A 69708-nucleotide genomic window follows, 5' to 3' on the forward strand; every position below is an offset into this window, starting at 1 on the left:
TAATTTTTTTTAAAAAAAACTGCCCCCGGCCCTACAATATTCAGGCCCACTGAATATCTTTTATTAGTGAAATATAGTGTAATATAATATGATATATAATAATAATAATAATAAAAAAAACCGCACTGACATTCGGTTCGATCCAAATCAAGAGATGGATCTCTATGTGTTCTACGAGTATTATTTTATAATGGATAGTAAATTAATTAATCAAACTTTAAAAACATACGCATAGTTACGGAAAATTCATTTAAATGTTGCCACTTATACATTTATTTTTCTCACCGTATAATACTATAATTAAGAGGAAATTTGGAGAAACTTATTTAAAAACTCATAAGTACACTCTCAAAACAAGAGAAGATGGTTAATTAAGGAATGAACATGTTTTGATTGATTAAGTTTTCACATCATCATTTAAACGCTAATTATTTTGTTTAAAATAAAACTGAAACCATGTACGTGCGTACTAGAAATATATATAGTGAAAAAACAATTAGTACTTGTTGTCTTAATGACTTTATAATTCAGACCGATTTAATTTGTATATGGTTGGAGTAAGCGGACGTGTTTGCGTACAAGCCAGAAATCAATGGTATTTTACAAGTCCATTCATATTAATTTGCTCTTAATTGAAATAAAAACAATATTTTAAATTATATATGGTTGTGCGTGGTAAATCAGAAGATTTAGTAAATAAGCTTGTTTCAAGTGTAAAATTTAATTGTCGTATTTTTTTTTTAATAAAAAAAAGTGGTTCTTTGGAAGGGCTAGACCTAGACCGTTATTGGAATTTCTTCCAAATCATATTTAATTATTGCATTTCATGTCAGGTGTGTTTCTATTAGAATTGTTAGATATATATCTAATTAATTAATAACTTGATAATTGATATCACAATATGTACGTACATACATCCGTGTACTCGTGACTTGATATTTTCCATATTTGCTTTGTGTCTTAGTTAAACCTAAATTGCTAGGGCTCTATATATTTTCTACTTGATTTCGTAATTTCCTTAATTTCTCGTAGTAAATTAAAACAATAGGCAACTCAAATATAAAGTCCATGTGGCCCAGATAGGTTTTATTAATTACTGCCGAAAAGGACGGTGCCCACAATTATTAATGAACATTAATGTACTCATTGAGAACGCTTACGAGGTGTGACATCACAAGATCGTAAATTTTATTTTCCATCAACGACATTATAAGTCCACACAATAACGATGCATTAATGTCTCTTTGTGTGTCTGAATTGGCCGATGAAATAGATTATCGTTGGGTTAATGATTAGAAGTTCGATTAGTTCGTAAATTATCAGCACTTTCTTGCATAAGTATGTCTCACAAAATTTTCTTAGTATAATTTACTTGATTGGTGGCAACAGGTTCTTTTGTCATTAAAAAAATTTATGCATTAATTATCTTTTACAATCTCCACGGTGGCGTACAATTTGACTCAGGTAAAATTATTTTGGCGCTTAAAAAAAATTATTTTCATCATTTTTTAATTTGCTTAGGATTGCAATCAAAGTAAATATTTTCTATAAGATAATATCGAAAAAAATCAGTTATAAATTCCAATAGATTTCTCATTTCAGTCACATGCATCATGCATGAAAGTATTAACACTGAAGATTAACTGAATAACAATTTATGTGTGATAAGGGAAAATTGCTTTTTTGATCTATGTTTGTAACTTTGCGATTTCAATCCTTTATATTTTCAGATTTTAGTTTTAGTCCGTTATCTTTATTTTTTTTTTGGCAATTTTAGTCCTTTTTCCAACGTGGTGCTGACGTGGCACTAATTCAGTGCTGATGTGGAGCTGACGTGTACAATGTCACGTAAACATTTTCGAATAAAATGGACCTAAATTGCCAAAATCGGAACATATAGGACTAAAACTGAAATATGAAAACATAAAGGATCAAAATCGCAAAGTGACAAACATACATGACCAAATTTGCAGTTTTTCCTGTGTGATAATTATAATCCATTCTTTAAATGTATGAAATAGTTAAATATTCGTTTCAATTTATTTTGCAACAAATGAATTTATTTAAGGGGAAATGAAACTTAATTATATGACCTTTTAAACTACTTGAATTAATTATTTAATACACACATAGAAAAGTTTAGTCGAGCGATTTGGGGCGGGGTAGATGGCCTAGAAAACGCTGATTGACTACTGCTTTTAAATAAAAAATTTAATTTTTTAGGTATAATTTTTGTTCTGTTTAAGATATATATATATATATATATATATATATATATATATATATATATATATACTGCCTTAAATGTACACGCCTAAAATAATAAAAAGCTTATATATTAATTTTATCTGCAAGTAAAAAAATTTAAATGAGAGATTATATATTCAGAGAGGCTGGATGCATGCAGTAGCTCTATTTATAGTAATGTTGTGGTAGAATTGTTCATAATTAAAGTCCTTGTATATTATATATATATATACACGCTTCACCGATCCAAGCCATTCCACAAATTAATCTAAAACACTTAGATGCATATAGCTCAAAGATTGAAGATGAAGTTGAAGAAAGGGCCATGGACTCGGGAAGAAGACCAGAAGCTGCTGGCTTATATTGCTCAGCATGGCCATGGCAGCTGGCGCATCCTTCCTGCTAAAGCTGGTAACTACCATGCATGAACATATATATATATACACACCCTTAATTACCAGATATTAATATAAATTTAACCTTAAGAACTACGTAGTACTCATGATGATTAATTTGATCCTTTTGAATTCTCTCGAGTATTTAATTAATTTGTACATATATATAATAATATAGATGTGTGTTGGTGTAAAATGCAGGGCTTCAGAGATGTGGAAAAAGCTGCAGATTAAGGTGGACAAACTATCTTAGACCAGATATTAAGAGGGGGAAATTGAGCCCCCAAGAGGAAAAGACTATTATTCGACTCCATGCTCTCTTAGGAAATAGGTATACCTAAATAATTAATTATCAAGTCTTGGAATTCTATTATATATTCATCCATATATATTTATAATGTATGCTAATATATATGTTGGCTTAATCTACTTTGCTTTTAGGTGGTCAGCCATTGCAGCTCATTTACCGAAAAGGACCGATAACGAGATCAAGAATTACTGGAACACTCGACTCAAGAAACGGCTTAGCCGGATGGGGATCGACCCCATGACCCACAAGCCCAAGAACAATCCAGCCGGCTCCACTACTCAACCAAGGGACGCTGCCAATCTGAGCCACATGGCTCAATGGGAGACGGCTAGGCTTGAAGCAGAAGCCAGGCTCGTACGCGAGGCAAAGTTCATGTCTAGCATTAAGCTCCTCCGCAAAACCACCGCTCCGCCTCCAATCGCACTCGCACCGCCTCCGCTGCCGCCACAAGTTGTTGATGTTCCCTACCATGACATCATTAAAATCTGGCAATCAGCCGAATCATGGGCTGCGGCCAAACCACATAAGCACAGCACCACATCGTCGGCTGGAACCCTAGAGTCACCGACATCTACCATGAATTTTCCTGAAGAAGGTTTCACCCCTAAACTCGGGTTCGATGGCAGCCCTTTAATGGAAGCCTTGGTGTCCAATGCAAACGTAGGTGCATGTGATTTCGGATCGGAAAGAAGCTACTTCCCTCAGAATTCAGCTCAATCTTATCAAGAAAATAATAATATTGGAAACCCTTTGGGCTATGATTTTCATATCGACCTTTTCTCTAATGACTATAGCGTCACCGACAGCGGATTCAAAAATCTCGAGTGCGACAACAATTATTGGGATTATATATTAAATTTGGCGACTTCTCCCGTGGAATCTCCGGTGTTCTAGCTAGGGTTCCTTTGGAAATATAGTTTTGATCATATGTTAAATTTATTTTTACTCATGCATATGTATGTATCAAAAATGGCAATAAAGTGTTTTCTGTATTCCTAAGGAATTCGATGTTCCCAAGAAAACTTCCGAAGCTTAATCTGATTTGTAATTTTCTTTTTCTTTTTCTTCGTAAAAACTAATTTACTTCCTTTGCATTTCTAACTGTTACATATTCATCACTGGTACGTACGTATAACGACAATTTTGATCAGTTTACGTATATCGAGGAAGAATATCATGTAGACCCCAACCCGTCATGCAAACGTAATCTTGAAAATTACTTTTTTAATTATTGGATGTCAGAGCCCCACTAATTAATTTAAAGGAAAGGAGTACATAAATACATATTTATGTTCCATGCATGTTAATTTTTATTTTTATTTTTTATTTTTTGACAGCTATAAATATATATAGATTCCGAGATCGATCAAACGCAGCGAGGTAGGAGGGAATCGGTTTCGTAATTAAATGAATTCAATTATTTCAGCATGCAACTTTATTTAATAATATTTCTGATTATTTATGAGAATATAGTAAACTACAGTGTACGTCTATTAACTTATGTTAGTTGGGTGCTGGATGAACTGAATGCTGATATATAGGGTATCCATGCACTAGCTCGAATTTAGTTTAGAAAAATTTACATGAGTTTTCTTATCTCTAAAAGAACTTATAAATTAATTTTTCGAATATCATTAATTTTTTTTTACTCTTATTTAAAAATAAACATTATGTTTTTATATTCTCAGATAAAAATGGGTGAATTGGTGTTCAGTCCCTAAACCAAAAATCAAATTAAGAATCAGTCCCTTGTCAGAAAAAAAAACTGTTTGCACTTCCTGGGCCCACATTATTTTTCTCGGATAAAATTGAGTACAAAACATTAAAAATATGGTACAATTATATGATATTTGAGCACTAATTATTCAAGATCGAGTACAAAAAAAAAAGATTTTGAATATAAAATCTAAAAATCTTTATTAATGTAAACTTGCAACATATGTTTGAGTACTAAAAAAATCATATATTTGTATCAGATCTAACACATTGAGTACTCAAATATCATATATGTGTACCATATTTTTAATGTTTTGTACCGATTTTCATCCAAATAAGATAAATGTTTTATTAATATCACTATTTCTTTAGTACTCAAAAATCATATATTAGTACTAGATTTGAAACAGTTGATACTCAAATATCATGTACTTAATGTTTTGTATCGAATTTTATCCGAAACAAAACATGTAGGCCCAGAGAGTTTAAACAAAGTTTTTTTAACAGAAACTGATCACTAATTTTTGTTTAGGTTTGAGGACTGAATTATAAATAATCGGATAAAAATTCATGACGTTGTGACGTTGGAGCTTCTAAGTTCCTATCTATCAATTATTGTACAAATTCTTTAGTAACAGTGACGTCATAAATCCAATATTAATTTCTCTGGCAACGCTGTCATACTGCTGCAGTATTAATTACTTGTTCTCTTTTGAACTTTGCACAGCCGACGCTTTCAAATCTCGTTTTATGGAAATAATTATTTGTATTTCCAGATAATCATGAATTTGTGTAAATAGGGTATATATATTGAATATGAGGATAGTTTTGTAATACAAATAAAAATAAGGAAAAACTATACATTTGGTCCCGTATGTTTGTTATTTTGCGATTTTGGTTCTATATGTTTTTATATTTCAATTTTAGTCTTACATATTACGATTTTTGGCAATTTTGGTTTTTTTTATTCGAAAATACTTACGTGACATTGTACACGTCAGCTCCACATCAGTATTGAATTGGTGTCACGTCAGCTCCACGTCGGAAAAAGGACTAAAATTGCCAAAAAAATAAAGATAGCGGACTAAAACTGATATCTAAAAATATAAAGAACTAAAATCGCAATGTGACAAATATACAGGACCAAAAAAGCAATTTTCCCTAAAAATAAAGATAATATAGTAATTATGAAAATCGATAGAACAATATGAGAATTAATGTCAGATTATATTAAAGATCAATATATGTCCCAACTTTAATATAGTAATAGAGAACATGGTTAAAGAACGGAAACTTAAGTCAAGGTGCGTGATTATAAAAAGCCCATATTTTGTTTAATAATTTGGATAAAATAAGTATATTAAAAAGAATGTAAAAAATAACGATGAACAAAACGAATGAGCAAAACCAAGAAAAAAAATGATGAAAAATATTAATATAATTACTCCCAAGCTAGTTTAAGTTTATATATACACACTTTGAAGTCCAGGGGTAAACTATCATCATCATGCACTGATTACATTAAGGCTATATTTGGTATGGATGATGGGAAAAATAATATATAGATTAGCAATATATTGTAATAAAAAATAAATAAAAAATGATAGTGAATATAATATTTGATTTGATTGATAGATTATAGTTGATTTGATTTGATTGATAAAATTTTATATAAAAATGATAAATTACTATTTTATCCTTTTAATATTAAATAAAATATAAATAAAATTATTTATAAGGGATAATATAGTAATTTGAATTTAATGATTTGATTGATGTAAGATAAATAATTAATAATTTGATTGATGTAAAATTATAATTAAAAAATAGATAGATAATATGATGAAAAGAACGTAGGATTAGATAGGGTAAATTTATACATGGATTATTAATAATCCAACTAAACATAGCTTTTGAATATTAACTTAACCCAACTAGGTCCATGCTACGATGACTTTATAAAAAAAAAAGGAAAAAAAAAAAACAACTACCAAATTGTCAAGTAAGGCTCGTGTACCTCAAACTGACTACCACTCAAATATTAAGACACAATTTTTTATCTACCGAGATATTTCCAAGTATTCACTTGGAAAATTTCTCGATCGTGGCATTCAACATACATGAGATACAAGGTCGCTAAAAACTGGCATTATAAATAGGTCTTTTCTTTTTTTATCTTTTTATTTCCCATGACAAATAATTCAGTACGCAGACTTTTGTGTGAAATTAATTAATGGCTCAAACAACAACAAAGCACACACAAACTGTGTCCGGGTGGGCAGCTCATGACTCCTCAGGCAAGATCACTCCTTGCACCTTCAATCGCAGGTATATATATATATATATATATATATATATATATATATATATATATATATATATATAATATACTTTACTATCTTAATAATTCATTTAGCTCAATTAATTACCAAGATTTTAATTGATCGGGACATTAATTAATCTTTGATTTGTTAGAGAAAACGGGATTAATGATGTTACCATCAAAATTCTCTACTGCGGGATATGTCACACCGACATTCATTATGTCAAAAACGAGTGGGGCATAACCAAGTATCCCATTATTCCAGGGTAATTAAATTTCCAACACGATTGTATATATGATTGTTACCCCGATAAAATATTTCTACCCGAGCCCGTTTATAACGGGTTTACCTAGCATAGCCCAAGGTGGTAGGGTCCAGTCCAGTCCAAAGCTATGTTGGGCTTTGTCATGACCTGGGCTGGTCATAAGGAGCCGAGCTAGGTTATGCTTCAATGGGCCGACCAGGGCTGGGCCCAGTATGCTGTACGCATCTCTTTTATAATTCGAGTGAGACTCTGATACATGTGGGATAAGTCTGGATCTTCTCAAATATTCACAAGATAGAGATAAACTTAAGAAGGGTCCAATGGATGAAGAGTCCTAGTCCAGGATGTGTTATAATTCTACTAGGTAACTTATTCTATTTTCTCCTATAAATACAGGTGCTGCTATGGTTTTATTCATTACTCACTTTTACATTCACACACTCATATCTCTCAGTTTTCGCATTAATCATACTCTCTGCCTTCAAGACACTGACTTAGGCATCGGAGGGGTCACGCCGAAAACACCTTCGGCGTCCCTTTGACCTACCTGTTGCTTGTGCAGTTCCGCCATACCCGACCCGACCTGCTCTATAAAGGAATTGGAGGATCCATTCTACCAGACCGAACCCGAGGTAAAATTCCGACATCATCAATTGGCGCCGTCTGTGGGAATTTGAAGGAAAAGAGTTTTGATGGCTGATCAGAATGGAAATCATCCTAATTTAGAGTTGTTAATAGCTCAGGCTGTTCAGAGGGCTTTGGCAGAGAGGGATGAGGCAAATATTCCGCACCCCGATCATAATGCCCACCTCGAGGAGATCAAAAAATTGAAGGAAGAAATGGAGCAGCTCAGGAAGAAGCAGGCCGGGTACCTAGCTACCACAATCAGAAACATTCCTTTTACTCAGGAGATATTGGACGCTGACCTTCCCAAACAATTTAAATTGCCCCACGTCGGGGAGTACGATGGTAAAGGCGATCCAGAGGAACATTTAGCACGCTTCGAGAATGCAGCTCTGCTGCATAAATATTCGGATCCGATCAAGTGTAGGGCTTTCCTTACTACTCTCATAGGACCAGCCCAGCAATGGTTCAATACGTTACGCGCTGGGGAGATCAAGGAATTCAAGGATTTTAGAAAATCCTTTTTGCATCACTTTGCTAGTAGAAAAAAGCATCCTACCACTACTTTCAGTCTCTTTGCAATCAAACAACGGGAACATGAAAATTTGAGGGCATATATTCGAAGGTTTAGTGCCTTGGCTCTCGAGGTACCCATGGCTACCCCAGACCTGCTCATCAGTGCATTCATGCAAGGGCTGGATACAAAAGATTTTCTTAAATCTTTAATAAAAAGGCCGCCGGAGACGTATGAGGAATTACTTGCCCGAGCTGAGAAATATGTCAACATGGAAGAGATTCAGGTCTCGCGAGCAGCTGTGAAGAGGGAGCGACCAAAAAGTCCAAAGGGCAATAGGGTTCCGAGCAATGGGACAACCATTCCGACCTGCTCTGTTGGGAGAATTCAGCTCTTTCATTCCCTTGCGCATGAGTAAAGTCCGAGCCCTCCAAATTTGTGATGATCGGAAGCTCACACAAAGGCCTCCATGGACTGAGAAGGGACCTCGGAACAGGGAGTCAGATAAATATTGTCTCTTTCATAATGAGTATGGGCATATTACTGAGAACTGTCGTCAATTAGATCAAGAGATTGAAAGAATAATACAACAACATGCTGAATTAAAAAATATATTGACCCGTCAAGAGGGATATCGCCCGAACAAGAGACAGCAAGAAAGACCGAGGCAAAGAGCCAGGACTGCTCCTCCCCATGAAGATTTCAATCACCCGAATCAGGGCCAGCCCGACGATGACCGAGCTCATCAAAGACCAGCTCCGTCGGCTAGAGGAATTATAAACATGATTTTTGGAGGCCCTACTGACGGAGATTCCAATCGAGCTAGGAAAACTAGCAGTAGAAAATTAATAAATATGGAGATTAGGAATCAAATCTTCCATACTGGCCCGACCCTCTCCTTTGGTCCAGAAGATTTGAAAGGGGTTTCCAGCAACCATAACGATGCGCTGGTAATAAGGGCCACAGTCGCAAACTATGACGTAGCTCGGATATTCGTGGATTCAGGCAGTTCAGTCAATGTTTTATTCCAAAAAGCAATAAATCAAATGGATTTGGGACAGTACAAGATGGAGCATGTGGTAACATCACTCTTTGGTTTCACGGGTCATGCCATCCGACCTGTTGGATTAGTCCACCTACCCTTAACTCTTGGAAAAAACAACACTCGCAAAACCCGAATTGTAAGTTTCATTATAGTAGACGCCCCATCCGCTTATAATGCTATACTAGGCAGACCTGCCATGACCACTTTCATGGCTGTGGCATCAGCTCTGCATCAGAAAATTAAATTCCCAGTGGGTAATGAGGTTGGGGAGGTGCAAGGTGATCAAGTTATTTCGCGCAAGTGTTATGTGGAGGAGGTCAGAATAGAGCAAAAAGTAGCCAGGACTGATAACGTCGACCGACCTGGAATTTCTGGCATGGAAAAAATCAACTTGATAGAAGACACATCTGTCGCCACTGAAGAAGAAACTGAAGAAGTAATAATCTCCCCTCCTTTCGGGGTAGTAAAAATTGCTCGAACCCTGGAAACAGAGTTGAAGCGAACACTGCTGGAATGCTTGCAAAAAAATAAAGACGTCTTTGCATGGTCAGTTTCAGACCTGGTAGGGGTCCATCGGGAAATATCAGAACACAAGCTCAATGTGATAAAAGGTTATCGCCCTATTATTCAAAAGAAATGACACTTCGGTCCTGAAAAGGATGCAGTAATAAAGGAGCAGGTGGACGAGTTACTCAAGGCGGGGCACATTGAAGAAATCCACTTCCCGACCTGGTTGTCCAACATAGTCCTAGTTCCAAAGTCTACGGGAAAATGGCGCATGTGTGTAGATTTTCGAGATTTGAATAAAGCATGCCCTAAAGATTGTTACCCCCTACCTAGAATCGATCAGCTGGTTGATTCGACTGCAGGGCATGAATTACTCAGTTTTTTGGATGCTTATCAGGGATATCACCAAATTCCTTTGGCAAAAGAGGACAAAGACAAAGTGAGTTTTGTCACATCAACTGGAACTTATTGCTATGTGGTCATGCCGTTTGGACTCAAAAATGCCGGGGCAACATATCAGAGACTAATGGACAAAGTGTTCGAGCAACAAATTGGGAAAAACATTGAGGTATACGTTGATGATATCCTGATCAAAACCCGAACTGCAGACCAGTTCATCACCGACCTGGCTCAAACATTCCAGACATTGAGAAATTATCAATTGAAGCTAAACCCTAGCAAGTGTACTTTTGGAGTCCGGGCTGGTAAATTCCTAGGTTATATGGTTACGAGAAGGGGAATTGAGGCAAATCCTGAAAAAGTCCAAGCTATCATTTCTATGAGCTCGCCCAGAAATGTACAGGAAGTGCAAAGGCTAACAGGAAGAATTACCGCATTAGCCCGGTTTATAAGCAGATCAGCAGATAAAAGTTTATCCTTCTTCAAGGCATTGCGAAAGACCAAAAATTTCGAATGGAATGAGGAAAGTGAGAAGGCCTTCCAGGATTTGAAGACCTATTTAAAACAATTGCTCGTGCTGAATAAGACTATTCCAGGGGAAGAGTTGTTCCTATATCTGGCAGTCACACCCCGAGCAGCCAGTTCAGTCCTGGTCAAGAAGGACGGGGCAAATCATCACCCTGTTTATTTTGTGAGTCATGTCTTGAAGGGAGCCGAGCTCAGTTATTTAACCCAAGAAAAACTTGCCTTAGCTCTGGTAATCACCGCAAGAAAATTACGGCCTTACTTCCTGTCACATCCCATCACCGTGCTCACCAATAGCGTCCTGGGAAAAATTACAACTAATCCAGATGCATCAGGTAGACTGGTCAGATGGATCACAGAATTTAGTGAGTACGATCTCAAGTTTGAACCTCAAACAGCTATAAAAGCTCAAGCCCTGGCTGACTTCTTGGCAGAGACAGTCCAGCTAGAACAAGAAGAGCTATGGAAGATTTTTGTAGATGGGTCATCATGTCAGTTAGGGAGCGGAGCTGGAATCGTGATCATCTCACCTTGGGGTGAAGAAACTAATATATCAATTAGATTGGACTTCAGAGCCTCTAACAATGAAGCAGAATATGAGGCATTGCTACTCGGACTTAAGGCAGCACGGAATTTGGGAATCTCCCGGGCTACTCTATATTCTGATTCCCAACTAGCTATTCAGCAGAGCAACGGAAAGTTTGAGATCAAAGATGATAAAATGAGGAAATATGCTAAGGCATTAGACACAGCTAGGGAAGGATTCACCGAGCTGAATTTAGAGCTAATCTCCCGATCTGACAACATCAAGGCCGACCATTTGGCTCGCCTAGCTAGTGCATTGAATGACCGGCCTGATCCCATTGTTGTAGGTCGGGAACTTGTGTCTCAGTTGGAGACTCTTGATGATATGCTAACTCAAGTACCAGAAGGGGATTGGAGATATGACATACACACATATCTGACTAAGAAGGAATTACCAAATGATAACAAAAAGGCCAAGGAAGTAAAAAGAAGGGCTCTTCGCTTCGTCATGATCGATCAAATTTTGTTCAAGAGATCTTTCTCTCAGCCCTTGTTAAAGTGTTTAGGCCCTGACGAGGCAAATTACGTATTACGAGAAATTCATGAGGGATCTTGCGGAAGTCACCTGGGCAGTCTTGCCCTAGCTCGCAAAGCTCTTCTTGCTGGTTTCTTTTGGCCTACTATGCGCAAAGACTCCTCAGATCTGGTTCATTCGTGCTATAATTGCCAAAGACACGCTAACCTACAGTGGAGACCTGCAGAATACATGAAGGCAGTGGTGGCTGCTTGCCCTTTTGACCAATGGGGGATGGACATAGTAGGGCCATTCCCTGTTAGCACAGGACAAAGGAAATTCTTGTTGGTCGCAGTCGATTACTTTTCCAAATGGGTGGAGGCCGAACCCCTTGCGAAGATTACGGAGAACGAAGTGCTCAATTTTTTGTGGAAGAATATAGTATGTCGCTTTGGGATCCCTCGCAGGCTAGTATCAGACAATGGGCGACAGTTCTGTGGATCTAAAGTCCGAGCATGGTGTCAAGAAATGAAGATTGAACAGGTTTTCACCTCTGTCGCGTATCCACAGGGGAATGGACAGGTCGAAGTTACCAATAGAACGATAGTCCAAGCTCTCAAGACACGACTGGATGCGGCTAAGGGCAAGTGGGCAGATGAGCTCCCTTCCGTATTGTGGTCCTACCGAACTACAACTCGGTCCGGTACAGGTGAAACCCCTTTCAGCATGGTATACGGGACTGAAGCTGTGCTCCCAGCAGAGATAGGGCAAGAGAGTGCAAGAATCATGGCGTATGGGGAAAACAATCAAGAATTACGAGCAATGGATCTAGATTTACTCGAAGAAAACAGGTCCCGAGCTGCAATTAGGCTAGCGGCCTATCGCAAACGAATGACCCAAGCATACAACAAAAGAGTATACCCCAAGGTTTTCCAAGAGGGAGACCTAGTTATGCGAAAAATACAACATCAAGGGGAACGAGGAAAGTTAGTAGCCGCATATTACTTGGAAGATGCTCAAGGTAAAAAGGGAAAAAGGCCATGGAACGCGCAGCACTTGAAAAAATATTATCCCTAACAGCTCAGTTCGGGCCTCATCATGTTATCTATTTTTCACTAAACTGGCACTTAACCAGTTATTTATATTTTTGAAGTTTTCTTGTTTACATTAGGATCATTCCTGTCTAGCGTCAATTTTATTTGGGAAATATGGCGCGGAAAAGTTTTGGTCTGTTTTTTTATAAAACAATTTTTTGAAACATACCTTGCAAAGCCCAGGCAGGTCTGGCACTCAAAATCCACATCAGTGGTCTCAAAGCCCAGGCAGGTCTGGCACTCAAAATCCACATCAGTGGTCTCAAAGCCCAGGCAGGTCTGGCACTTAAAACCCATATCAGTATTAGAGCCTAATAGCTGAGCATGTCCAGCACATCAACTACTTCGGTAGTAAGCAGGTCTAAGCATCAAAATAGTTTCCATTAACGGTACTTAGAACTTAAAATTTTAAATATGGATCGATTTCAAGGGCTGAATTAAGGTTGAACAAATTCATTATCGCCCTGCCGTAATTAAGTCAGTTCGGGCATATATAGGTCGGGACTTCATAAACTTGCGTAAGTTTGCTCAGTTATTAAGTCAGTCGGGACTTCATAAACTTGCGTAAGTTTGCTCAGTTCTTAAACCAGTCCGGGAACATATAGGTCGGGACCTTATAAACTTGCATGATAAGTTTGCTCAGTTATTAAACCAGTCCGGGAACATATAGGTCGGGACCTTATAAACTTGCATGATAAGTTTGGTTTCAGTTATTAAAATAGTCCGGGCACATGCAGATCGGGGCCATAAAACAGTCGGACTTGGTAAAATTTCTCGCATTTTGTAAAGAAACCCAAACTAAAAAGAGAATAAGAAATAAACGTTCTTTCAAAGCAACAATGTATCAGCCCGACCTGGGCAATAACAAAAATCGATAACCACGCAGGGTATCATTCATATCATGTTTTTAGACAATTCAGAGCAAGAAGAAGAAATAATCAAGGGGTGGGGGCATCCTGTGGCCTCGAGCTCTGGCCGGGGCTTGTTGTTCTCTCCGGCTCGGCCTCCTCAGAATCCTCATCAGGCATGTCATCTAGGGCCTTGGAACAGTCCAGGAAAAGGGCGGGGTGCTCGGTCTCTGAATACCCGTTAGCCCTGAACTGGGCTAAGCACCCCTTAAAACCTTCGTCAAAAAAAGTAGCTGCCTTCTCAGCTACGGCGTTAGCAAAATCAGCGGAATTCAAGAATTCTCTTTTCCCGACCTCCTTCGCAGCCTCAAGTTCCCGAGTCAGGGCCCGTACTTGGTTCTTTAGTTCAATCTTGTCCACTTCCATCTCGGCAGTCTTTTTATGAGCAGCCTCCAGAGCATCCCGTATGGATTCAATCTCCACCCCCATCTCGGTCACCTTTTCATCATGATCAGCCTTCATTTCCCGGGTTTTTCGTGTGAGCTCAGAAATCCGAGCAACGAAGGCCTCCTGGTTCAGGTTGTGTTCCTCCCGGTCTTTGAAAGCTCGGCTGGTGATCTCCCCTCCCCAAGCTAGAGCCTGTGAAAACATGAAGGTTAAAATCCAGCTCGGTACATGACAGCTCCGTATACAAGGTAAGGTCGAAAAATGCAATATACCTGTAGGGATGCAAGAGCGAAGTTCTGTTCAGCCTCCAAGGTAGGCACTCCTTGAAGGATTTTTAAATCAGAACGAGAAATCAGATTCTGCATTATGCCTAGGCACCCTTGGGGGTCGGGCTTTGAGAAAAATGACATCTCTGGGACCCCGGGCTGATCTGGCATTCCTTGAGGTTCAGCATCGGGAAGGGACCCGAACTCGATTATGGGTTCTTTGCCACGGGCTCTGGACGAGGAAACAAGGGATGGCTGATCAAGCTCGGGAAGATTGGCGCTGGGCTTTTCCTTGGTTTTGGAAGCTTTCTTTTTTGACTGTTCAGGGGGAGGAGGTTCGGGATGAGTTCTGGCCTTACTGTCCTCTGTTTTCTTCCTCTTCAAGTTCTTCAGTGCAGCTCTGAAGTTGGCAGGCATAGCGACAGATTTGATCCTGTCGTCTGAAAATGAAAAATGTATACATAGATAAAAATACGGTAAATCAAAGGCATAAGGGGAATCAGTCTAAGATAAGGATAGCACGGGTACAGGGGTACTACCTATATCCCCTTGGATCTCTACTCCCTTCCCACTGAAGCCATAATGACAGAGCAGATCCTCTTCAATCAGGCTCTCAATATCAAAGGTTTGCGCAGACATGGTATTGATAAAATTGGTAAAGTTATGAGTAGGTAAAGCTGGCAGTTCAGGACTGGTAAAGTTCATAGCCCAGTTAGACCGGCATACCCATGGCTGGTTGGGGTTGACAAAAAAGTATCTGTTTTTCCAGCCTTTGTGGGAGCTAGGCTTACCCTTCAAAAAGGGGTATTCGGGTCGCATGGAAATATAGAAGCGGCCCGGGGAGGTTTTCTTAATTTGCAAGAAGTAAGTGAAATTTCCTATGTCTAAGGGAATTTGGAAGAAACAGAAAAGTACACCTAATGATAGAATTGAACTAAACGAGTTCGGGGATAATTGACTCGGGCACACACAAAAGTATTGACATAAGTAGGAAATGCAGTTCGGGACTGGAAATCTTAAACCCATCTTGATTTGATCTAGGCTGAAGCTCAAGAAATTAGGAGGGGGTCTATGAGCCCGGTCTTTACGGCCCGGGATTATAAGATCGTAGGTATCGGGCATTCCCGATTTCTCCCTAATGCGGGGACCTAGGTCTGGACTTAGATGGGAGGCCAGGATTTCATACCATTGTTTCCCTTTGGCAGATAATCGGGCCTCATCCGACCTGAGTTTGTGCAATCGTTTTAATTTTTCTATACGAGTCTCCGACAGATCCAGGTCTGAGCTTGGATTATCCGAGTCGGAGGACTCGGGGTTGTTAAGGGGAGAGCTGGGTGCGTCAACAAATTCTACTATTTCTCTAATAGAGGTTTCATTTGGGGAAGACATGTTAACTAACCTAGTGAAAGGAAGACTTACAGGTGGAAAAGTTGAAGCTCGGTAAGAAAATAAGCAGGTCAAGAGCAAGTAGTCCGGGTCGGGGAAGCTCTTGAAATTTTGGCAGCGTGACAGTACAAAAGTGAAAAGTAAAAAACAAAATTTTTACTGACCTATTTATAGAGGAGGTGAGATGATCTAAGCCGTCGATTAGCTTCTTGATCTACGGTTCGGGACGGGACAGGTCAGAGCCACTAAGGCTTCGGGAGATGAACCATCCTAAGACATCTGAGTCGTCCATTAAAAGCACATCACGCGGATCTTGATCTGGACCGTTCAAAGAAACACATCTCGTGGATTCAATTCTGGGTTGTCTGTATAAAGCCTGTATAGAACGGGGTCAAGACTGAGTAATTGTTCTAAACTCATTCTTCTTTTAGACCAGTTAGGGAGGTACTATTGTTACCCCGATAAAATATTTCTACCCGAGCCCGTTTATAACGGGTTTACCTAGCATAGCCCAAGGTGGTAGGGTCCAGTCCAGTCCAAAGCTATGTTGGGCTTTGTCATGACCTGGGCTGGTCATAAGGAGCCGAGCTAGGTTATGCTTCAATGGGCCGACCAGGGCTGGGCCCAGTATGTTGTACGCATCTCTTTTATAATTCGAGTGAGACTCTGATACATGTGGGATAAGTCTAGATCTTCTCAAATATTCACAAGATAGAGATAAACTTAAGAAGGGTCCAATGGATGAAGAGTCCTAGTCCAGGATGTGTTATAATTCTACTAGGTAACTTATTCTATTTTCTCCTATAAATACAGGTGCTGCTATGGTTTTATTCATTACTCACTTTTACATTCACACACTCATATCTCTCAGTTTTCGCATTAATCATACCCTCTGCCTTCAAGACACTGACTTAGGCATCGGAGAGGTCACGCCGAAAACACCTTCGGCGTCCCTTTGACCTAGCTGTTTCTTGTGCAGTTCCGCCATACCCGACCCGACCTGCTCTATAAAGGAATTGGAGGATCCATTCTACCAGACCTAACCCGAGGTAAAATTCCGACATCATCAATGATCTTTCGACAAATTCGATCCAAAGTAATTACTTTTTATGGTTTGATCATATATAAGGCATGAAATCGTTGGGATTATAACGAAGGTGGGCAGCAATGTTGCCGGTTTCCAGGTCGGGGACAGGGCTGGAGTGGGTTGCATGGCGGCTACTTGCTTGAACTGCGAGTTATGCGTAAGTGGGCAAGAAAATTACTGCGATCAGGTTCAGTTCACATATAACGGAGTTTTCTGGGATGGAAGCATCACTTACGGGGGTTACTCCGAATGTTTGGTTGCAGATCATAGGTAAAATTTTACAAATTAAATCCCATGCCCATTAATCTTTTCTACAAGAAGCTAGCAGTTGACATTCGATTAATATAATGTATGAGATTTTTCATGTGGAAGGTATGTAGTACGTGTGCCCAAGAACTTGCCAATGGCTGCAACGGCACCGCTCTTGTGTGCGGGAGTCACGGTGTATTGTCCGCTGAAAGACAACAACTTGGTGGATTCTTCCCAGTTTCTTACCGTAAGGATAAGAATGCCGAGTTCGCAAATTTGAAGCAAGGAAATTTGAGTATCGAAGATTATGTTACCAAATTTGACAGTCTATTGAGGTTTGCTCCACACATTTCTGACAATGAGGAAGCGAAAGCTGACCACTTTATTAACGGTTTTTAAAAATTAACTCTTGTGTGTTTGGTACATTTTTAAAAAGTCTATGATAAGTCAATGAGCCCTTGATAAATGCTTTGACAAGGGGACTATGTATCCCTTTGATTTGATGTGATAAATTTAATACAACTAAAAAAAATACTACAAAAAGACGTGATTACCCTCCACGTATAAAAACATCTAAACTCTAAACACGCCTCATTTTCCTTCACATTACGGTATGGTTAATTTTGTCATTAAAATCGAATATATAAATTTAATCACTCTTATTAAAATCATACCAAACATTCAATATAATATCCTACCATTTTACTTATCCTTAATTTATTCTTATATTATATATCCTATACTTATCATATCCTATATACCAAACTATGCCTTAAGGACTTAATTGTTATGATATTATCGTGTGGATACCGTTCATGATATTTATGATTTGTTGAAGGGCCAAATTAAAAATAGTGAAATCTTTTTTTTTTTGAGGAAAACAATAGTAAAATCTTATTTAGTTATAAAAGAGGTTATGGTCCCAATTTTACAGAACAATGCATCGGTTTTTTTTTCCCATCGACAAAGCTTTCTGGTTTCAAAGGAAAACTGCAAGATTGAATATCACTCATAATCGTTCACAAATCATGGATTCTGGTACATTTCCGAAGTTTTGATTATTATTCTTAAGAGTAGTTGGATAGAATTGATGGTTTTTTTCTATGTTGAGATATTGAATCCAATTGTTTTCATCATATTTTAGTTAGGCACCGTTTGATTTGATGTATGGTATAAGTAATATATAGATAAGTAGTATAATGTAATAAAAAAAATAAATAAGAAATGATAGTTAAAATTGTATTGAATTTGATTGATAGATTATGGTTTATTTGATTTGATTGATTAAATTTTATATAAAAATGTTAAATGGCTATTTTGTCCTTTTAACAATAAATAAAATAAAAAGTATATTATTTATAAGGGGTAATATAGTAATTTGAATTCAATGATTTGATTGATGTGATATAAATAATTAATGATTTGATTGACGTAAAATAAATAGTTAATATATAGATAAATAATATGATGAGAAGAACGTGAGATGAGATGAGATGAGTTATACATATATTAGTAATACCGTGAACAGAACGGTGCCTAATAGTTTAGAAGATCGTACTTAGGGCTGGCATACCGACCCAAAATACCGACTTTTCAAGATACCGTACCGAAATTTTTTCGATATATATACATTTTTTTGGTATATCGAATATTTTTTCGGTATCTACACGGTATTAGTATGGATTTTTTTCATACCAAAATTTCGAAATTTCGATATCGGTATCGATATGAATTTTTTTCATACCAATATTTTTGATACGATATACCGAAAACCCACCCCTAATCGTACTGATCGAGTTAGTAATAGTCAATGTGTTTTGATATAAGAATAATCAGATTTTATGAAGCTAAATAACAAATAAATTATGAACCAGAAATAATCACTTTTATTCGGTATGATCGGTTTGATTTAAATTTTTGAATTACATGAATTTTGTCATCAATATCATGCATGTTCGTTTAAATGAAAAATTTTTAAATCCATATTTTTTGTAGTATTATTAATTACTATGATATGATATTGATTGTTAATTAATTTAAGTGATTTATTATATATTGCTATTTATTTTATCAATATTAAATGTATTTTTATATAAAAAAAAGTGAAAACAATGATCTATATCTAAAAATAAAAAATAATTTTTATAATTCGAGCCCGGATCCTAGAACAATTTAATTTTTTTTTTATATAAGCTGTAATATGGAGATTTTTTGTCAGGAATTACTGATGAGTGTCGAATAATTGTATTGAATAGCCACATCATAATTCTTTCATTACATTATGATCTTACTTCGGATGAATTTTGTCTAGTTACGTTTGAGAAAGGTGTAACCGTGTATATGTGATCCCTTTTTTTTCTTCTTATTTTTTTATTTATTTATTTTAATTTTATCTCTAGCCATCCATCCCCTCGCATTTGATCATCATTATGATGATCATCTTTATAACCTTGTGCATGTCTATCGATCGATCTATATATGTGTGCTGTAAAATATCCTATAGGCTAATGATATCAGAGCGAATTCGAGATCGCTAGCTAGTCACCTAAGAAAATGGACCAAGATAAGATAAAATTGAAGCAAAAATTAATTAGATAATCTTATTCAAGAAAGGAGCTAGGGATTTTGAATTACAATAAGCATCTCTCTTTCTCCTATTTATATTAAACTATTGTAACTACAATTACAACTAACTAACCCTCTTAACTTCTTAACTTCTTCGGGTTTCTCCATAATTGTATCAGCTATACTTGCCTATTGAAGTACTCGATCATTGGCTGAAAAATTGCTACCGATCAACCAATTAGGTGATGAAACGATAATTATATTAACGGTCATATATCATACAACATATATTATATTAATCCCAACTTCGATATTAAATCATTGAAAATTAGCAGCCATTTTATTTTTCTGTCCGTTTTTGACATGCGGTATAGCCTTTCCTGTTGGTTATATATATATATATATATATATATATATATATATTTCTATAGCATGTATGTATTTTGGTATAAATGAATCTATCAAACTCCTTTACATCATGCGATTGATGTACGTATTTTGGTAAGGCTTAATTATAAATAAATAAATCAACACGATGACAATAGCAATATTCAACCAAAGAGTCGAAGATCGATCTGCGAACTCTCCATTTTTTTAGCCGTTTTCATCGAAATTGAAAGGGACCATGCACTTATATTATCATACTCTATATATCAGGCCATAAGTAACATGCATATTTCACATACTGAAAGACTCGAAAACAACATATATACTTTCGTTGGTTCATGTGTCTTATAGTTTTATAAGGAATTTGCATATGTCATCCGCAGAAAATTCCCAAAACATTGAAAGTACTCGTAGCAGTTTGCATCCAAGATCATTAACCAAAAGGGAATTGAATTAAGATGCCTATGGCAAGAGAATATCTTTCGAGTCCGTATATCGCTTGAGCAAAATATATATAGATAGGTAACTTAATATGTATACACCGGCCCCTTGAGTGGGATTAAATTATTCTAATTATGTTTTATTTTTTTTGTATCCATTCTGACCTCGTCTCTCAACGTTTCTTGGAGTTACCATTGCACAAATTAACTTTCATATATATACGTAAGCCCTAAAAATATTTTTAATTTCCCCAAAAAATATGTGAATGAATGCCTTTTCAGGCTATTGATTTAATGCAACTTTAAAGTTTAAACCATTGTAGGATTGACCAGGCTTATGATGATACCATGATAAAGATCGTACGTACGTGCAAAGAGAAGCATCAAAGTGTTGAGAAGATTGAACAAAACTAAGGAAAAACAAGACAACTCAAACACTCCAGTGGAACTGCAAACATGTACTTGCAAATTTCAGCACCATTATTCATATTTTCCACTTCATTTCAATTTCTAAATTTCGATTTTATCTTGTAAAACTGTTGCTTTGAATTCTTAATTAATGACTTGAATAATGCGTTTATGTTATTTAAAGAATTTTTACTTCATTTTCCACTGATATCGTTTAGTTGCATTGAATCAAAGATGCCAGAACTAAAGGTTAAATCGAGACTCGCATTGTTTTAATAATGACAAGTTAGATATATTTTACACGTTTTTACAGTCAATTTTTTTAAAAAAAGTTACAGTCAAATGTTTATATTTGCATACGTGGCACACTCACAAAATTCGTAGGAAAAACTGACTATATTTGATATATAAAAATAATTTTTGGAGTTTTTGGTGTCGGTTTATCAGTTTAAATATTTTTTTCTCACCCTTTTCTCTTGTTAAAAATGTAATTTTTCTTAAGATTAATCAAATAACATTTCGAGCCATATATATATATATATATACTAATTTTCCCTTTTAAAGTGAAAAAAACAAGGAACAAAAATACATAAAACCTACTCGACATCTCTGATCCAACGTGGAATGATATGATTGGTCAAGACACCTATTTCTTACAAACTCGCCAGCAATCCAAATTACCTAATATAAAAAAAAAATCAATTAAATTATTGAAATTGAGAATTAGCCTATTATTCATCAGCGGCAAAACTCTTTCGACTCTGGCTTCTCTGATTTCATCTTCCTAAAAACGGGAATCAATTTTACTTTTTTCTGTGTTAAATTTGAAGCAGCAAAAAACCCATTTCAAGTTTTGAATCTCAATCTCAAACATTCATAGAGTGGAATCCACGAACTTTTTCAAATCTTTGATTGTAAAATCGTAGTATTGGATATGGGTATCCGAATTCAAAGGCAGAGTCTTTTCTTGATTTTAGTGACTGCTCTCTTGATGTGGTTTCGGGTCGAGTCGATTCGGTTCGATCTGGAATCGGGTCACACCAAGTGTATATCGGAAGACATAAAGGCCAAAGCGATGACTGTCGGAAAGTATCATATTGTTAACCCTAATGAGGGTCAACCTTTGCCTGATTCTCACAAAGTCACTGTCCGGGTAATATTTGAATTCATACCTTTTTAATTTTGGAATTTTTAGGAATTTTTGGTTGTTAAATATCGGGAATAACGTTTTATAATCTTTTAATTTGGTTTAATTTTCTTCAATTTCGTCTCTTTTGGTGCGTGCCGTTTCTATTTCGGATCATTTTTGCTGTGTGGGAGAAACTAGTTTTAGGTGTACAATGATTTTGTTAACGCACGAAATCAATTCGCAATTAGTTGCTTTCATGATTTAGTGTAGTAATTGAGTTCAGAATTAGTCTCTGCATGGAACGGATTGTAAAAGCTTATCTTTTGTTTGATATATCATTGAATCTCCCCGTGGATAAATAAGGAATGATTTAACTAAATAACATTTGTTTGACCGTGATTTTTAAATATAATCTTCAGTTTTTTCTCTTTCTTTTGTTTTTGTATTTCTTTTGTGTTTGAAGGTTATTTTGCAAAATTTGTTTGAAGAAAGTTCATAAATCAAAAAATTTGTTTTAATTTTTATGGTTCATAAAAAAGGTTCGATCTTTTTCTTCCCTCTGTTGTCAACGCTATCAGAATATTTCTTTTGCTAATTTCTTGTAGAAAACCTTAATAGACATACTTTCTTTTGGGACTGTTTTTGTCTGCAATGAGGCTTTGGAAATTCATCTCTTGGTTGTTTATTTGTTTAAGACTCGCTTAGCAGACCATGTTTTTTAGAATTACTTGGTTGTTCGTTGTTATATGTTTCTTAGGAAATGTTATTAGAGATAGGGGCTTACTGATAATGGTTTATCCGACGTGCATGGCTGGTTTTTTTCCCTCTGCTGTTTTCGTCACTTATAATAAGAGACAGAGCACAATGGCGAGGGGGGAGATCTATATAGCCGACCCTGTTTAGTGGGATATAGGCTCGTGTGTTGCACTTTTTGTGGATTATCCTCCTTGTTTTTCGTATGTTTCTTTTACGTGGATGATTTATATGTATCTAAATTTTATTTGTGCTTGTAGGTAACATCTGCTTATGGAAACAATTATCACTATTCGGACCATGTCAGCGAGGGAACGTATTCATTTCATGCACCTGAAGAGGGTGACTACATGGCTTGCTTTTTCGCTTCTGATCACAAACCTGCTACTACCATGACAGTTGATTTTGATTGGAAATCTGGTGTTATTTCCAAGGATTGGACAAATGTTGCAAAGAAGGGTTCTGTTGAAGTAAGTTGTGTTTCATTTTCTACATCCATCGATATACTGCGGTTTTTTGCTGACATGTGCTACTGATGGAAGCGAACTCATAATTTTTTACCATTGATAAAAATGTGAAAGTGACCCCAGAACTTGAAATCTCTCCATTTTCGAGTTATAGTTCAAGTTTTTAAGTTTTTCTCTAGTTTCATCGACACTTTTTTATGAGGTTGTTTTAATTAGTAGAAGCTTGGGATTCCCTTAGTCAATCCCATCCGCATATCCAGTGGTAATCTAGGTGATCAGGGGCAGTCTCTCTCTCTCACCCCCCCCCCCCCCCCCCCCCCCCCCTCCTCTCAACTTAAACATTCAAAATTTTTAGTTTCGATAAACGTGTAAGTTTCGTGGCCACTTACTCTCAATAGCCACTCATCCAAATTCATGGATCTGCCATTGTAAGAAACTTTAGATATAGGGTTGTTTGATAAGTCAGATCCTCTCAACAACTAGCAGGAGATTGTGATTGTATATATATTTCTACTTTGACGGTGTCATGTTTGTCCTTTTATCGACTAACTCAAATAAGTGAGCCAAGAGCTGGTTGTAGAATGCTTGGTAGTGTTTGGTCACGATGTACTGTCACATGCATAGATTCAGACATAGAAGCATTTCAAGATTTACAGCCCACTCGGTGTAAAAGATTTAATTTGATTAGTCACCCACATATCCAGATTTTCAATGCGGTGCGAACTCTCGTTAGCAGAGCAGCTCGATCTGCTTCAACTCTCTGTTGTGGAATAACGAAATGGATTTTAACCATCCTTTCTATTTTAATCCTTCTCTCTTTTCATGTTCACAGTTAATGGAAATAGAATTGAAGAAAATGTTTGATACGGTCCAATCGATACATGACGAGATGTTCTATCTACGTGAGAGGTAAAGCTCTTTTAATGAACTTAACCTCACCATTTTCAACTCTGAAGAATTGTGCTATACTTCCATTGCATATTTATGTTTATTTATGGTTATTGTAGGGAAGAAGAGATGCAGTTCCTGAATAGATCAACCAACTCGAAGATGGCCTGGTTGAGCTTTCTATCCCTTGCTGTCTGCCTCTCTGTGGCAGGGCTGCAGCTATGGCATTTAAAGTCTTTCTTTGAAAAGAAGAAGCTTATTTAATTTTCTTTTTGGTTATGAAATATGAATTACATTGTAGTTTCTGGACTGTTATATGGTCTTTTGGATCTGCTTAGGGGATAAAAACATTTTTGATCCAATGAACGTGTAATTGACCTTCAAAGGTGTGTTAAAGAGGTTTTCTTGAAATAACATCATATGCTAACTTCAAGGCTAAAATAAAATAATTTGTATAAACTTTCTTTGTCGCCATTAATGTTGCATAAACATAAACCTTTATTATCATATATTAGTAACTCAATAAGTGAAAATTCTCGATGGGATGATAATTTTTTTCCATTTTAAGTCGGGCTAAAAGGATGGGTTAATTTGGGGATTTTTTTATTTTTAATTTAAAAAATGAAAATATTTTCAAATTTAATGTGCACGGTAGATATCACTTGTCGTTAACGTCACTAACTAATGATTTTTTGTCGTTAACGTCACTAACTAATGATTTTTTTTTCTTTTTTTTAAAAAAAGTCACTAACTAATAATTTACTAAAATCTCTAACATATTTGAATATTATTATATTTTTCGAAATTACCAATATATATTACTTCTTAGCATTTCCCATTGGAACATAAATTTCGTCAGAACCTATCTTCTTGTTTGTACAAATTTCCTCTCTCTATTTTTATAATGGCGGATTTATATAAACCTAAATATCTCACGCAATTGGTAAGATTTGAATCTTGCATAAAGATTTGAGCAAATTGATTAATAGTTTTTATAATTCCAGTTAGATGAAAGATCTATTTCAACAAATTATCCCCGAGAAGATTTCGAATTTCTGTCTTCTTTTTAATCGGTCATCTTAGCACATTCATAACTATTCCTAATAAATCTGTAATTTGTCAGCATTCACGTGAACCTATCGATAATTTCTTGGAATTTGATGCACATAGGGATTTGTAATTACATTGAGAAATAAAAATAAATAAATTCATTTCCTTTAAACATCAACTGGTAGTGTTTGGCACACAAGTACTCTTGTATGCATGCATTAAAATTAATTATTTTTTTAGAATCAAAAAATAGATTTTAGAGATTAAAAAAATTAAATATTTAGTTTGTAAAGAAAAAAGTATAGATTTTAGAGATATACACTATTAATAAATAATTATAATGACTAGTTAAATATGATAAGATTGCAATAAAATTTATTGGATTTAACCGTAAATAATATTGAGATAGTTTTATATCTCATAAATTTAACATTATAGTTTATAGAGGTTCTTTAGAATATTAATTAAATCCTACTATCTTGTTAAGATATATTATTATAATAAGTAACTTTGGTAGAATGACATGTCTTTAATCATATTATAATTTGACCTCATGTCAGATTGTAATGATGACATTATTTTTATTTTAATACAAATCAAAATAATTTTAAAAAATGATTAATCTAAAAAAAAAAATCCAGAAAAATATCCGGAACAATAGTATAAATAAATTTATGTAATGGATTTACTAAATCATCACACCAAATTTCAAATTTAAATCCTTCTAGTAATTAAATAAGGGCAACTTGTAGATAACTCCCTAAATCAAACATAAGTTTCAATTTACTCTTTATATTTGTCTTTCCGAAAATGTCCTTGTCTTTATTTTAATCATTATTATTTCTTGAATGATCAAATGTGGAATCGGATTCAAAATCTGATTCACTTGATTCATCAAGATAATAAATATTTTCATCGTCGGATGAAAATTCAATTGTTTCTACTGGATAGAATCCAATAGAATATATTTCTTCAAGAAGTTTAACTTTTTTTTTCTTTTTTTTTCGTTTCGTTTTGGACATTCATTTGCATAATGACCTTCTCCATTGCACAACCAACATGTGCAGTTCTTTCCTTTACCTTTTGGGCAAGGTGGTTTTTTGTTATTAAATTTTTTATAAAATTTTCTTTTATAAGGTTTTCTGAAGAAATTCCTTTTAAATTTCTTTTTCTTATAGGGAATAAATTTTCTATTAAAAGATTTATAAGGTTTATTAAATTTATTCTGTTTCTGTCGTTTTAAATGTTTGTGTGACATGTTTGTTTTGCAAACGTATTCCTTTACTGTGAATTCCATTTTGTCACAACAAAGTTTATTGTTTTGTTTGTAAGATCTGAATATTCTTTTATTTAATATTACTTCATGACATTTCTTTGTTATAACATCTTTAATGAATTTAATAGCTCCTCCTAGTGTTTTGGCATAAGCGCTAGTTAAGAATTCATCTTTACTATTTATTGGTATATTAGATATTTTATTAAAAATACTTAATTTATAATGTTCTTTTTTATCAGCATCTATTAACTGATAATAGTTTGTTTCATAATCACATATAAATTCTTCTAGATAACATAAATTACATAGTTTAATACTATCTAGAAAAAAAATTGCTCTATTTTTTTCTATGTTCTTAGCTACCAGATTAGCATCATTATTAGAAACTCCTAAAAATTCTTGGTACAAGGCATCAACAAATAGTTCGAAATATCGATGTCCTGTCATTCCTTGTGCTAGATTAGGAATTACTAGGTTTTCAGCCCAAGTTCTTACTGCTCCTACCAATGTCATTTTTATCATCCCATGAGTTAAAAATTGAATATTCTCACTTTTGTCTAATAATGGTGTTAATTGAATTTGTACTGATAGTTCATTTGCCCAATGATATATCTTTGATTTTCTTTCTTTGGCTGTTGAACAACCTAAATCTAAGATATTCTGTTTCACAAATCCTGATGTTTTTGATTCTCTAAGAATATCTCTAACATCTTTATAAGATCCAGAGTATTGGTCTCTGTTATATTTAAATTCTTCATCATCTCTTCCACCACTACCTTCTACATTCGTTCGTAGATTTAATCGTGGTCTAGAATCATCTTCAGATTCTGATTCTGAAATATCCATATCTTTGTATTGTTCTGATTCCTGATGTGAATGATATAATTCTTCTGTATTTACTCCTATTTGTTCAAAATCAGATGAGTCTGTTTCACTAAACATCTCCATACTTATGTTTGCCATAACTAAGGGGATTTCTATACCATGATTCAATTTTGAATGGTGGTTATTCTTCCATTTTTCTTTTTCCTTTATCTATTGGAAGAACTTTTTTAAGATAGTTTAATATTTCATTACTATGTCTTTCCTGTTCAATTATTGATCTAGTCGTCGCTAAATCAATATATTCTTTGAAATTCTTCTCTAATTCTTGTATTGAGAGATTGATCTTATTGATATTATTTTCTAAATCTCCTAGATCTTTTTCTAATTTTATTAAGGACGTCATTGCGATGAGGTTGATTCATTAACAATAGCTTGTTTAATTTTAAGAATATTTTGATTCATGGTTCCAATATTTTCAAGAATATCTTCATCATTTCTAGAAAATGATAATGATCTTCTTGGTACAGACTGTTTTGTGATTTGGAGGTCATCTGAACTCCAACTTTTATAGGGATTTATTTCTTCAATAAATGCTTTTCGAGGGTGTTCAATTCTTGTAATATTTTCAAACATTCTTTCAACAGAAATAGTTGGTTTTGTTGAAATTATTCCTGTTTGAGAATTATTACTTATTGCTAAACCGACAACATAGTTTATATTGATCGGATGGTTTTCTGTTAACATAAGATTATTTCTATAAAAGTAATAATCTAATGTTAAAATGTCATTTATGTTTTTATCAAAAAGAGATATATTGTATTGTGGATAAATACAAAATTTCATTTTTTTTGTAACATAAGTTTCCTTCAATTTTTCCAAGGATAGAATCCTCAAAATTACGTATCCTTTTGTCACGAACTGTGATTTCAATTGGTGTATCTATTCCTTCTCGGTAATGAGCTGATACTATTATTTCGATTCCTCCAATGTGAACATATTTCAGTTCAGATCGTTCTTTTTCACTGGCTTTTGCCATGATGGTATCAATATCTTGAGTTGTTAATAACTTCAGAGTATTAGACCTTGATTCGTTATTTATTTTACAAGATCGTTCTTTTGTACGAATCAAATAATAAATTAAATTTTTTTTAGGATTAATAAAATTTGAAATCTTGCTTAATATTCCTGGTTGGTCTATTAGATTTGTTTTTGAATTAGAAAACACTGTTTTCTGTATCTCAGCAAACTTATTCTGATTAAATATAATATTCAAATTATACTCTTGGTTCTCTTCAGATTCATCAATCTGACTATTTTGATTTGGAATTGTTACTTCTGTCATTTTAACAGATGATAGAACTTCTTAATTTTTTTAAGGCTATTAAAAGCCTTTTTGTTGAATCTATCTGTTCTAATAAATTCTGAAAATCTTCGAAACTATCAATTGAAGATTGATAATTTTTAAGATGTTTCAAATTGTTTTCACAATTTTCTATATCAAAATTTATATTTTGAGAATATAAATTAAAGATTTTCATTTTTGTATTTTCCTACATTTTTCATTTAGTAAAAATTGTTACTTTTATTATTTTGTTTTTGTTGATCGGATTTCGATAACAAAGTTTGTTCTTATTCATAACATATTGTTATGTCTTCAATTTCATCGTTTTCAGAAATTTGAATTATCATTTTCCAGTTGCTTGAAAAATGTTCTTTTTTATGATTTTTGAAATAAAAAGTTTGGAGATCTTTTATTTTATTTCATAATTGATCTATTTGACGTAAATCTTTTAGTAAGATTATTTTATCAAATAAATTTTTAATCTCAATATCTAAAGTTAATCCAGACATTAATAATCTGCTTTATTTAACCCCGCTTTGATACCAGGTTGCGGAATTCTTCAAATTCTTATGAATTTTCTCATTCATGGCTTTACAGATCTGATTCATTTATAACAGATAAATGTTTTCAGATTAGTTTGGTAGGTGACGCGGGCCGCTTCGGTGGGTCCCAGCACGTCCTAAGGGAAAAACTCCCCGAAAGACCATCTTCGGGTTGAAATTTGCAAGCGTCTCCATCTCTTAGACCGAGATGCGCGTTGTAGGTATAGAGAGGAGTTTCGCGTGAGCAGGCTGAAGCTCCCGTAACTCTCAACCAATCCAAAGTTATGTCCGTTTGAAAGTGCAGCGCCTGTTCCTTCGATCCGCAATTCGAGATACAAAACAATAAAGAATTCATTTTTTTTTTGGGTGCTATCATACCAGCACTAATGCACCGGATAACTCCGCAGTTAAGCGTGCTTGGGCGAGAGTAGTTGAAACATCTACTACTAATAATAAATGCGGAATTTTTTTTTTTTTTATTAAAATACTAATTAAAATAGATGTACATACATGCCCATACATATATGCACAAAAATAAACAGATTTAAAAATAGCTCAAATAAAATGCAACATTTAATAAATTAAATGTCTGAGTCATACATTAAATAAAAATGTTGTTCTAAACAATTAAATAAAAGTTTGCATGCACTGAAAATATTTCAATAAAAATATGTACTAGTACCAACCACTGAAAATGAATAAAAAGAACGACATGTTTAATATTCCATAAAAACATAATCATAAAGACTCAGACGACGGCCGCGGGGGATCACTGCATGTCCACTCATATGTCCTCGCCTCCGGTGGGTACTATGTCCTCTACGTACTCACCTGCACCATACCGGTGTAGTGAGCCTAGAGGCCCAACATGCTAACATAACAAGGGTTTAAAATAATTTAAATCACTTTAATACTAATACATAACATATACATGAATGAGCATGCTTAAAATATCATGAACATAACATAAACTTAAATTAAACTTGAATATCATAATAATACATAAACATTGTTGAGCAAAGTATTTTCTAACATCGCATGGTTGTATCCATAGTGTAACCTTAAATCATACATTAAATACTGATCAACGTGAAAACCAACGTACGTGGCGGTGACGAATCACCTCTTAAATTGGCAGTAAACTGCCCTTCAATAGTTCACATATGGGGACGAGTCCCCCTTAAATTGTCACACTACTTCAACTTCCAACATAAAATATTTTCTTTTGCTCAACCTTAAACATTAAATCATGCATAAAAATTATTTCATGAATGCATGTACTTAAATAAAATGTGTGTCCTTCATATATATTTAATTTTATTTCATACTAACATATAAATATAAAAAAATAACTTCCATGCATAAAAATAACTAAATATATATTCAGGACACATGCAATTTCTCATGGGTTGTACTGAACTGCTGGCCCTAACACTCAAGCCCATTTTCTTAAATTCTGGCCCATTAACATTGAGACTGGCCCATTAACATACTTAAGCCCATTAATACCTTTCTAAGCCCAATAAATCAATTAAAGCCCATTAGCACATACTTGGCCCAATAACAACTTAATCTGGCCCAATGGGCCTAAAAGCCCAAAGACTGACTCAATAATTTCCGTGGGCTCCAAAGCCCATAAAAATTATTGGACTAACTTAAAATAATTATTCAAACCCATTAAGAAACTTAAATGTAGCCCATTGCCCAATTAAAACACTTTAACTTAATAATTAACTTAAAAATAAAATACCCAAGCCCGACTAACTTAACCCGGACCCGGACCCACTAGACTTGACCCATGACTTACTGAAACCGACCCGGACCCATGACCCGACCCGGAAAGCACCTAGAACCCTAAAACCCGAAACCCTATTTCCCTTTGTGCTGCGGCCGTGAGTAGCCCTGAGCGGCTTTATAAAAACTAACCGTGCTGCCTGCTCCGGCCACCTTTGGCCATGAAACTACCGCCCATACTTAGACAACATCAAGACGGTTCTAACCCCACAAATTTTACCTCAAACGGATCTCTGTAGAGGGAGAACGAACCAAAAAAATCTACCCATAGTTTCTGCTCACGCGCAGAACGTGACCAGAGGCTTCAGGCCGTTCGGCCGCTCATCTCCGGCAACCACCGGCCGGAAAATTTACCTTTAAAACCTTCCCCAAGGTCTTGAGGTTCTAACCCAATTGGAATCACCCTCAAACTCGTCTTCAACAATGCACACGAACCATTCTCCTAAAACCGCTCAAACTGCAACCTGTTGCGCATCAAAAATAGATGGCTTCGGTTCCAGCCTGTTACACCCATAAAACCTGACCAATCTTGACCCTCGGGACCCTAACACACCAACCTAGACATGCACCAGCAGTTGGTCGTACCATGTTGGAAGAAAACATGAGTCATGATCAAACAAATGCATAAACATGTCATGAACATCAAAACCGATCCTTAAATCTGAAAATTTGAAGAAAAATCGATGCTACACTATACACACTCTATAATATCTGATAGGTACAAAAATTTGGAAGAAAAACATGTCTTGCACCGTTAAAAGAAGAGGTAGGAGCGTGTAGAACGAATCCGGGACGACGGGACGAAAAACGATCAATTTTGGAGCTTCAAAGATTATGGCTATGGAGTTGAAGTTTTCTGTCAAAACTGTGGTGGAGGCTGATGAAGAAGGGTGGGAGGCGGCTAGGAAGAGTTTGATCGGTTAAAGATTTAGTTTAGGGTTAAATATTAGATAATTACTTAAAATACAAAACCTATTTAGATAATATACTATAAAATAATAATTAAACTATTACTAATAATAAAAAATCTGATGTAAAAGCATAAATCCCGAAATTATAATTTAAGGGATTTTTAAAATTTAATAAAAGTCATTAAAATGACTTATTTTGGCTAAAAATAAATCCTTTAATAAATATATAAATAAATACTAAAATTTTCTTGACAAAATACCTTAAAATATTATTTTAAGGCTCATATAGCTCATAATTTATTTTTGGCTAAATATTTTGGTATCTCGTCCGTCCACGGTCCCGTCTACGCAATCAAAACAATTAAATACTAAAAATCATAAAAATCTCAAATTATGGGTTAAATGCTTGAAAATAAATCTTAAAACATGCACAAATAATTCACATCATAATTTAACCCATAAATCTAAAATTTTAAATAAATACATTTTCCTAATTATGCATGCGAATTTACGTACTAAAAATATTGGGTGTTACAGTAGTACTAGGATGGGTGACCCTCTGGGAAGTTCTCGTGTTCCACCACTTTTTTATTAATTTTTTTTTCTTACTCGTACTTCTTGTTCTTCCGATTCCTCGTCGTATTTTTTTCGACTCTTTCAATCCAATCCGCGGATAGAAAAGATGTAATACACTGAATCACACAACGTGGACGTGCGATCTGGGTGACGCGGGCCGCTTCGGTGGGTCCCAGCGCGCCCTTCGGGAAAAAGCCCCGAAAGACCATCTTCGGGTTGGAATTTGAGAGTCTCTGTCTCTTTGACCGAGATACGCGATGTAGGTATCGATAGGAGCTTCACGTGAGCAGGCTGAAGCTCCCGTAACTCTCAGTCGATCGAAAATTATGTCCGTTTGAAACTCCAGCTCTTGTTCCTCCGATCCGCAATTCGAGAAACAAAAAAAAAAAGAATTCATTCACTGTTGGGTGTGATCATACCAGCACTAATAAACCGGATCCCATCAGAACTCCTAAGTTAAGCGTACTTGGGCGAGAGCAGTACTAGGATGGGTGACCCCTTGGGAAGTCTTTGTGTTGCACCCCTTCTTCTTTAATTTTTTTTTTCTTACTCGTACTTCTTGTTCTTCCGATTCCTCATCGTCCTATTTCCGACTCTTTCAGTCCAATCCGCGGATAGAAAAGATGCGATAGACTGAATCATACAATGTGAACGTGCAATCTAGATGACGCGGGTCGCTTCGGTGGGTCCCAAAACGCCCTACGGGAAAAATTCCCCAAAAGACCATCTTCGGGTTGGAATTTGAGCGTCTCCGTCTATTAAACCGAGATGCGCACTGTAGGTATCGAGAGGAGCTTCGCGTGAGCAGGCTGAAGCTCCCGTAACTCTCAGCCGATCGAAAGTTATGTCCGTTTGATAGTGCAGCGCCTGTTTCTCCGATCCGCAATTCGAGACACAATACAATAAAGAATTCATTCACTGTTGGGTGCGATCATACCAGCACTAATGCACCGGATCCCATCAGAATTCCAAAGTTAAGCGTGCTTGGGTGAGAGCAATACTAGGATGGGTGACCCCTTTGGAAGTCCTCGTGTTGCAGCCCTTTTTCATTAAATTCTTTTTTTTTACTCTTCCTTCTTGTTCTTCCGATTCCTCGCTGTCCTATTTCCGACTCTTTCAGTACAATCCGCGGATAGAAAAGATGCAATAGACTGAATCACAGAACGTGAACGTGCGATCTGGGTGATGCGGGCCGCTTCGGTGGGAACCAGCGCGGCCTACGGGAAAAATGCCCCGAAAGACCATCTTTGGGTTGGAATTTGAGAGTCTCCGTCTCTTAAACAAGATGCGCGCTATAGGTATCGAGAGGAGCTTCGCGTGAGAAGGCTGAAGCTCCCGTAACTCTCAGCAGATCGAAAGTTATGTCCGTTTGAAACTGCAGCTCCTGTTCCTCCGATCCGCAATTCGATAGACAAAACAATAAAAATTTATTCACTGTTGGGTGCGATCATACCAGCACTAATGCACCGATCCCATCAGAACTCCGAAGTTAGGCGTGGTTGGGCGAGAGCAGTACTAGGATGGGTGATCCTCTAGGAAGTCCTCGTGTTGCACCCCTTTTTCATTAATTTTTTTTTTCTTACTCGTACTTCTTGTTTTTCCGATTCCTCGTCGTCCTATTTTCGAATCTTTCAGTGCAATCCGCGGATAGAAAAGATGCAATAGACTTAATCACATGACGTAAACGTGCGATCTAGGTGGCGCGGGCTGCTTTGGTGGGGCCCAGCGCACCCTACAGGAAAAACGCCCCGAAAGACCATCTCCGGGTTGTAATTTGAGCGTCTCCGTCTCTTAGACCGAGATACTTGTTGTAGGTATTGAGAGGAGCTTTGCGTGAGCAGGCTGAAGTTCCCGTAACTCTTAGCCGATCGAAAGTTATGTCCGTTTGAAACTGCAGCTCCTGTTCCTGTGATCCGCAATTCGAGAGACAAAATAATAAAGAATTCATTCACTGTTGGGTGCGATCATACTAGCACTAATGCACCGGATCCCATCAAAACTTTGAAATTAAGCTTGCTTGGGCGAGAGCAGTACTAGGATGGGTTACCCCCTATGAAGTTCTCGTGTTGCACCCCTTTTTTCATTAATTTCTTTTTTTCTTACTCGTACTTCTTGTTCTTTCGATTCCTCGCCGTCCTATTTCTGACTCTTTCAGTCCAATCCGCGGATAGAAAAGATGCAATAGACTGAATCATACGATATGAACGTGCGATCTCGATGACGCGGGCCACTTCGATGGGTCCCAGCATGACATACGGGAAAAATTCCCCGAAAGACCATCTCTGTTTTGGAATTTGAGCGTCTCCGTCTCTTTAACTGAGATACGCACTATAGGCATCAAGTGGAGCTTCGCGTGAGCAGGCTGAAGCTCTAGTAACTCTCATTCGATCGAAAGTAATGTCCGTTTGAAACTGCAGCTCCTGTTCCTCCGATCCGCAATTCGAGAGACAAAAAAATAAAGAGTTCTTTCACTGTTGGGTGCGATCATACCAGCACTAATGCACCGGATCCCATCAGAACTCTGAAGTTATGCGTGCTTGGGCAAGAGCAGTACTAGGATGGGCGACCTCCTGGGAATTCCCCGTGTTGCATCCCTTTTTTTATTAGTTTCTTTTTTTCTTACTCGTACATCTTGTTCTTCCGATTCCTCTCCGTCCTATTTCCGACTCTTTCAGTCCAATCCGCGGATAGAAAAGATGGAATAGACTGAATCACTGGACGTGAACGTGCGATCTGGGTGACGCGGGCCACTTCGGTGGGCCCCAGTGCGCCCTACGGGAAAAATGCCCCCAAAGACAATCTCCGGGTTTGAATTTGAGCTTCTCCGTCTCTTAGACCGAGATACGCGCTGTAGGTATCGAGAAGAGCTTCGCGTGAGCAAGCTGAAGCTCCCGTAACTCTTAGCAGATCGAAAGTTATGTCCGTTTTAAACTGCAGCTCCTGTTCCTCCGATCCGCAATTCGAGAGACAAAACAATAAAAAATTCTTTCACTGTTGGGTGCGATCATACCAGCACTAATGCACCGAATCCCATTAGAACTTCGAAGTTAAGCGTGCTTGGGCAAGAGCAGTACTAGGATGGGTGACCCCCTGAGAAGTCCTCGTGTTGCACCCCTTTTTCATTAATTTCTTTTTTTTTTACTCGTACTTCTTGTTTTTTCGATTCCTCGCCGTCCTATTTCCGACTCTTTCAGTCCAATCCGCGGATAGAAAAGATGCAATAGACTTAATCACACAACATGAACGTGCGATCTGGGTGACGCGGGCCACTTTGGTGGGTCCCAGCGCACCCTATGGGAAAAACGCCCCGAAAAACTATCTCCGGGTTGTAATTTGAGCGTCTCTGTCTCTTAGACCGAGATACTTGTTGTAGGTATCGAGAGGAGCTTCGCGTGAGCAAGCTGAAGCTCCCGTAACTCTTAGCCGATCGAAAGTTATTTTCGTTTGAAACTGGTGCTCCTGTTCCTTCGATCCGCAATTCGAGAGACAAAATAATAATGAATTCATTCACTGTTGGGTGCGATCATACCAGCACTAATGCACCGGATCCCATCAGAACTCCGAAGTTAAGCGTGCTTGGGCAAGAGCAGTGCTAGGATGGGTGACCCCCTGCGAAGTCCTCGTGTTGCACCCCATTTTTCATTAATTTCTTTTTTTCTTACTCGTACTTCTTGTTTTTCTGATTCCTCGCCGTCCTATTTCCGACTCTTTCAGTCCAATCCGCGGATAGAAAATATGCAATAGACTGAATCATATGATGTGAACGTGCAATCTGGGTGACGCGGGACGCTTCGGTGGGTCCCAGCGCGACATACGGGAAAAATGCCCCGAAAGACCATCTTCGTTTTGGAATTTGAGCGTCTCCGTCTCTTTAACCGATATACGTACTATAGGTATCGAGTGGAGCTTCGCGTGAGCAGGCTGAAGCTCCAGTAACTCTTAGCCGATCGAAAGTTATGTCCGTCCTGTTCCTCCGATCCGCAATTCGAGAGAAAAACAATAAAGAATTCATTCACTGTTGGGTGCGATCATACCAGCACTAATGCACCGGATCTGTAACACCCAAAAATTTTAAAACGTAAATCCGCATGCATAATTAGGAGAAATTAATTTTTAATTAAGGGTTAAATGTATTTATGTGATATTATGTGATTTATATGCATGATTTAATTTATTTTAGCATTTAACCCATAATTATGGAAATTCTAGATTTTTAAGGAATTTATTATTTTGATCACGTAGACGGGACCGTGGACGGACGAGATACCAAAATTCTTAGCCAAAAATATTTTATGAGTTTATGAGCCTTAAAATAATATTTTAAGGTATTTTGTCAGGAAAATTTTAGTATTTAATTATATATTTATTTAAGGGTTGATTTTTAGCCAAAATAAGTCATTTTAATGACCTTTATTAATTTTTTTAAAATTTCATATTATAATATTTCGGGATTTAGCAATTTCCCATTAGATTATTATTATTATTAGGGGTTTTTAAATATTAGTTTTATGGAATAATATTTATATTATTAGTAATATCTTTTTTTAACCTATTATCTACCAAAATTTAAAACAAATCAATCCCTAATCTACTCCAAATCCTAACAGCTGACTTCATCCTCCTCTCCAACCTTTCTTCATGCTTTCTTCAGAAAAATCACAGCCCCATAGCCGATCAAACCTCGTTCGTGAAGATTTTGGTCCGTTCGTTGTCCCGGAGACCCGTATATGCATCAACCTTCGTCAATCAATTAAAAAGGCATTTTTAAATCTTTCTTTTGGCCACCATATAAGCTATTAATCATGCATGACATTTTTTTTCAGATTTCATATGGTTATTTCAAAATTATGCAATTTTATGGATGTTTGATGCATGTTTGAGTGTCTACTTGACATGGCTCACGTTTTTCTTCAGCATGGCTCGGTCCAGGGGCTTGGGTTTGTGTCAGAGGTGAGTTAGGGTCCTAGAAAGGGAACCATGATCGGGCTAAGGGCTGGAGTTGGATTGGTTCAAGGCTGGGATCGAGATGGTTCAAGGCGCGACAGATTTAGGGTTCTAGAGAAGAGGCCACGGCTGGTTCATGCTAGGCCATGAACCAGCCAAGCCAGGGCTGGGTTCGAACCGGCAGGACCCTGGGAAGGTCCTGCCAGTGGCGGTCCGGTCGGTCGCGGTCGAACTGGTGTAGGGCTGCTGCACGCAGCCGAGGGGGAGGGGGAAAGGGGGGTGACGGGTTTGGGCTGGGTCTGGGTCGGTTCTGGGTGGTCCGGTTTGGGTATGGGGTGTAGTGGGTCGGGTCAGGTCGGTCCGGGTCTGGGTTAGGTGGGCCGGGCTCGAGTCTTTTAATTTTTAAGTAATTTATGTTTTAATTGGTTTTTGGGCCAATTAATTAGAAATAAAATTATTTGGGCCTCCAAATAATTTTATTTGGGATTTCAAAATTATTTTTAAGTTAGCCCAATGATTTTTATGGGCTCGTGGGCCCATAAAAATTTTTGGGTCAGTCAGTGATTTTATGGGCCAGTCAATGAACTTTTGTTAATTAATTAGTTAATGGGCCTAAATATTTTTATTTAAGCCCAATACTAATTAAGTATTTTATTTTAGTAAAAATTATAATTTTTAAAACTAGTTATTTAGTTATGGGCTTTAAGTTATTTAATGGGCTTTAAGTCAGTTAAGGGGCTTAGTAGAAAGACCAGCAGTCTGGACCAAACTATGAAAAAAATAATTAAGTCCGGAATATATATTTAATTATTTTATGCATGAAGTTTATATTTTAAGTATAAGTATATTTATTATGAAAAATCAATTAAATATATATTACGGACAAATTTTCAGTGCATGCATTTATGAAATTTTATATGTTATGATTATGATTATGTATGAGTTGAGCAAAAAAAAAATATTTTCTTGATGGAATTTGAAGTAGTGTGACATAAGTGTGGTTATCCACCATATGATATATAATTTATGCGGTAGTTTACTACCATAGGAGGTGATTTATCATCGCCACGTACGTTGGTTTATGAGACTGATCAGTCGGCACAGATAAGCGTCACACTTACGGATATGACCATAGACTGTTTCAAAAATACCATGCTCAATTATGTTATGTATGATGAAGAAAGATGATGTTTATGATTAAGATTTATGTTTTAGTATTTATGTTATGAAAAATATTTCCATGCATATGCTCATGCATCATGTATATGTATTAGTATGATTATGTGATGCATTATTTTAAACCTTGTTATCCAAGTTTAGACATGTTGAGCCCCTAGGCTCACTACGCTTATATGGTGCAGGTGAGACAGATGACTTTTTTGTAGCTCCTATCGGTGATGAGGACGTATGAGCTCACGGAGCAGTGGCTCCGTGACCGTTGGATGATTTAGGATTATTTCATATACATTTTTATTATGTTATTGATTTTAAAGCAAATTATACTTTTACTTTAGTATTTCCGCACTTGGTGTTTTTGGAGCATGCAAAACTTATTTTTATTTCATGCTGATATTATTTATCTTTTATTTTGAATTACATATATGTATGGACGTATATGTATTGTTATTATTTTTTAAAAAAAAAATTTCCGCATTTAAGTTTAAAGAGTCTTAAATGTTTCAATTGGTATCAAAGCACGGTCCTTGGAGGGTGTCCATCTGCCACGTGAAGCTCATAAATCTCACTATCGGTCTGTAAGTTTTAATTGTTTTCTTATGAATTATAAGGAGCATATGTAATGATTTAAGATTTTCATGTTAGTAAAGTTTTAGAACCCTTAAGTTATGCATTGCGATTTACGTAAAGAAAAACGTGGTAGTGCAGAATGCCTCCCAGACAGATGAATAGACGCGGAGGACCTCCACCTTCACCTCCGCAGAACCCTCTTTCAGGAGCAGGCCAATGCAAACATGATGGCTGGGATTACTGCTCTGTTGGAGCAGCAGGCGGCACGCCCGAGGCTGTCACATGAGGAGGACGTGGCTGAGCGGTTCCAGAAGAAGGGACCGAAGGAGTTTTCGGGCACTACCGATCCGCTAGTTGCTGAGGGATGGATTCGATCCCTGGAGACCATCTTCGATTACATGGGGATTACTGATGCTGACCGGGTCAAGTGTGCAACCTATATGATGAAGGGAGATGCAGCTTTATGGTGGGAGGGCGATGTCAGGGGAGTACACCTGCCTACCTTGACTTGGGCAGAGTTCAGGCGTATCTTCTACGCCAAGTACGTCACGGAGGATGTGCGCAGTCGCATGGTCCGAGAGTTTATGAGTCTCCGTCAGGGGAACAAGTCAGTGGTGGAGTACGTGAGTCAGTTTGAGAGGGGCTGCCATTTTGTGTCCTTGATTGCAGACAGTGCACCAGAGAAGCTGAGGCAGTTCGTTGAGGGATTGCGGGCTGAAATCAAGCATGACGTTCGGATGATGGACGTCACCACATATGAGGCTGCAGTTAGCAGAGCTTTGCGTTCGGAGGAGGGCAGAAAGGAGATTCAGAGAGAGCAGCAGGGTAAAAGGCAATTTCAGCCAGGATATCAGAGGGCGATTTCGCAGCCTCCTGCGAAGAAGCAGTACGTAGGGCCATCTAAGGGCCCAAATCAGCAGAAGCCGCAGGGTCAGCAGCAGCAGAGGGGTGGAGCCCCTAAGACTGGAGGAGTTCCGATTTGCCCGCAGTGTTAGAAGCCGCACACCGGGAAGTGTTTAGTGGGGTCCAATGTATGCTATCTTTGCAAGGAGCCAGGGCATATGTCTTACAACTGCCCGAAGAGAAAGAACACCACTGGGAGAGTGTTTGTCATGCAGGCTGAGGAGGCAGACCCAGATACCTCCTTAATCACCGGTATATCCTAACTTATGCTTTTAAGAAATTTTTGGGAATTTACTTCATGATCTTAATTTGCATGGGTTATCTGTTTGCATGATTAGAGTAAGATGTATTTTTTCTTGTGTTTAATTAAGAGAAATATTTATAACTTTTATTGGGAGAGAGTAAGTTTAGTATGCGATTGTTGGGATTTTCTGCGTGCACGAAGAATTCTAGTAGGAGGAAACTCCACGTATGCGTTGCTAGATTCAGGGGCTACGCATTCGTTTATCTCCCTGGAGTTTATCAAACGGATAAGCATTAAGCCCGAGGTTACTGAAACGGGGTACGATGTAACCATGCCGTCTGGACAGGTCCTTTCTACCACTAGTATCTGCAGAGGCTTGGAGATGGATTTACAGGGGCGCACTATCAGGGTAGATTTAGTGGTCCTACCATTGACTGGATTCGATCTGATTTTGGGTATGGACTGGTTGTCAGTCAACGGGGTAGTGATTGATTTCCGGCAGAGAACAGTGGCAGTGAAACCAGAGGAGGGCGACCAGTTTATTTTCTATGCATCTCCGAGCAGTGAGATCTCGTCGGTGATTTCTTATACATGTGCGAGGAAGTTATTGAGACGTGGTTGCCAGGGGTTTCTTGCCAGTGTAGTCACATCAGCAGTGCCACCTACCAGTTCCCTAGCAGAGATAGAGGTGGTACTTGACTTTTCAGATGCTTTTCCCGATGACGTTGCAGGAATTCCACCAGCGAGGGAAGTGGAGTTCAGCATTGAGTTGATGCCGGACACTGTGCCTATTTCTAAGGCACCGTATCAACTCGCTCCTACAGAGATGAAAGAGTTGAAGGAGCAGATTCAGGAACTGTTGGAGAAGGGCTTTATTCGCCCTAGCTTTTCGCCTTGGGGAGCTCTAGTGTTGTTTGTGAAAAAGAAGGATGGTAGCATGAGGCTTTGTATCGATTACCGAGAGCTCAATAGAGTCACAGTGAAGAACAAGTATCCACTGCCGAGGATTGAGGATTTGTTTGATCAGTTGCAGGGAGCTTCGTTTTCTCTAAGATCGATCTGCGATCTGGTTATCATCAGTTGAGGATCAGAGATGCAGATGTGTCCAAGACTGCTTTCCGGACACGCTATGGGCATTACGAGTTCTTGGTAATGTTGTTTGGTTTGACCAACGCTCCAGCGGTCTTCATGGATCTCATGAACCGCGTATTTCAGCCGTACCTTGATCAATTCATCATAGTCTTCATTGATGATATCTTGATCTACTCGAGGAGCATTGAGGAGCATAGACAGCACTTGCAGACAGCGTTGCAGACTTTGAGAGAGCATCGATTGTATGCGAAGTTTAGTAAGTGCGAGTTTTGGCTTGAGCAGGTGGCATTTCTAGGCCACGTGGTTTCGAGAGATGGGATAGCAGTGGATCAGAAGAAAGTGCAGGCAGTGCAGGATTGGGGAATTCCGAAGAATGCTTCACAGATTCGCAGCTTCTTGGGTTTAGCAGGCTACTACCGGAAGTTCATCAAGGGTTTTTATTCTATTGCAGTACCCTTGACTTCCTTGACCAAGAAAAATGCGAAGTTTATATGGAGTTCAGACTGCCAGAGGAGCTTCGATCAGCTTAAGGAAGCACTCACATCTGCGCCAGTGTTGGTGATGCCTGTTCCACATGAGGAGTTAGTGGTTTACACGGACGCGTCTAAGCTAGGGTTGGGCGCCGTATTGATGCAGAGTGACCGAGTCATTGCCTATGCATCGAGACAGTTGAAGATTCATGAGCAGAACTATCCGATGCATGACTTGGAGCTAGCAGCAGTGGTTTTTGCTTTGAAAATCTGGAGGCACTATCTGTATGGTGAGAAGTGCAAGATTTTCACCGATCATAAGAGTCTTAAGTACTTCTTCACCCAGAAGGAGTTGAACATGAGGCAGCGCAGATGGCTAGAGTTGGTGAAGGATTACGACTGCGACATTAACTACCATCCGGGCAAGGCTAATGTGGTGGCCGATGCAATGAGTCGAAAGACTTCAGTGGTATCCTGTTTGACAGTACAGTTGCCACTTCAGGAGGAGATATAGAGATTCGGTTTGGAATACTATTCGGGCGGTCACGCACCGAGTTTGGCAGTGTTAGTAGTACAGCCGAATCTTCGAGATCGTATCAGAGAGGGACAGCCTGTGGATGAGGAGTTACAACGGTTGAAGCAGAGAGATGAAGCCAAGGGTAGTCTCCATTCATAGGTTATAATTACAAATTTTAGTTTATAAATTGATTCGAATATGGTTAAATCAGAATTATTTAAATGATATTCATGAAATGTATCATATTCATGATCATATTCTATTTCAAACCAGTTTTTTATTATCAATCTTACATTTCTTATAAAGGATGATGACATGATTAATGTATTTTGACTATTTCTTTAAATTAAGGGCTGCAGGAGATTTAGGAAGGTTACCTTGTTTGAATGAATCTTGGTTTTGAGCAGAGGCCAAATCTTTGATTTCCCTTAACGATCACTTGATCAACTTGTACTTGCTCTATGGATCTCCAGGTTTACTCTAACCATGAATCTTCAATGGTTGGTTTCCAACCTTATCCTCCTTACGCCCTGCTTGTTTAGTTATTAGCCATAAGACTTATTTTTGTTTCTGATTTTATGTTTCTTAGTTTCTGATAGTTTTCATACGTCTTGTATGAACCAGATTGTAAGAAACTTGAGAAGAGAGAGATACTCAAACTTCACTTATTCATTTACAACACAAACATCTCCTTTTATAGGCGTGGAGAAACGCATACAGTAGTAAAAATAAAGGAAGATGGGGACCATACTACATAATGGAAAACAACTCATTTTACATCTGAGTGGATGCCTTTCACATGTGGTGTGGTCCACGATTTCATTTGTTTTTACATTGTGCCACTTTCTGAATCACTGGTACATTCGGACCATTTCTTTATTGGTTTGTCTTCTTTGACAGCTGGTTTGTCCTCTTTGACAGATGTTTCTTCTGTCTGAATGGGTTGGCAATGTCCACATTTGTGAGTGGAAATCATTGTTCTTAGTTTTTGACATAGCATTTGTTGGGTTTCTCGGGTCATGTCAACTCTTGCTTCATAGATTGGAGCTTCGAATTGAGCTAACATGGCTTGTTCTTTCTTTTGGATTGTCTCCTTGTGTCCAGTGGTTAATAAAATTTTACTGGTTGCAAAATTTATTTTAACCTTTGAGTTTCCATCAATCTTTCCTGTCTTTGAGATCATGTCAATCAATGTCTTTATTCTTATCTCAGAAAGTGTTGAGATATCCATTACTGGTTTCTCTTCATTTGATCATTCGAATAAGAACTTGTATTTTTGTTTTCGACATTGAATATATACCATTGGTTGATAGAATTTGTTATCATCACAATCTGGAAGGGTTGAGTGAATACTCAATGTTAATACTGGATCGTCCTTAAAGATTGCTTTCTTGAACTGGATGATACTATTTCTCAATTGATATGGAAATAGTTCTATTTCTTGATTGTTGGGACTGACTTCCAATCCACTTAATAATCCATTTGAAAAGAATCTTGCGACTTCATGCGCTGGAGCACCTTGTAGTGTTCTTGCTCTTGATATGCTCTGTGTGTCACAAGTTTGTAGCCAAGATTCTGCAGATGGTTTGGCTATTCTTAAATAGCTTAGTGTTTCAAAGAATTCAGTCTTGAGTTTTTCTGGAAAATTTGTTTTTTCAAAAATTGGTTTTTGTGGTCGCAGATTGACCATCTTTCTTTCTCTTGCTTCAAGGGCACTTTTAAACGTCCTTTCTTTTTTTTTTTTTCATTTTTCTCGGTGTTGGCTGTGACCACCGGTTCTTTCTTCTTTTCTTTTTCTTGGTTATCAGTGTTGGTTGTGACCACTGACTGTTTTTCATTCATCTCCATTATTTTTTTAAATGGAGTTGCTAACTTGATTGGAGTTTTTGGTGAGGATGATGATGATGATGTTGTCATCTTTTCTTTAATCCTCTGAATTTTTCCTTTTATATTCTTTTTTCTTTGTTGAAGAATCTGAATTTCTTCATCTATGTCAATCAATAATTCTTCTAATTGATTTAATTGTTCCATCCTGCACAATAAAACATATATATATATAACTGGTTAGAAATTTAACTTTTTTTCGTGAGTAACTCGGATAGTTTTATTATGCGTATCATTGCAATTATGAAATTCTTTTGCAAGAATTGAATCAATCTTCATAAATGAGATTGATTGTCTTTACTCATAGAGTAATTCATGTTTCTGAATATAAATCTCATTTCATAAATTTATATTTTTCATGCTTTCTGAAGCATGTTCGGATGACTGAAAGTCATAAAATAATTCATGTCTCTAAATATAAATCTCATTTCATCAATTTATATTCTCCATGCTTTCTAAGGCATGTTCGGATGACTCGTGGTCATTTTCTGGATCACTTAGGATCTCTTTTATTATTCCGTTACTACGGATAGTATAATTTGGATGAAGTTCTCTGGTTAATGCGCCGGGTAATGAATTATCCATTCCTTTGACATGTTGGATTTTGAACTGATAATGGTTCAATTCCAATTGCCATCTAATTAGCATTGCTGCATTTTTCCCTGCATTACTTGATATTTTCCTTGTCTTGAAATATGTTAAATTCATATTATCTGTTCTTACTAAAAATGGTTTAGGAATAAGATAAATTTCATAAGTCCTAATTGTGAATATTAAAGCTAATAATTTTTTTCATTTGAATGATAATTTAATTGTGCACCTTGAAAAGTTCCTGATGTATAATTGCATAATTCTTCATTTTTTCTAGTAGCTGTTTTAGTAAGTTCTTCTAAATTTCTTTCTCATGTATAAGCTTTTAAACATGCTCCCCAGTACTCATCTGAAGCGTATGTTTCAATTATTATTATATCTTTATTGGAAGGAAAATATAACTCAGGAAGATTACTAATTATTTTTTTTTAATAGTATCTATATAATAAGTATCTTCTTTAGACCATTTCCACTTGTAGTCTTATTTAAGTTTTACCTGAAGAGGTTTTCTATTTCTGCAAGTTTCTTAATGTAATTTTCAGAATAAGTTAATAATCCTAAAAATCTTCTTAATTGAACTTTATCCTTGATTTCACAAGGAAAATCGTGAATTTTCTTAAGTATATGCTGTTGTAAACAATGTTTTCCATCTTCTATTTGTAATCCTAAATAATTTATTTTTGTTTTAAACAATTGTGCTTTCTTTTCAGAAAGTATAATTCCATCTTTATGACAAATATCTAATACTGTCACGAGTTCTTTATAATGTTGATCTAGTGTTTTTGAATAAATTAATATGTCATCTATATAAATACAACAAAAATCTACATATGATTTAAAAGATTCATCCATATATCTTTGAAAGATACCTGGTGCTTGTTTAAGTCCGAAAGGTAATACAGTCCATTGATACTGTCCTTTTGGACAACTGAATGATGTAAGTAATTGTGTTTGTGGTTCTAGCTGAATTTTCCAGAATCCTGATTTACAATCTAAACTGAAGAAATATTTCATTCCTCCTATATAAGATAATAAATCATTCTTGTTTGGGATGTAATATCCATCCATAATTGTTGCATTATTCATTTTTCGATAATAAATTATCATTCTTTTCTTATCAGTGTCTTTCTTACTGACATAAAAGGCTGGTGAAGAGTGTGGACTCTTGCTTGGAATGATTATCTTAAGTTTTAGTAATTCTTGAACCTCTTTTTCGAATATTTTTACATCATCCATGTTGCATCTTCTTGGTGCTTCACGGATTGTGATATTAGGGTCTTTAAGTTTTATTGAAGCAATGAATTGTTTTCTTTTCTTAATTTTGTCCTGAGGATTTTCAAAACAAATATCATAAAATTTTTTCATAATTTCTTTTTCATGATTAATTGTTAAAATATTTTCTATTTTTAGTTCTATTGGATTTGTATTTCGTTTATGAAAATTCTTTGTAAATCCTTCATTTCCTACACGAAATGCTGTTCGTATTTTAGGAATATAAATCATTGATGATCCTTTGTTTAAAGTTATGTGATTTTCAAATTGTGTAAAAGGAAGATATTCTCTTAAAAAGTTATTTCCTATTATAATGTCCATTCCTGATTCTATTTGGTATATAATGGGTATTACAAATTTTGTTTCCTCAATTTCTATTTTTAATTTTTCTGCTACTGTATCAAGCATGATTATTGATCCATCTCCTATTCGAACTTTTAATCTTTATCATATTTCTTCCAATAATGATTTGGAAGTATATGTTTGCTTCCTAAACACATACTTGCTCCTATATCAACATAAGCATGTATATGATATGGTTTATGTTCTTTGATTTTAATTTGAATTTTTATATATATACTATTTGGATTGATTTTGTTTTTATTATTATCCATTTTCTCATTTTTTTATTTTTTATTTTTATGAATTTTAAGAGATAAGGGTATAATTGGTATTTATAAACAAAAGTTTCTCTCTCCACGGAGTTGAAAGTAAGTTTTATTTATGTAAAAATTTATAAATAAATTATAAATTGGTTTAAAGAGTGATTGTCAATTAACCCATTAAATAATTAACACAAGATGGTCAACTCTATCTATCTAGTATTTATAATCACAAATCCCTTTCTATTGGACTCCAATTCCAAATCCAACTTAAATAAATATTTTAGAATCCGAGTGAATCATCATCATCTCCGTACAATAATGAATCCAATTTTTTTTTCTTCCGGTCTTTGAGTCATCATAGGAATCAAATTTCTTCGTTTGCTCTCTATAAATTGGAGCCCCTCGCCTTCCTCCCAATCACTGCAATCCAATTCATTACTTCGATTTAGAGAGAGACTAAATACTCTGCATACATAGCGATGGAGATCGATTTGACACCAAAGTTGGCCAAAACTTTGTACGGTGGAGACGGCGGGGAGTACCAGGCGTGGTGCCCAGACGATCTGCCTATGCTCCGGGAAGGGAACATCGGCGCCGGGAAGTTAGCTCTTCACAAATACGGCTTCGCTATGCCGCGTTACTCCGATTCCGCCAAAGTTGCCTATGTCCTTCAAGGTATTGGTTCTCGATCAGTTGCAGAAAACTCTTGCATGTGTTCCTAGAGTTTGTTGCTTGTTTCTTCTTCGATTTCGGTTCAGAGCAGTTTGGTTTCACGGTTGTTTATATGTGAATCTGTTTCGGTTTTGGGATCATAACAGATTTTGTGTGGTTGTTTATGAATTTTGGGGCTATTGAAATTATTATAGTACCTAGGCCGAGATCAGTTGTTCGGCTTTTCTTCTCTGTTATATTTAACAGAATTCATCCCAAAAATATGTTCAATGGATCTCGCCAGTTGTTTTAGGTAGAATTCTGTGGTTACGATTTTCTCTTCTCCCTTTCTTTTTCCTTTAGTAAAGTTTTGTTACAGAATATATCATCACCACTCATCAGCTTTTACTTGGAATTTTAGTATCAAAACGGAAAAGGCAAGGGGACCTTAGCTTATGCCATATCTTTGTCTAGGGGCCTATAAATTAGAAAAAAGGCTGCTTGTTAGGCATTTTTTTTGTTGTCCATATTAATTAGTTCGGTTATATCTTATTATCAATGCCAAATATCAATCCTAATTGCTTTGTTATTATCATCAAAAGTATATATGATTATAACGATCAACTTTTTTTAGGTAGTGGAGCGGCTGGGATTGTCCTCCCTGAACAGGAAGAAAAGGTTCTTGCAATCAAGAAGGGTGATGCTCTTGCCCTTCCATTCGGAGTTGTCACCTGGTGGTACAATAAAGATGACACTGACCTAGTCGTCCTCTTCCTTGGCGACACCTCTAAAGCTCATAAATCCGGCTCGTTCACGGACTTTTTCTTGACTGGCTCCAATGGCATCTTCACTGGTTTCTCAACCGAGTTCGTTAGCCGTGCATGGGACTTGGAAGAAAGCATCGCGAAGACCCTTACTGGGCAGCAGCCTGGCCATGGGATTGTGAAGCTCGATCCCAACTTCAAGATGCCAGAGCCAAAGAAGGAACATTACAGTGGCATGGCATTAAACTGTGAAGAAGCACCACTGGATGTTGATATAAAAAATGGTGGAAAGGTCGTGGTTCTGAACACCAAGAATTTGCCTTTGGTTGGAGAGGTTGGATTGGGGGCTGATCTTGTTAGGCTTAATGGGAATGCCATGTGTTCCCCAGGCTTTTCGTGTGACTCAGCTCTGCAAGTCACATACATAGTTCGTGGTAGTGGGCGTGTTCAAGTTGTTGGTGCTGATGGGAAGCGTGTGCTGGATACTACCCTAAAGGCCGGTAACCTCTTCATCGTCCCAAGGTTTTTTGTAGTCTCGAAGATTGCTGATCCTGATGGTATGGACTGGTTCTCCATCATCACAACACCCAAGTGAGTGTACATTTAAATATTTGGTGAATTCACATCTTATTGCCCTACATTTAAATATTTGTCTATGATAATATGTACAAAAATGGCATATTCCTGATCACTGTTCTTTACTAAGAAAGAATTTGCATTTGCTATTGCAGCCCTATATTTACTCATTTAGCTGGAAGGACATCAGTATGGAAGGCATTGTCTCCGCAAGTTCTGCAAGCAGCTTTCAATGTTAGCCCAGATGTGGAGCAGAAATTCAGCTCTAAGAGGATGACCCAAGAGATCTTCTTCCCACCAAATTGATCAAGCCCTTTTTCTCCTTTTCCTGAATTTTTATTTTGCTCACAATAAGATATTTTTTCCCAAGTTTCGTTTTAGTTTTAAGTGCAGCAATAAGAGTATTAGGAGCAGGGATTGTTACTTATGTTTTCCGTTAAACTCGTGGTTTATAATAATCTTATATAATTAATTTTGACGCTACTATATTTTTGATACATCTCATATCCGCACATGAAGTTTTATTGAAAAGTTATTTTTGAAATTAGAAGTTTTTGACAATGCAATTTTTTGCTTTTGTGGTTATTTTTGTCTATCAATACGCATCAAATTTCAAGTTTGGAGGCTGGAGCATACGACTAATTTGATGTTCAGAACAGCATTGGCTAAATTTTTTTACGACTAAAAAGTGTGCGGAAATAATATACTTTTAAATGATGTTACAAAATCACAATCCATCCAGCGATTCAGGTTGGGTAAACCGCAGTCAGGTTACCATTTTATGACCGTCGTTTAATGACAATGTATACTATCCAAACAAAAATAGCCAGTACTAGTAATATTCAATGCAAGAATCTTACAGTAAACACCAACAAGTACCCAACTTTATGCTAAACATACAATAATAAGCAACTAAATAGATGTGAATGGACAAAAATGATGAAATAAATTCCGCGTACAAAGTAAAATTCAAATTACGACCCATATGTCCATCAAAAACGTATAATCCTAAAAAGAAAATATTGAAATATAATACAATATCATACACGTTGCTAATCTTCTAACTTTTCTACCATCAGAAGTTAAATAATTTCCACACGGTTGGTGTGAGAATTTGAGTGAAGCTTCAGTTTTTCTCGAGGAAAACAACCAAAATTTTCAAACATATCATAATCGCAAATGAAGACATAGTTAGAATCAATATCTCTGTACAATATTAGCAATGTGCTGCTGTCTGTGGAAATAATACACTCATTTCCTCCAGAAGCAACAATAATATGGCAAAATCCTATTCCCTACGCACACCCAGGGAAGAAAAAAACACAGATATCATCCATTTTTAGACCTCATCTATACTAAATGTAACGAATATGGCAAGTCGTTACCTGGAAAAAAATTGCAGGAGAGTGGCGTCATGAAAAAATTGAATTTTATGAATCATGCTGCTATTCACTGGAGACTGAACTTATACCAGAGTCACCAAGATTTGAATCTTCATTTGGGAACACTTCAGATTGTAGAGACGGAAAAATCTTATTCACGTGTAACCATGTTTGCTCCCAAACGTTATCGCCCCCTAGAGTACTGGTAGGTACGAGCACGCCCTTCGCCTTCATGGCAAGCAGCATGCTTTTGAGAAGCTCAGGCACTAATTCTTGATGCTTGTCACTCCTTTTAACTTTTAGCTTCATATATCTTTCCATTCTACCAATTACATTACGCCACAACTTGCAGAAGCTAGGCAATTGAGATAGTTCTTGCAGTAAATGAAGGAACACTGTTGCCAGAAGCTTCAAGGCAAGAACAAGGGTCCCTTCCATGTTACGGTACTCCTTTTGAGTTTGAGGATTTCCTTGTGCAATTTCAGCCAAGTCGTCAAGCATTGTGAATATAACCATTTCAAAGCATTGAGGCCATAAGTTAGGCGGAAGGCGAATGTCATCTACACCAGTTAAGCACGCTTGTAATGATAAAAGAGCATGGCTTCTAACTTCTTCTCTCTGATCCAAACAAACCTTTCGTAATCCTTGGACAAGCCTCAGCCACATCTCACCAATATCCTGACATAATTTGCCAGCTTCCACCTCAGTCATAGCTTCCCTTGCATCTTTGGCCCATCGTACCAGACAGGAAACTGAGTGTGCCATAAGATCCACAGCATGTACAGATCTATCAGTCTGGCCAACTCGAGATTCTGCAAATTGCCTGGCTGCGTCAACGCAAAGCACAAAATTAGCTGGTGACAAGTGGGCTCCATCGGACATTATAAAAGATAGGGCTTCGAATCCTGATTCAGAAGCATCTGGGTGTCTAGCTGTTATAGATAGTAAAGAAGCAATGGTTCGCCATCCCATTGGAGATCGAATATGAGTAGCATTTGCTTTCACCAGACGACTGACTTCCAGAGTTATCTGTTCACAATATTGGTCAGCAACTCGAGCATCAAGCTTGAGAACCAGTTGAAGTGATCTCAAAAGTTCATCAGCCAGGTTCTCCTTATATGGAAGCAGGCGCTGGCAAATACGAAGAAGCCCAAAAACTGCCTTCTCGACTAAGGCACAAGCCACTACTGTTGATTGAACGATATTAGCAATATGCTCGTACACACCCTGCCAAAGAAGCCCAATTCTGTCCCTGTTGTTCAGCGTAATTGCAATTAACAATTCCAAGCAGAAAACTGCCGTGTCCTCATCCTCGGGTGAGCTATTGCCCTTCTGGGGTCGCCCAGCAGCCCATATGAGAGCTCTCGCAAGCTGCAACAAAGAATCAGCATGCAAAAACTTGCTTTCTGTGAAGATGCTGTCAATGTGGCACTTCTGAATCGTCTGAAGCGTGCGTTGATGAGCAGCAAGTTGTTGCTCAGTTGGCTGAGATCTTGGCTCTTCAGTATCTAGAGAGAGGAGCTGACTGAATCGGCCCATCAGGCCAGAAGATCGCCTAGGAGTGCCAATGGATTGCATATGAGCAGCAGATAGAGAGTTTGTTAGAGGTTTCCCATGCACAGGATCAGATGACATTTCCGATTCATCAGCTGCATCACTGGCCACTCGAGCAGGAAGAAGACCAAGCTTATGTAATCTTAAGATGCAATCCAAAATATTTCTCCAGCCAGTGCGTATAAAATCTCCATACCTATTTGCAATGGTAAAAACAGTGACAGTTGCCATTCTCGCCTTTGCATCATCACCAAAAGCTAGAACCGGCTCCTCGACAGATAAAGGATTCAGTAGTGTTGTAAACTTACAAAGAGATACCACCAGATCATCTAAAATATCTTCGAGGTGATGACATGCAGATATCTTGGCAACAGCCAAGAAACCATCAATACATGTCTGATAAACATCCTCATGTTCTGCGTGATCGAAAACAACAGAGATAGCAGCAATTGTTGGACCTGACATGATTGCAAACATGTCATGGTCAAGGTAGGCCCTGGAATCAGCCACAATATATGTAGAAGTTTTATTAGATTTATGCATCAAATCAATCCAACGGCTTGGAGTCATTTCAGCAAAACCAGTTCCCTGTTCAGGTGTTGTGCGAATCTCATTCTTGCAGATGGCATAATACAGCTCTGAAAGGAACTCCCGGGGGAGATCATTACCCCCATTAATGTGCCTATTGTTCCTGATGAAATCCTCTTCGCTCATTTTCTTCTTCACCTGTATATTATGCTGGTCCGTGTTCAGCATAATAATGGAATAAGATAACAGTAGAGCAGCATCTTTATTGGCTAGGATCTGTGGCGATTGCTCATAGTATCTCTCTGAGAATGCCTCAAGTACCCTTTGTATCTTCTGAGATTCTCCAGGCAATCGGAAAGTCTCTAGAAACAAGCGTAATGCAGTATCAAGGTTCATGTCTTTGAAATCAAATGTTCCAGCAAATTCATGTAGAACCTGAACACAAAATTCATCATGATTTCCAAGAAAATCCCCAACAAGATTTTTATCCAGTCCAGCGGTATAACGGAAAAAACAAGCCACACTCTGTGGGTCAAGTTTCTCGGGCAACAGGTGTGTTCCTTGAAGAAATTCTAATCCTTTTTTAGGATCACGATTGAAGTGATCGGCACCAATCATCAACCTTCTTTTGATATACTTCTTTTTGCGAGCAAAAGGTACCCAATGATCAGGATCGCCAAAGTTCTCACATTTCACCATCCAAAATGGGGTATACTCTTCAAGATAAACAGAAGTGGGTTCAGAACTAACAGATCCATTGCCTACTCTCTCGGCCATTCCCTGAATCACGGCAATCAGACCATCCAAGGCAAGAATGTGCATCGAGGACAATGGACAATTCACTGGAAAAGCACTCCTTGACAGTAGATTGGCCAGATCTTCAAAGACATTGCTACAGGTTATATCACAATCTAAATTCGCATACATCTCAACCATGAAGGTTTTCTGCCTACAAAAATCAACTAGAGCCTCCATGGCAACCTCCTGCTGCTGGTATGAAGCTCCAAACCGGCTTTGTGAAAGTCTCAAAATCACACAGGAAAAGAAAGCCTCAAGCTGAAGCTTCAGTTCAGTACGCAAATGCTGATACATGTTGAGAACAATGCTACAGACCATAGAAAGAATCAACGGACTCGCAGATAGCCCAAACTGCATCAGATTACGAAATAGCTCATCCTGTAACAAGTTCAACAGTCTAGGGTGACGGTGAATAGCTGGGCCACCCAATTCAATTGCTGAATTAATCAAACCCAAAGCAAAAAGCGGCACATCTTCATCAAATGCTATATTATTGGCTCTAGAACCCAATCCGGCATGTTCAACAACATTTAACAATGAACACAGAAAGTGAAATATCTCGACCATGCAGGGTAGGCCATATGGCTCGGTCATTAAATGCAAGTCAAATGGAGCAACATCCTTCTCATTATCAGCTCTCGTACTATTTTCATCTGTCAGGATGTTGACGAGGCCAGAGGAAGTAGAATTAATAACCCCAGGGGCAAGTTGGCCATCATATTCAGAATTTCCACTGCCATTTTCAGATTTGCTACCAAAGCTGTATTCAGGATCAATTCCAGCAGTCTGCACAATAAGAAAAAAATTAATAAGTCACTCGATGTAAAAGAGGAGAAAAACAATCAAGGTCCACCATGAATATAGAATCCACACACGGACACAAGAACATGCAAAAAATTAATCAGCACACGAAAACATATAAACTACTCTCAGTTACGTTGATACATACAATGAAACGTTACATTTTAGAACTGGTAAACTAACAGAAATCGCAAAACAGACATTTTTTATAATGCCTTCACAAGAATAAAATGCAAACACTCAGAAAAAAAAAACATTATTAGATGGTTCACAGAAGAAAAAATATATTATTCACCTCAGCTTTCAAAGAACTTCCTCCTCTAACAAGTGATTGTTCTGTTGTGTCAACATCTGGAAGGTGCGAAAAAATGCATCTGACAAGTTCATGCATTGTGTGGCGAGCAATCCGCTGTAACAATTCACCTTTGCTTCCTGCTTGATGAACTATTCGGAAGCAAGTATTCACAATAGTACAAACATGTTGATTGCTTAACATAACTGATGCTTTACTTTTCATGCAAGCCAATAGGATCTGAAGTATCTTCATTAGTACAACTTCTTCAGATGAAGGGTCAGTGACCTCAAATCTGCAGCTTGTAACAGCATCAACTACCAAGTGCATAGCATCCTCAACATTGACAGTGTCTATACCCAGCACATCCAGTGCCAAAATCTTGTAAACAGCCGACAAGGCCACACCAGTAATAGGTGCACCTGTTTCATCAGACCGAATTACATCAAGAAATGGCTGGAGGTACAAGGAAGGATTGATGGACTGCCATTGATGCTGCCATGAAAATATTTGTCTTCTCAATGTTTTTAGAGATTGAATGAGGGAATGCTCCAATTGATCATCGCCAGAAACATAACGACCTCCCCATCTCACATTCCTCCTCATTACTGCCAATACAGAACCTATTTCTGAGTTAATTGTGCAAGCCAAAACAGCCATACTAGAAGAGGTAGTTTCACAGTCCTCAGGTTCCTCTTCAATTGCCTTGATGCTAGACTGTAGCCGCAAACGTCCCATCACTAACTATTCAGGTTAGATTTCAACTTAAACAGTTGGCCTTAACTGTTTTAAAAGGAGCAGCTGGAAACAATCCATATAATGCAAATCATGATCTAGAAAAAGGATCAAACAAAGACGCGTGTGTTAGAATTCACAAAATAGGGTTTCTAGTTTAAAACTGCAAGTTTACTGCAATATGAAAAAGTAATCAATAAAACTGTACAAACAATATATTAGATTAAACTGCATAAACAATGATCTGCATATTACATATATTTCCCACATATTGTGTGCTTATCAATTTTCACAATGGCAGCGCTGCTCCTCCAGTAGATATTGATGGTATTCGCGAACCTGTTTCTGGATCTCTACTTTACGGAAACAATATTATTTCAGGTGCCATTATTCCTACTTCTGCAGCTATTGGTTTGCACTTTTACCCAATTTGGGAAGCTGATACAGCCAAGCTAACAACTGAGACCATTTTTTATTTATCCATTACACTAAAATCTTTACAAAGATAATAGACTTTACAGAAGACACAAGTGCAGCAACAACTGTGTTGTAACCCTCCTACAGGACTTGGCTGCAACTGCAGCGTATCAAAGTGAAATTAATGTTTATGTCCTACAGCAGCTAACCCTTAGAAAAATGTGATGTTTTGGTTTCACCACCACATCTCCAGGAATCTATTCATGAAATGGAATGTTCAAATAAATTATAATAATTACATCCATTCAATAGTTTAAATGTCAAACCATATGAACACCAGGTCAATTAGTCCTGTCATCAACCAGATACATTAACACAGGCAGAGACACAAGTGGTTGTTTAAAGCATTTTACAAGTGTAGAACCTAATAGGCCAAGATTGCTGCTAAGCTTTAATCTGATCCCTAGTCACTCCAAGAAAAAAGGAAGAGGGGGTCTGACTGTAAATAGGCCGATGCAATAAAAGCACCACTGATACCCACTTACTCACCCAATGTTCAAGAACGATCATAATAAGAGGAAATTACTAAATGCATACTAATTTTACAAACTAAAATTCAGTTGCTTACTGTAAATTCACCAGTTACTGAAACCTTCTGAGTTACAAATTTGAATATATGTCATTAAACCAAATCGGTGCAGACATTTTGCACAAAAATACTGGCTGAACTAGCTGCAACTTGTAACAATTGGCTGCAGTTCGCGAAAACCTCTTATTCGAAAATATATAATCTGGGAATAAATCCTCAGTAAAAAGCAACTTGATGTTTAAAACAAATTAGTTTACCAGGGTAATAGGGTCGACTTACTAGTACTCCACCCCATTGAGAATTAACTTCAACTAAAAGGCCGATTTGAGCTAATGCCCGGACATAAAAACCTGAAATTTACGTGCAAAATTTATTTCTGAAATGTGATTCTTAAACGAGAAAACTCATTGCGTCTTATACAGAGAGGAGATGGCCGCAACGCAGATCCGCAAGTTTGACGAGGACGGAGTTGAAAGAGAATGAATCTGAGCTACTCCCCGTCGAATGCCAATATTCCGATCAGCCGCGGCGGTGAAATTTTCGTTTGACTGTTGACTTTTGAAAATTGAAATGAAAAAAAGAGGAAAATGAAAAATATCGTTTGCACAATGCTGGAATAATAGTAATAATCATCATAATAATAATTCAAAAACCAAAGGAAAACAACACACGACACGACGACGTTTACCAGAAATTAGGAACTCAATGTTCATTTCTTTGATTCTTTCTATTTTTATACGGAACTTAATCAAAGAAAATCAATTATTTTTTAAAAAAATGTTTTTTTTAGAAATTTAGATGTTTGGTTACAACAGCCGTTTTTTAAAAAAATATTTATTTAAATCTAAATAAGTGTTTTTTTAAAAGCTAAAAATTTTGATTTTTTGGCTTCTATTTTTGTTTCTATTTAAAAAATCATTTTTTTAACATTTATTCAAACTCTAAAACCGCTTTTGCTTTTTTAATAAAAGTATTTTAAAAATCTGGACTTATTTAAGTGTTTTTTCAAGCCAATAACTTTTGTATCTAAACCGTCCATGTTCAGATAGTCTTTTGTTTTTAGGAGTTTATAAGATGTTAAGTCTTATTTGATTTTGTCAAATATCGAATTTGGTTTCTTTTTTTCAGTTTTGTTTTTTCCAATAATTAATTATATGTATTTCAGTATTTATTTTTGTATTAAAAACTTATTATTCAAAGAAATTATTCGATGTCACTCGGGATTTTCTTTTAATAATTATTATTGAAAATTTATAAAACATGAATGACTTAAATTTGTTTGGTAGCTTGATAAATTGTTAATATTTTGTTTAATTTAATTAAGAAAATCATCCTAGCTAAAAGATCAATCTTACCCCTTGAATTAAATTCGATTATAGTTAAAAAAAATGTTATTGTACTAATTAAAACATCGAAAATCAATTTATATTTATTTATGATAAATTAGTTATGGGTCTTACTATGAAAATTTAATGGGCTTGAGTTTAAATCAGTTTAAGTTGAGCTGTTAGGTGTTTGAGCAACAGAAGATCTTGTGTCCATCCAAGTTTTCCTTTGTTCCGTCTAGTGTTGGTTTTTATCTTGAAATCATCACAAAAGAATGGTCACTTGTCCATCGACATGTCGGTGGATATGTTATACATAATTTTTCGTGGGACTCGTTGATTCAAGGATTATTGTCTCATCGGATGTAACATAGTACATTATAGTTGTTTTATATAGATAGTTTTTTTTCTTGATTAATCAAATCTTTCCAGTCCTTTCAGGTGACTTGAAATTACAGATCGAGCATTGCAGCTGGACAAAATCCCCAATGCAGGCATCTATACAAACCTTATCGAATAGTTGTATCATAATTTTTAAGGCCGAAAGGCAATTAATGAAGGAATATCAGAGAAAATAAATAATTGAACTATTTTATGAGTTAAAATAATTAGGATATTATTAATCGGATAAAACCCAAAATTTTATTTATTTTCTATTTTTATGTATAGAAAATAAATTTTTGATTAATAATTGAACTATTTTATGAGTTAAAATAGTTAGGATATTATTAATCGGATAAAACCCAAAATTTTATTTATTTTCTATTTTTATGTATAGAAAATAATTTTTTGATTAATAATTGAACTATTTTATGAGTTAAAATAGTTAGGATATTATTAATCGAATAAAATCCAAAATTATTTTTCAAAAATATTAAGTGTGAGGGGTGTATTTTATATGAGCCAATGGTCTCCCTTATTAGTCCATTAGTAAGAATTTGTGTATGCCTCGTGCTAATTTTCATTGGTCTCCCTATAAGAGGGCTGCACTGTTCAGTTACTTGATTGGACCCGACATGGTGATAATTTTTTAAAAGTAAAATTAATTTTGATCACCCTATAGGTGACATAATTAATTAAGTACTTGAAAAATAATCAATATAAGGGTATACACTTAAGTCAATAACATTGTGAGATATTCCTATAGAATAGTCAAACAATGTATTTTTGATGGCCAAAAATCAAGCAATACAAAATTAATATTGCATGAGATGCTAGATATATTGAATTTAGTGGGAGGGTCCCAGCCTAGCTATAAATCGTGTTTACTTTTCCTAAAGAAGAGTATAATTTGATTTTGGAGTTTTAGGTCATTGCTGTGTTGTAAGTAGTTTTTGGGTCTACAAATGCATTTTTTTTTTTTTGCATAACACATGTCATTTTATTTATTATATGTGTTGCTCATTTAATTTATTTTAATTTTAGAAAAATGTCTTCAAACTCACTATCACTGTCCATGCTTTTAACAAACAACCAACTAGTTGGGGAAAATTACATTGATTGGAAACGCAATTTGATGATTGTCTTAACTGCGGAGAAACATAAATATGTGCTTACTGAACAATGTCCCTCGGTGCCTACGGCGGAGTCCACTGCTGCACAAAGGCAGGCTTATGATAAGTGGGTCCGTTCTGATGAGATGGCTCGTTGCTACATTTTGAGATCCATCTCAAATGTGTTGCAACAAAAACATCAGAATATGGAAACCGCGATAAAAATCATGGAAAGCCTTCAGGAAATGTTTGAGCATCAAGGATGCCAGGCACGTCAAGCAGCCATTAGGAGCATTATGAACATGCGCATGAAACTTGGGATGCCCGTGAGGGATCATATGCTTGCATTGATCGGTCAATTCAATGTGGCTGAGGTTTTAGGGGCTGAAATCAAATCAAAGACTCAGGTTGACATGGCACTTGAGACTCTCCCTGAGATGTTCTCACAATTCAAGGTTAGCTATAATATGAATAAGCTAAACATGTCCCTGACTGAATTGATGAAGGAACTCCAAAATGCTGAAAGTGTTCTTAAAACTCAAAGTGGTGATGCACTTGTTGTTGCTTCTGTTGGACCATCCTATTCCAAACCGAAAGGTAAATTTGGAAATAATAGGAGGAAGAAGCCCAACAAGAATGGTCCACAGCAAAAAGCAAAGAAAGTCAAAATAGATGGCAAACCCAAAGGAAAATATTTCCATTGTGGAGAGAAGGGTCATTGGAAGAGGAACTGCCAAGGATACCTAGCTTCCAAAAAGCAAGGTGGTGGTGAGTTATCATTTATTGAGTCTTGTTTAGTGGTTGATTCTAATGATACTTAGATTGTAGATTCTGGAGCCACTAATCATATATGCAATTCATTGCAGGGGTTCTAAGTAACCAAGGAGCTCAATGAAGGGGAACATACTCTTAGAGTTGGCACGGGAGCTGTGGTATCTGCAAGAGCTGTTAGAGTCGTTTATCTTTATTTTCAGAATAATAAACATTTGGTTTTGAGAAATTGTTATTATGTTCCTGACATTACTAGAAATTTGATTTCTGTTGCTTTATTGTTTAGACAAGGATATTTTGTCCATTTTTCACAAATGGTGGTTGATATTTCCTTGAATAAAACTCCTATATGCAAATGACATTTGAATAATGATTTGTATGTCTTAAAACCTGTTGACAGCTCTTTGTATCACACTCAATCCAACAAACGAATAAAATTATCTCCCACTAATGAAACTTATTTGTGGCATTTGAGGCTTGGTCATATCAACCTTAATAGGATTCAAAAGTTGGTAAAGGATGGTTCTTTAAGTGATTTAAAGGTGGAATCCTTGCCTGTATGCGAATCTTGTTTAAAGGGTAAAATGACTAAGAGGTCCTTTAAATCTAAAGGACATAGAGCCAATGAAGTTTTGGAATTAGTGCACACTGATGTATGTGGACCAATTAGTGTTCAAGTTAGAGGCGGATTTCAGTATTTTATCACCTTCACTGATGACTACTCTAGATACAGTTATGTTTACCTAATGTCCCACAAATCTGAAGCTTTTGAAAAGTTCAAAGAATTCAAAAATGAAGTGGAAAAACAATTAGGTAAGAGCATAAAAACACTTCGATCAGATCGAGGTGGTGAGTATCTATCCAGTGGCTTTACAACATACTTATCAGATAATGGGATTTTATCCCAATTGGGCGCACCATATACTCCTCAACAAAATGGTGTCTCGGAAAGGAGAAATAGGACTTTGTTGGACATGGTTAGATCCATGTTAGGTTTCTCTACGCTCAGTACATCTTTTTGGGGATATGCTATTCAAACTGCAATATACTTATTGAATATGGTTCCTTCTAAGTCTGTCTCTAAGACACCCCTAGAAATGTGGAATGGGCGTATACCCAATCTAAGACATATTCGAATATGGGGATGTCCTGCGTATGTGCTCAAGAGAAAGATGGATAAAATGGAATCTAGATCAGAAGCATGTGTGTTTGTTGGATATCCTAAGGGAACGAGAGGATACTACTTCTATAGTCCTCAGGATAAGAAGGTATTTGTGAGTACAAATGCAACCTTCTTAGAGGACAGATACATAGAAGATCGTGAATCAAAGAGTAAGGTTCTTTTGGAAGAGATTGTTGAAACATCATCTACTCTAGAAATCCGCACTGAACCTACTCAGTTTGATTTCACATCTATACCACCATTAATCACTGTTTTTCGAACAACTGATATGGTAGAAGATAATGTTCCTAATGTTAATTCACCTCACCGTACCGACATGGAGAATGAGGCACATGGTGAAGAAGCAAACTCAAGGAACCAACAATCAAATCCAATCAACCAAGAACCTCCACGACTTAGACGTAGTGAGAGGGTCATCCGACCACCTTCTAGATACTTGCTCTATGGAGAGTCCTTAGAGGCAGTCTCTATAGAACAAGAGGAGGATCCCATTACGTACAAAGAAGCTATGGAGGATATAGACGCTGACCAATGGAGGAGTGCTAAGGACTCAAAAATGCGATCCATGTACACTAACTCTGTCTGGGATCTTGTAGATATGCCTGAAGGGGTAAAACCTATTGGGTGTAAGTGGGTCTACAAGAAAAAGAGAGGAATAGATGGAAAAGTAGAAACCTTTAAGGCTAGATTAGTAGCTAAATGTTTTAGCCAACGAGAAGGAATCGATTATGAAGAAACCTTCTCACCTGTGGCTATGGTAAAGTCTATTCGGATTCTCTTATCCATTGCAGCTCATTTTGATTATGAGGTGTGGAAATGGACGTCAAGACAGCATTTCTAAATGGAAATCTTGAGGAAAGCATTTATATAATGCAACCAGATGGTTTTATCCAAAACGGTCAAGAGCATAAAGTATGCAAACTTAAAAGGTCTATTTATGGACTTAAGAAAGCTTCTAGATCTTGGAATATCAGATTTGATCAAACTGTGAAGGATTATGGTTTCGATCAAAATCTTGATGAGCCTTGTGTCTATAAGAAAGTTTTAGATGACAAGGTGATTTTTCTCGTGTTATATGTGGATGAAATCCTACTAATTGGAAATGATGTGGGGGGATGACATCTGCTAAGAGATGGTTGACTCAACATTTTGATATGAAAGACTTGGGAGAAGCAAATTTTGTTCTAGGTATCCAGATCCTTTGGGATAAGAAGAACAGGCGGATTGCCTTATCTCAAGCTTCATACATTGATAAAATATTGGTGAGATATGCAATGAAAAATTCCAAGAAAGGTCAAACACCTTTTAGACATGAAATTCACTTGTCCAAGGACCACAATCCTAAGACTCAAAGTGAAATAGAATACATGAAAAGAGTTCCATATGCTTCGGCTGTAGGAAGTCTTATGTATGCTATGCTATGCACTCGACCAGATATTTGTTATGCTGTTGGGATTGTTAGTAGATATCAGTCAAACCCAGGACCAGAGCATTGGACTGCTGTAAAGCATATTCTCAAGTATCTTCATCGAACTAGAGGGAATATGCTTGTTTATACAGCTTCTGATTTGGCACCTGTGGGATATACTGATTCTGACTTTCAAGCTGACAGAGACTCTCGTAAGTCTACATCAGGATTTGTGTTCATATTGGGTGGTGGTGCCGTTATTTGGAGGAGTATCAAGCAATCTTGCATTGCTGATTCCACTATGGAAGCGGAGTATGTGGCGGCTTGTGAAGCAGCAAAAGCAGTCGTTTGGCTGAAAAAGTTTTTGCTCAGCCTCGAGGTTGTTCCTTCTGCATCAAATGCCATTACTTTATACTGTGATAACAGTGGTGCAGTGGCAAATGCAAAAGAACCCAGAAACCATCAACGTGGAAAACACATTGAACGAAAGTATCACTTAGTGAGAGATATCATTCAACGAGGGGATGTGACAGTGTGCAAGATAGCATCTGCTGAAAATCTTGCTGATCCGTTTACTAAAAGCTTACCTGCTAGAGCTTTTGAGGAACATATTCAAAATATGGGAGTGTTGGACATGTCTCATTTACTCTAGGGCAAGTGGGAGAAGAATGTTTAACAGTATTTGCCCATCGAGTAATTTTTCATGTATTATGACATTTTGAAATTATAATAATGTTTTATTTATTTATTCTTAAATAAATTGTTTTGAGCAATGCATGTGTTCATTGAATTGTTGTATTATTATAAATTGAGTGTTTATGTTGTTAAACACAGAAAGATTCAATTTATAATTCAATTCATATTTTTAATGTCCACGATCGGAAAATAAATAGGGACAAATTATTTTGACAAGATCGTTTTAATTTTATTGAAGTCTATCTTTGACTTGGTAATAAAATTGGAGATACATTTTGATGTATTGGATTGAACCACGTGAGATTTGAATTTGAATTGACCATACTAATTCAAATCCACTAGGTTATCGTACATTGCACCTTAATCCTGAGCGGGTAATGAACTTTGATTACTAACTTGAAGTTCTTTGAGACATCAATGAGTGAGATCAGACTATTGATCAATATATCGATGTTTTGGGAATCAAAGTGAAATAACAAAGAACATATATTCGCAAGATGGAATCCGTCACCTACATGATCATGAACTCACGAGTTCTTCTAAAAGACAGTAAAATCTGAGCTCAGTAATTCAATATTATTTGTTGAATTAATTATGTGATGCGATCACATGTGGCTGTCAAATAGAAGATGAGGGTGAGTGGTTATGAATATCTAATATAGGCAACATGGTCATTGTATCCTATTTTAGATGTTTTAGTTGATCGACGGGGGTGATATGTTGGGTCGATCAATCTGAGGATGTAATTATTGATTTTATGGTTCAGTAATTTCAATTAAATTAAGAGTGCAATCTTGTTCTTTTAGTGGAGTAGAATAAGATTAATAAATTATCTTGATTAATCATGAGTTGATTAGATCAAATTAATTTATTGGAGCTTAATTTAATTGGGTCCGATCAGGTCCCTTTGGTGGCTCAAATATAAACTTAAATAAATTATATGAGTTATAATTTATGGAACTCGTAGGAATAAATTAATATGATTATAGTATTTTTATCTATGAAAAGTTTGAATTAAAACTTTATCGATACGATAAGATTTGATACGATTGATAATCTTTTAATTTATGGAAAAGAGATAATTTCATTTTTGAATTTATCTTATCTTTCTAGACTACTTGATAAAACGTAGTCTGACAGAAAGTTGTAACCACGTAACGGCTTGAAGGTTTGAAGCGTTGAGTTGCAGATCTGTTGCAGACAACACAACGTAAAGCACCCTTCAAGGGTAATCTCAATTCTTTTGTGTGTAAATTAATTAATTCGTGTTAAATATGCATGATCCTGTTTTATGAGATTATTGGAATCACATAAAATTAATTTTTGTGATTCGATTTTTTCAGTCTTGGCTAACAACTATTATCTAACCTCAGCAACAAATGAAAAAATCTCTACATTTTGTGCCATGAACATGACAGGATTTACATATTCAGATCTTATGGTCTAGCACTGTAAGATGTGGAAGGAGGCATGAATTTCTTGGCAACCCTTTCTTGTTCGGTGTCAAAGAGGAGACTACTCCAGTTACTTGACCCATGTATAATTCTCGTCGGTATTTGGTCACTATCTTCTCCACCAGATGCATCGTATCCACCGCTAGTTGATCTTGAGAATGGGATTTCATTCTGATTATCCATGAAATCACCTGTTAGGCCAACAATTTTCCTGCCCTTTTGGGATGCTGATGAGGCACGCTGAAAAGGCTGGATGTCAGTAGAATCTGAGCTACTGTCGGGGGATGAAGCAACGATATTTGTTGAGTCTGGCATAGCTCGTCCTGTCCTGAAGGCACTTCGAGCTTCACGCTGAAGAATTGTCAAGCCTGTTGAAGTCTCAGAGATTAGATTTCTACCGCTTTTAGCTTCTTCACTTGAAATTTTGGAAAGAGGTTGAAGAGGCATCTCTGCAGGCAGGTGGATTCGTTTGCTACCACCTCTCTTTCTATTGCTATCTGGCCTTGGGGCCATACGACCACTACTTCCAAAACTACTGTCTGTTTCAATGGCATAAGATGCTTCGTTCCTCATTACAGGCCGTAGAATCTTGGACTTTTTCCTTGCCTCTGCAGCGGCCTTGGACACATCCTCGGCATTCAAACGCGCTAATGTCCACGGGCTGATCTTTACTGTAGCAGGATTCTTTTTCTTGCTTGGCTCCTCTACCACCATCTTTTTGCCTAGTGAACTGACAGATCTCGTGTCTGGAGGGACTACATCGAACTACAGAATAACAATAAATCATGAACCCAGCCTAAATTTAGTATCGTGTATTAGGTAGAAAATGATGGGTTGACATGTAAACAGGAGCTCAAAACCCACGTAAACAGGAGCTCAAAAGGGTGATAACCAACGCGACATGGTAACCTAGGAACCCATTGGTAGCATTTTGAAATTTTGCTTTTACCTGATCTTCTAGAAAAAGGGGCGGGGGAGTACACCATGCTGCTGCTCGATGCAAATTGTTGAAGGAGCTTGTGCTGCTAAAACCAGTAATAGAACTAACGGTAGACATCTGAGGACTCTGCTGGCCTTCAGAAGCTTGTTGTTCTTGTTCTCTTAATGCAATAATGTAATCGTAAGTGCTAATTCCCTGCCAATCCAATTCCAACCACAATAATTGTCAACAAAAAGAATTTGAGCTTTCCCATGAAATTCCATTATACCTTAGTATTGTTAGCAAAAGAGTGATAGATCAGAAAAAAGAGAGACATAAAACCTTTTTTATCAAAAGAATGTGAAAGAAGAAGAGCTGAGCGATTGGGAGGGTAGCAATCATGGCCAATATGGTGCAGACTGCCTGTATCATGTGAGGAAACACAAATCAACTCGTATATCTGATATATCAGCTAAGTGTGAATTATTAGTAATTGGCTGCTACTCCCATAATCGGTATTATGTCTTTCATGGCAAGTATGCGTATAGAGCAATTGGCGAACATTCATTCAATATATAATAAGAGGACACAAAACCAATTTGGCAGAAGATTTGACATGGAAAAACACTCACCACGACAATTACAAAAGGAACCACAGTAAAACTGCTTCCTAACTTGGTGCTGATGTCTGTGGAGAATTTCTTTCTCTCAAGAAAACAACAGACCAACACGAGGATTCCAGTAGACCACTGAAGTATGAACTGCAATCTCAAGTCCAATAAGTAAGGACCATCAATCTTCAATGAAGTATAAATAGTTTGGGCACCTTACTAACTTAGGAAGTGTGCATAGGAGACAATAGTTTAAAAGAGTTGAATTTACGAAAATCTCATGAAGGATTATGGAAAACCTATATACATATGAAAATTTATGTTAACTGAGGCAACAATAAAAATATGCAATGTTTAGACTTTAGACTTAGTGAAAATTATCGAGAAATCAAATCAATTCTAGAGCATACCAACAGAAGGGCAGACACCATGAGAGTAAAGAATTTTCGGTAGTTCCTTTTGCCAATGCAATTATTTAGCCACTACAGAAAAACATATAAGAAAGGAATTAGAAAGTCGATCAACAAGTTGTTTCGATACATCTACTGCAAATACTGAAATAATACCCTGCAATGATGATCAAAGTGGTCCACACACTTGTCACAGACTCTACAGTGCTTGCTGTACTTAAAAACCTACAAGCATGGTGTGCAATGTTACTGTTAGAGGAGCAACAATGAAAAACATAGTCAATGATCCAGTGCAAAATTCTAGGTTGCATATAGAGTGAAGATCAACTTGAAGAGAGCAATTAACTAAATATAAAGTACACACCTCGACTTGGCACAAACTACAGTAGAACATCCCATCTTCACTCATTTGCTGAACAGAAGATTCTTCATGTGAATTGCAAACAAATGCACAAGGTAATAAAGTTGAGAGGGCAAGCTTCTTATGAGAAGAGGGGTTGTTTTCAAGTGCAGAACGACTCTCACTTTTGTTACTATCATTAGTCTCCTCTCTGCCTTTGGTTATAGAAACATTGGGATCTTGAATAGGACCAGGTTCTCCACCAAGTTTCTGTGAACTTGGTTTGGAGTCATTTTTATTTGGGGAAAACTTGCAATACTTTTTCGATCTAAAGACTCCTGGATCTGCAGGGTCTACAGCAGCACACCATATGTATAGGCCAAAGACGCATATGATCTGAGAAAGGACAAGGTAACAGCTTAAGATTATGGGAAAAGCATACCAGTCTCAATGTGCTCATTAAACCATCAATTCAAATACACATGATGCAAATGCTGGTCTCATCCAGTACATAGATACAGTGAGGCACCACATGCAGAATTATCCATAAAAGTTATAAACGATGATAACAAGGCAACTCAAATATCCATATTTCAATTGATGAAGTGCATATACAGACAGACATGGCAGATGGTGCAGATATTATTTTCTTGAAACTGGCTTAGGGAATTTCTATTTCAAGTGAGTGACCATCAGTCAAAGAAACAAAAACCAAACTTTCAGATACAAGTTTATTTCAAGATTGCCAAAAAAATTATAATGTCAAACGCCAAGAACAGAAGAATCTTTAAAAGAAGGATGCGATGTGCTCACAAGAGGAGTATAGATCCCCATAGCTATGTATTGGAATAACATCTTTCCTAGAAAAGGGGCAAAGAACACGTAGAAAGCAAATCCCAGCGCCAGAAATACAGCAACAGCTACCACCTGCACACATACAAATCTGAGGGTAAATGAATTTCAACGTAAATAATAATAGTAAAAAAGTTAAAAGCATCCATGGATGGAGTATTGTACACACATTTTGACTTAGTGTGTGTCTGTGTGAAGCATACATACCTGGAGAGGATGGTAGGGGAGCTGCCATCCGTGCCTCCTCATCATGAAGATTGAAATTTCAAGCCAAGAAATTGCTTTCAAGAAGAGATGCAAATAATGGAGGTCTCAGTTCTTGAAACCGGCTTCTGTCATTTAAGATCTATGCAGCACTGTGAAGCAAACCAAGTATTTCTTGCATGCTTATATCCGCTGGCCTTCCACCAGGAAAAAAAGAGTTGCAAAACCAAAGAATAACGAAAGAAAATTAGGCTTCAGAAATGTCGAAATGGTAGAAAACGCATGACTGAGGTGGGGTCTGGAAATGAAGGACGTAATTAGAAGAGCTAACAACCTCTTCTGTTAAACTAAATCATAGCCCATTGCCAAAGGTTACGCATTGATGATGACAAAAAGCAAGAAACGGAAGAAAAGGCCTTTGGGGTGAAATTATTACTTAACACATGCGTTCATTTTCTTTTATTTTATTTTTTTTCTTGAATTGACATTTGCTTGAACAAAAATCTTTGTGACTCAGGAGAGAGAGCAGAACGAAAGGGAGATTTCAAGGGCAATGCTGAAATCTAATGATTTTAGTTAAGAAAGGTGATTAACTGGTGGAATTTATAATTTATTACCGAACATCATCTGCTCTGCTCTGCTCTGCTCTGCTCTGCTCTGCTCTGGGCCACCATCCAATAATTTAATTAATAGCTAATGTTTTCTTGCATTTGGAGAAAAATCAATATCTAGGATTGTCACATGTCAAAGTTACACAGCCAGCTGTGCATTCTGCCCTTTTTTCTTTATCCTTTCCTTCAACTCTGGTATGCTGTAATTTCTGCGCGAACAACCTCGTTAATCATTATTTGCTTTCTTGCAACTCTTCTTTTTCACTGTTGATTAGGGATAGTTTTTCTAATTTATTTAGGTAGATTTAAGTAGTTTTTTTGTATAAACAAGTCTCGGCCAATGCTTGAGTCCCGTTGTGCGGTCAATTTCATTACATTGTTGTGATTAATTACTTGTAATCTTGTAATTGTACTTTAAAAAAACTGATTTTTGTCATATCTCTGTCTCATTGTAGGCAAACACTATACTCCACAGGGTGAACTTCATCCGATGGAATCTTGGTCACACAATTTGTGTGGATCCCGAGCTCAACGAAGGACAGATGATGTACCAGTGTGGGACCCGTATCATCGACTAAACTAAAATGAATTTCTAATAAAATAATTTGATCTCAAACTCGGCTTTAGTCCATAAAATTTTGTATTCGCGAGGTGAGGTAGCTGGGGCTTGAGCTTATAGGTAATTTAATGACTACGATTGAGCTTGTGAATTATTTATTAGGCAGATAAAGTTGAGATCGAGCACAAGATTTTATGCCATCGCTAAAAAAACCTCGACTCGAGTTTCTTTGGAGTCTAGCCAAACTCAACTCAGCTCATATACCTAGAGATCAATCATTTGTCAAGCTTTGCTCTTAATTTTTTTCCCTCAAAGAAAAAAATGGTCTCATTTTGATTGAAAGAAACTTCTCTCTCAAAATCTATTCTCTAATACTTTCTCTCCCATCTTATCCACGGCCCTGTGCATTATTTAATTGACAAATTGTACTTCTATGTTTATCTTGAAGTAGTGGCGTTATTTGTTTGGATTATTTTCTTCACATGTTAGAATCTTGTCTTTCAAATACAACCAACAGCGTATATAAAAATAAAACACACACAACGCCAAAGTCCAAATTAAGGCAATTGTTTATTTATTCGTCATCAAATCTGTATTTTTTTCGAGTCATTAATAAATAGTTTGTCCTTGTTCAAATTTTCAAAGGGAGTCGTTATTGCCTAAAGTAGGAGCACTTTAGATCTAAAAGTAGCCATGGACCAAAAGGTAGGAAATTGATTAAAAAGCTAATATATTTCTTAAAATATTATTAAGTCAAATTATTATCTTGTTTGTTTATTCTATAAGATGATAATCATTGAGGCCCATACGTGGTGTGGTCCATTAAACGTGAAGAGAATATCACAATACATTGTTGGGCACCCAATTACTACGACTT

General features: G+C 36.8%; 8 protein-coding genes, 5 non-coding genes and 2 pseudogenes across 14 annotated transcripts; 13 read left to right on the forward strand and 2 right to left on the reverse strand.

The window, feature by feature from the left end:
• The first annotated feature begins 2552 nt into the window (after positions 1 to 2552).
• On the forward strand, positions 2553 to 3846 carry LOC140878237 (transcription factor MYB16-like). The gene is made up of 3 exons (XM_073281842.1): positions 2553 to 2658; positions 2844 to 2973; positions 3084 to 3846. The coding sequence occupies exons 1-3, from the start codon at positions 2553 to 2555 to the stop codon at positions 3844 to 3846; spliced, it is 999 nt and encodes a 332-aa protein (XP_073137943.1).
• Positions 3847 to 7949: 4103 nt separating this feature from the next.
• On the forward strand, positions 7950 to 8813 carry LOC140878238 (uncharacterized). The gene has a single exon (XM_073281843.1). The coding sequence runs from the start codon at positions 7950 to 7952 to the stop codon at positions 8811 to 8813; it is 864 nt and encodes a 287-aa protein (XP_073137944.1).
• Positions 8814 to 21801: 12988 nt separating this feature from the next.
• On the forward strand, positions 21802 to 24752 carry LOC140882580 (transmembrane emp24 domain-containing protein p24delta7-like). Its single transcript, XM_073288663.1, has 4 exons — positions 21802 to 22240; positions 23230 to 23439; positions 24269 to 24345; positions 24444 to 24752. The coding sequence occupies exons 1-4, from the start codon at positions 22022 to 22024 to the stop codon at positions 24586 to 24588; spliced, it is 651 nt and encodes a 216-aa protein (XP_073144764.1). The 5' UTR covers positions 21802 to 22021; the 3' UTR covers positions 24589 to 24752.
• An 8293-nt stretch (positions 24753 to 33045) lies between these two features.
• On the forward strand, positions 33046 to 33164 carry LOC140885734 (5S ribosomal RNA). Its single transcript, XR_012151151.1, has one exon. It is a non-coding gene; the product is annotated as a 5S ribosomal RNA (ribosomal RNA).
• A 399-nt stretch (positions 33165 to 33563) lies between these two features.
• Positions 33564 to 33682, forward strand: LOC140885780 (5S ribosomal RNA). Its single transcript, XR_012151196.1, has one exon. It is a non-coding gene; the product is annotated as a 5S ribosomal RNA (ribosomal RNA).
• Positions 33683 to 34079: 397 nt separating this feature from the next.
• LOC140885598 (5S ribosomal RNA) lies at positions 34080 to 34197 on the forward strand (annotated as a pseudogene).
• A 399-nt stretch (positions 34198 to 34596) lies between these two features.
• Positions 34597 to 34715, forward strand: LOC140885599 (5S ribosomal RNA; annotated as a pseudogene).
• Positions 34716 to 35116: 401 nt separating this feature from the next.
• LOC140885629 (5S ribosomal RNA) lies at positions 35117 to 35235 on the forward strand. Its single transcript, XR_012151044.1, has one exon. It is a non-coding gene; the product is annotated as a 5S ribosomal RNA (ribosomal RNA).
• A 401-nt stretch (positions 35236 to 35636) lies between these two features.
• LOC140885705 (5S ribosomal RNA) lies at positions 35637 to 35755 on the forward strand. The gene has a single exon (XR_012151123.1). It is a non-coding gene; the product is annotated as a 5S ribosomal RNA (ribosomal RNA).
• Positions 35756 to 36155: 400 nt separating this feature from the next.
• LOC140885592 (5S ribosomal RNA) lies at positions 36156 to 36274 on the forward strand. The gene has a single exon (XR_012151036.1). It is a non-coding gene; the product is annotated as a 5S ribosomal RNA (ribosomal RNA).
• Positions 36275 to 40808: 4534 nt separating this feature from the next.
• On the forward strand, positions 40809 to 42715 carry LOC140878241 (uncharacterized). The gene is made up of 2 exons (XM_073281844.1): positions 40809 to 41281; positions 42640 to 42715. Exons 1-2 carry the CDS (start codon positions 40809 to 40811, stop codon positions 42713 to 42715), a joined length of 549 nt encoding a protein of 182 aa, XP_073137945.1.
• Positions 42716 to 47180: 4465 nt separating this feature from the next.
• LOC140882392 (glutelin type-A 2-like) lies at positions 47181 to 49396 on the forward strand. The gene is made up of 3 exons (XM_073288373.1): positions 47181 to 47583; positions 48194 to 48914; positions 49055 to 49396. The coding sequence occupies exons 1-3, from the start codon at positions 47388 to 47390 to the stop codon at positions 49203 to 49205; spliced, it is 1068 nt and encodes a 355-aa protein (XP_073144474.1). The 5' UTR covers positions 47181 to 47387; the 3' UTR covers positions 49206 to 49396.
• Positions 49397 to 49843: 447 nt separating this feature from the next.
• Positions 49844 to 56583, reverse strand: LOC140881364 (ARF guanine-nucleotide exchange factor GNOM). Of its 2 annotated transcripts, none has more exons than XM_073286608.1 (3): positions 56275 to 56583; positions 54258 to 55087; positions 49844 to 53947 (listed from the first exon to the last, which is right to left on the reverse strand). In XM_073286608.1, exons 2-3 carry the CDS (start codon positions 54990 to 54992, stop codon positions 50345 to 50347), a joined length of 4338 nt encoding a protein of 1445 aa, XP_073142709.1. In that variant the 5' UTR covers positions 54993 to 55087; positions 56275 to 56583; the 3' UTR covers positions 49844 to 50344. The 2 variants fall into 2 exon arrangements, with proteins under 2 accessions (XP_073142709.1, XP_073142710.1); XM_073286609.1 differs by having other exon boundaries at positions 56253 to 56583.
• A 2166-nt stretch (positions 56584 to 58749) lies between these two features.
• Positions 58750 to 59634, forward strand: LOC140878242 (uncharacterized). The gene has a single exon (XM_073281846.1). The coding sequence runs from the start codon at positions 58750 to 58752 to the stop codon at positions 59632 to 59634; it is 885 nt and encodes a 294-aa protein (XP_073137947.1).
• A 4490-nt stretch (positions 59635 to 64124) lies between these two features.
• LOC140881877 (probable protein S-acyltransferase 22) lies at positions 64125 to 68241 on the reverse strand. Its single transcript, XM_073287515.1, has 9 exons — positions 67665 to 68241; positions 67419 to 67532; positions 66630 to 67001; positions 66422 to 66490; positions 66266 to 66337; positions 65877 to 66005; positions 65587 to 65667; positions 65275 to 65460; positions 64125 to 65090 (listed from the first exon to the last, which is right to left on the reverse strand). The coding sequence occupies exons 1-9, from the start codon at positions 67707 to 67709 to the stop codon at positions 64308 to 64310; spliced, it is 1851 nt and encodes a 616-aa protein (XP_073143616.1). The 5' UTR covers positions 67710 to 68241; the 3' UTR covers positions 64125 to 64307.
• Positions 68242 to 69708: the final 1467 nt, after the last annotated feature.

This window comes from Henckelia pumila, chromosome 2 (assembly GCF_033568475.1).
Source record: "Henckelia pumila isolate YLH828 chromosome 2, ASM3356847v2, whole genome shotgun sequence".
In the NCBI taxonomy this organism is placed as follows: Eukaryota; Viridiplantae; Streptophyta; class Magnoliopsida; order Lamiales; family Gesneriaceae; genus Henckelia; species Henckelia pumila.

Excerpts from the sequence above, each read along its gene's own strand:
- LOC140878241 (XM_073281844.1), top strand. The coding sequence starts at position 40,809 with ATGCCGTCTGGACAGGTCCTTTCTACCACTAGTATCTGCAGAGGCTTG. Across the intron at positions 41,282-42,639 it reads GTGCCTATTTCTAAGGCACC|AGAGGGACAGCCTGTGGATG; the intron begins GTATCAACTCGC and ends AGATCGTATCAG.
- LOC140881364 (XM_073286608.1), bottom strand. The coding sequence starts at position 54,992 with ATGGGACGTTTGCGGCTACAGTCTAGCATCAAGGCAATTGAAGAGGAA. Across the intron at positions 53,948-54,257 it reads GAAGTTCTTTGAAAGCTGAG|ACTGCTGGAATTGATCCTGA; the intron begins GTGAATAATATA and ends CTTATTGTGCAG.
- LOC140878238 (XM_073281843.1), top strand. The coding sequence starts at position 7,950 with ATGGCTGATCAGAATGGAAATCATCCTAATTTAGAGTTGTTAATAGCT.
- LOC140878242 (XM_073281846.1), top strand. The coding sequence starts at position 58,750 with ATGTCTTCAAACTCACTATCACTGTCCATGCTTTTAACAAACAACCAA.
- LOC140881877 (XM_073287515.1), bottom strand. The coding sequence starts at position 67,709 with ATGATGAGGAGGCACGGATGGCAGCTCCCCTACCATCCTCTCCAG. Across the intron at positions 66,491-66,629 it reads GTAGTTTGTGCCAAGTCGAG|GTTTTTAAGTACAGCAAGCA; the intron begins GTGTGTACTTTA and ends CCATGCTTGTAG. Across the intron at positions 65,668-65,876 it reads TTCCTTTTGTAATTGTCGTG|GCAGTCTGCACCATATTGGC; the intron begins GTGAGTGTTTTT and ends CACATGATACAG.
- LOC140882580 (XM_073288663.1), top strand. The coding sequence starts at position 22,022 with ATGGGTATCCGAATTCAAAGGCAGAGTCTTTTCTTGATTTTAGTGACT. Across the intron at positions 22,241-23,229 it reads CTCACAAAGTCACTGTCCGG|GTAACATCTGCTTATGGAAA; the intron begins GTAATATTTGAA and ends TTGTGCTTGTAG. Across the intron at positions 24,346-24,443 it reads ATGTTCTATCTACGTGAGAG|GGAAGAAGAGATGCAGTTCC; the intron begins GTAAAGCTCTTT and ends TGGTTATTGTAG.
- LOC140882392 (XM_073288373.1), top strand. The coding sequence starts at position 47,388 with ATGGAGATCGATTTGACACCAAAGTTGGCCAAAACTTTGTACGGTGGA. Across the intron at positions 47,584-48,193 it reads AGTTGCCTATGTCCTTCAAG|GTAGTGGAGCGGCTGGGATT; the intron begins GTATTGGTTCTC and ends AACTTTTTTTAG. Across the intron at positions 48,915-49,054 it reads TCCATCATCACAACACCCAA|CCCTATATTTACTCATTTAG; the intron begins GTGAGTGTACAT and ends TTGCTATTGCAG.
- LOC140878237 (XM_073281842.1), top strand. The coding sequence starts at position 2,553 with ATGAAGTTGAAGAAAGGGCCATGGACTCGGGAAGAAGACCAGAAGCTG. Across the intron at positions 2,659-2,843 it reads CATCCTTCCTGCTAAAGCTG|GGCTTCAGAGATGTGGAAAA; the intron begins GTAACTACCATG and ends TGTAAAATGCAG. Across the intron at positions 2,974-3,083 it reads CATGCTCTCTTAGGAAATAG|GTGGTCAGCCATTGCAGCTC; the intron begins GTATACCTAAAT and ends CTTTGCTTTTAG.